This window comes from Sceloporus occidentalis, unplaced genomic scaffold (assembly GCF_023333645.1).
Source record: "Sceloporus occidentalis isolate IW3139 unplaced genomic scaffold, rSceOcc1.0.p SCAF_5, whole genome shotgun sequence".
Lineage (NCBI taxonomy): Eukaryota > Metazoa > Chordata > Lepidosauria > Squamata > Phrynosomatidae > Sceloporus > Sceloporus occidentalis.
Genome location: NW_028316985.1, coordinates 56,833,512 through 56,905,600, shown reverse-complemented (window position 1 = coordinate 56,905,600; position 72,089 = coordinate 56,833,512). Strand labels below are relative to the sequence as shown.

Below are 72,089 nucleotides of genomic sequence, written 5' to 3'. Positions count from 1 at the left end.
CTGCAAAACAGTTTTATTCCCCTGTTGCTTTCATTCTAATTTGAGAGGCTAATTAATTCAAAAGCTATTTCTATCATTCCCTCCCCAATACTATTAACTATGCTTATTTTATTTGCTTTCTCATTTCATAAATTTTAATTTCCACATTGGGGGGGGGGGAACACAGACACAAAAAAATCCATAATGGAGTAGTATGGTCTATGTTGCTATCTATCCATATTGCCATTAGGACTTATTATCTGTTGCTATGGATCTATCTAAAGAGGTAGCAAGGAGAAAAATCCAGAGTTAGTCCTGTGAGAGCAATCAGTGGAATTTAAGTTAGCTGTTATTAACAACTTCTATTCATTTCAATATCTCTAATCTAGGCAGGCCAAACATGGGATTTATGAATGGGACTTACTCATTCAAAGCTTTATTGAGTTCAATAGGCTTGGTCTACGTAGGATTATCACTGAATTTCTCAATTGTGAGTATTTTAACATCACATAAGCAAACATGGGAAATGAGGTGTCTGTACAGACCAGTAACTGAATAAGTCAGAAAGCAACTGAGCAGTTAAATTTGTAAGATGTCTTGCATGATGAGTATTTGTAGAGCTACTGAAGCAGAGCTAATTTTAGATGTTCAATCAATAATAGTTTGATTTTTATTATGTACAAAATTACATAGCTATCAAGCTTTCACTGTAGGCTTCCTTTAAGAAGCATTCCTCAGTATAATAATGAAGGAGGGATACAACATTTCTAGCCATACTTCATATCATGCTTGGTACTTGCTTTCTTCTCTGCATACATTTACAAATAGTTTGACTCTTCTATTATGTTTTAATCAAATGTATTTTGAATGGCTCAAAACTACATTCTCCTCATCCCTTTACAAAATTATAGTGAAATTGTTGTTAACTGCTGCCATGTCTTCAAGGAGAGATGCCCTGTTATTAATAGCCCTGCTAAGGTCTTGCACAGACAGGATTGTGCCATCCTTGATTGAGTCAATCCATCAGTAATGCTGTCTTCCTCTTTTCCTACTGCTTTCCACCCTGCTAAGCATTATCATCTTTTCCAGTGAGTCATGTCATCTTAAGTTCTGTCCAAAGCATGACAACCTCAGTTTTGTCTGTTTGGCTTCTAGGAAGAGTTCAGGCTTGTTTTGCCCAAGGACCCATTTATGTGTCTTTTTGGCAGTCCCTGTATCTGTAGAATACCAGCACTACATCTCAAATGAGTTGACTTTCTCCCTGTCCAGCTTACTTCTCTGTCCAGCTTTTATAACTGTACACAGAAATTAGAAATATTATGGCATGGATGCACTTGTCTTTGATATTCAATTATAAATCTTTACACTTGAGAGATATGTACCCTAAAAGCACTTGGTTATATTATTTCAGCATTCTTACATTTTTGTCTCCTATATGTGATCTTGAAAGATACAAGACTGAGAAAAGGAAAAGAAGGGACATATTTGGAAACATTCGTCTACTCAGTTCTCAGGTTGACTAGTCTGTCAAGGATTTCACTTTTCCAGCAGACAGAATTAAACAAAATTAAAATCATTAAAATGAAGTATTAGAAAGAGGAAGGAAGGAATTAGGACAGAAACATTCTGAAAACAGGGAGATGGTGAGGAACTGGACACTTCAGCTGTTACAATTTATGTGACGAAAATGTAATTTTAATAACAATAATAATAACACTCATCATTACCATCTTGCCTTTGAGATAAAAAAATGCTTTGGAATATTACAGAAGGAAAAATAATCAAAAGCATCATTTAATTTTTTGAAAAAAGTACTTTTTAGTTGCCCCCTCTGGAACAGGCTGTTGTCACACTTAAAGATTTATTCAAAATACAGGGGATACAATAACTGGTAACACATTCTTTTTTTATGCTCCTTTCCTCAGCTGAAACTTATGAGGTGCACTCTTTGGATCTGACAGACTGGGAGATGTTACTGCTATTCGACACTTTTGTGGTAATATGCCAGTATCCTCTTTTTATTTTGTTACTAGATCTATATCATGTCATCCATGTTCTGGAAGACTGTCCATTTGTTCAGTAAAAGAGAGATGTTTGTTGTCTCAGGTATATTGGTAATTGATGGTCAGAAAAGACCCTTTTAAGTGATCCTGGGAAATGGCAGTCATACAAGAAAGAAAGTACCATATATAATTGACTATAAATCGATCTCATGTATAAATCGAGGGCAGGTTTGGGGGACAAAATTACAGATTTTGATATGACTCATGGAGAAGTTGAGAGTAAAATTTAGTGGCATGCAACAAAGTATCTAAAGGATGAAATAAAGGAAAACAAAGCCAAAGAATTTACAGAACCCCAGCAGGCATAACTGTTTGTGCTCACACTAAAGGTTGGATGGATAAGAGAGCAGAAGGTGTCAATGCCTTTAGGATGGATTACACTATTGCCTTTCACCATATAAGAGCTGAAGTACAGTACTTACATTGACCCATGGGTAAGTCAAGTCAGCTTTTTTGGATCAATTTTTGACCAAAATTTCTAGACTTATGGATACAATGTAAGTTTCTATACAATGTATAGTATGCATGCTGTTAAAAATCTCAGCATTTTTAATAATAATAACAACAACATTTATTTATATCCTATATCAAAGCGGCTTACACTTAAAATATCCATACAATACAATAATACAACAATGCATGATTATATCCCAAACCCTCCCATCCACAATAAAATACAATTAAATTATTGGACAGTTATTAAAACAATTATGAAAAACAGGACAAAGGCAGTTAGGGAAATTATCAAATGAATAGATACAAGGTTACTGGGAGTTCATATTCATCTGGAGAGGCCTCACTGTTATTTTATAATCTGAAATAACAAATTAAACAACATTAAGTATCCGCGTATAAATAAATAATAATTTGTTTTATTTATATACCGCTATTCCAAAGATCATAGCGGTGAACACCAAGTAAGCTAATTAGCAAGTAAGCTAATTTGCCCCCAACAGTCTGGGTACTCATTTTAGCGACCTCGGAAGGATGCAAGCCTGAGTCGAGCTTGGGCCCCTTTTCTGGTCTTGAACTCGCAACCTTGTGGTTTTGAGTGAATGGCTGCAGTACAGGCATTTAACCACTGCGCCACCAGGGCTCCTATGAATCTATGAATGTTGGGCAGATGAATTCTTTCAGTAAAAAGGTGGCTGGAAGGAGAGAAGGAGTTATAAATCTTACTTGGCAAATTACCGTTGCTTAACCTAATTCAGCTCTTAGGGTTTGTAAGGATAAAACAGGACAATATCATCCATGGCAACTTCAGTTCCTTGGGTGGATGGATACAAATGTGTTAAATGTGACTGCTTGCTATGGCTTACAATTTATGTCAAGTGTCAACAACTGAAATCCATGAACAAATTTTAATTATCTTTGACAGTTATAAATCAGACAAGATCAGACTAATTCATCAAATATGAGGGAAAAGAGGGAGACACTGGCAAACATGACAGGTACAACGCTCTTAATTGTAGAAGAATGCAGTTTGTTAAGATGTTTGTTGCAATGGCTAAATTTGTCTGTTAGATCAGAAAATACAAGATTTTCAGTGGAATATTAAATATGTTACTTCAGCCTCTCATCACAAATCTGTTTATTTGGAGGCAAGCCCCATTAAGGACTTGCCTCAATGTAAATTATTAGAATGAGGATGCTAGGTTTAATAAGGGCTTTTCAGCCAAACGTAGCTCATTAATGTTATGTTGCCAACTATAAAGTAACTCTATCTGAAGTTCTATGTAATTCTATGTGATATATTATAAACAGTATGTGACAGCCAGTGTGGATTAAGTACTGGATTAGGACTCTGTCAGACCAGGGTTCAAATCTCTTCAGTCATGGAAACCCAGTGGGTGATCTTGGGCAAGTCATACTCTTTCACTCTAAGAGGAAACTAATGGCAAACTCCCTCTGAATAAACCTGGCCAAGAAAGCCCTATAAGAGGATTGCCATAATAGCAACATAGATCAGTAGGTAGGCAGGTAGGCAGACAGGCAGACAAGACAGATTTTAAAAATACAGGAAGATTACATAGGAGAAAAGGATGAAAGAAAAGGTTGAAGGCTTGTTCAACTTGGTGAAGAGAAGACAGACAGTGACATGACTGAACTCTTTAAATACCTCAAGGGCTGTCACACAGAGGAGGGGGGAGGCCTGTTAGCTGCTGCCTCAGAAGATAGGACCAGGTCTAATGGTCTGAAATTACAAGAGAGTAGATGTCAACTGAACATTAGAAGAAACATAATAATAATAATAATAATAATAATAATAATAATAATAATAATTTTATTTGTGTTTCCCCGCCTCTCCCAATTGGATCGAAGAGGGTTACAGACTAATAAAATCACAGTACATATAATTAAAATTCTCTAACCCATTATAAAGATTAAAAATAACATATTAACTAATGGTTAAGAATAACCATGTAATACATAATACAGTACAATCGGGAATTAAGCAGCATCTCAATTCAGGGGCATGTCAGTCATTATCTTATAACATATCTGGATATGCTTGGTGAAATAGTTCGGTTTTCACTGCTTTCTTGAATATCTCTAGTGAGGGCGCCAATCAGATGTCCTCAGGAAGGCTGTTCCACAGTCTCAGAGCCCTTACTGAAAGGGCTCGTTGTGAAGTGGAAGCATATTTGGGGTTCATAGTTTCCAATAACTTCTTGTCCGATGTTCTAAGGGTGCGGGGCGGATTGTATGGGGAGAGGCGGTGCTGCAAGTAACTCGGACCCAAGCCATATAGGGCTTTATAGGTCATAACCAATACCTTGTATTGTGCCTGGAAGCTAATAGGGAGCCATTGAAGATCTTTCAAAATAGGTGTTATATGGTCAAACCTTGAAGAACCAGTGACCAGTCTGGCTGCCATATTTTGTACTAATTGAAGCTTCCGAACTTGGTACAAGGGTAGACTCATGTAGAGCGCATTACAGAAGTCTAGATGAGAGGTTACCAGAGCGTGTACCACTGTTTCAAGGTCCCTTCAGTCCAGGTAGGGTCGCAGTCGGCATATCAACTGAAGTTGATAGCAAGCACTCCTGGCCGTCGCATCTACTTGAGATGTCAACTGCAGGGACGAATCCAGAAGTACTCCTAGACTGCGAACTTCGTCCTTCAGGGGAAGTGTGACCCCGTCAAGTACGGGTTGACAAATTTCCTTCCTTGAACCTTGGGGGCCTATCACTAGTACTTCCGTTTTCTCTGGATTCAGTCTGAGTTTGTTTTCCTTCATCCAGCCCATTACTGCCTTCAAGCAGGCATTCAGAGGAGAGATGCTGTCCTTAGACACTGCGTCAGTCGGAGACATAGAGAACCATATTTGAGTGTCATCAGCGTACTGATAACACCTCGCCCCATATCTCCGGATGATCTCTCCCAGCGGTTTCATATAAATGTTAAACAGCATGGGGGACAGAATAGCTCCTTGAGAGACACCAGATGTCAGTTCCCTCCTAGAGGAGTAAGCATCCTCCAGCTTCACCATCTGGAATCTACCTGAAAGGTAGGAACGGAACCACTGGAGCACAGTGCCTCCGATTCCTAACTCTCTCAGGCGTTCCAGAAGGATACCATGGTCGACGATATCTAAAGCCGCTGAGATGTCCAAGAGTACCAACAAGGTCACACTTCCCTGTTGGCGCTCATCTTCACAGTAAAAGCAGTTTGGCAATGGAAACAATTGCCAAGAGAAGTGGTGGGGTCTCCTTCTCTGGACCTCTTCAAAAAGTGGCTGGACAGCTACTTGCTGGTGATGCTTTAGCTGGAAATCCTGCAGTGAGCAGGGAGTTGGACCTGAATGCTCATAGGACCCCTTTCAACTCTATGATTCTTTGGTTCTAAGATCAAGCCCACATGGAGTGGGCTTTGGAAAAAAATGGAAAAAGAGGACAAAAAGAGCAGCTATCCTAGTTTAGCTCACTGACCTAAATCATCAGTAGGAACTGTATAGCCCTCACACTGCAATTCCCAGTATTCCCCACTGCTGGCTGTACAGTGTTGGCCACAGCACCTGGAATGTGAAGTCTAACATTTAGAGGACTGCACTTTGCCCACCCAGGGTTACATTCAATGCTGCCCTATTTAGACTAGACCCATTTAAATAAATTTGATACTAAGAAGGCTTCTTTATATTGGGTTAATTCTATCTAAGCCTAACAATTAATTTACCTTTTTTTGGAAGTACAGTATAAGAAGCAGAAGTAATAGCCCTGCAGTGACTTTTTTTATCCCAGATGAATAATTCTGTACTGTGTGTTGCTGGAAATTGGGACAGAAATCTCTCCACAGTTATTCCATATACTTCACCTGGATTCACAGGGCCAGAAGCAGATGTCAGAGGAGTCCTGTAATACTCATACCCTGCTGACCAGAAAACCAAAACTGCATTGAGGGGCAGAGGAGGAGGGAACAACGGAAGACATTTAAAACAGTAGCTAGCTGAACATTTGTATCACTTCTACATTATTGCTAATTTTTTGGGGGACAGTGGGCAGGAATGTTACTTGAGAAGCAGAATTACAAGCACAGAATTGTTCAGAAAGTCCCTTCCTTGGAGCTGGAGCTTGTCATATTACTTCAATGAAACATCCACAGGGGACAGAAGTCAAAGCAGACTGCTTGACTAAAAGAGGCAACAGAGATCTATGTTGACATTTGGCGGACTACTTAAATAGCTCTGCATATTTGTGGAACTCCCTCCTAAGGGAAGTAGAATTGGCTCTTTCCCTATTTCCTTTCAACCAGGATTTAAAGACCTTTTTTATTTTCATCTGGCTTTTGGTCAAAGTGATGTGCTGGCAGTTAAACTGCTACTACTCTGTCTTCAACTACAAACAGTTTTAATTTGTTTCATTGAATTATCAGTCTGAAATAGAATGTTCCTTTATGCTAGCAAATTAATTTAGCAATTGAAGTATCTGTTATATTTTTAAAATGCTGTTTTACAATTGTAAGCTACTATGGGAAGATTTTTTTTTATTGAAAAGCAGATTTTTTTAAAATAAATTATCTAGTTCCTTCATAGCTGATTTTGTCTGGTTCCTTCATAGCTGTTCTATTCTTCTTCTGATTTCTTCACTGCAGTCTCCATTCTGATTAATGACTGAGCCAATGTATGGAAAATATTTCACTGTTTCAATGTCTTCATTATCTATTTTAAAGTTATGTAAGTCATTAGTGGTCATGGTTTTTGTTTTCTTAATGTTCAAATGTAAACCAGCTTTTGCACTTTTTTTCTTGACTTTCTTCATAAAAATGAGGAAGGGAAAAAGAATACAGTAGCACCTTTAAGAATAACTGTTTTTTATTTTTGCACAAGCTTTCGTGGATATAAACCTACCTCTTCAGATGCAATAATTGTTCCAAGACTTTGCTATTTTCTGCTTGTAGTATAGTATCATCTGTATATCTTAAATTGTTGATATTCCTTCCTCCAAATTCCATGCCTCATTCCTCCGAGTCTAATCCTGCCTTACATATCATATGTTCTGCAAACAAGTTAAAACAGGTAATAAAATGTAGTCTTGCCTGGGCCCCTTGCCAACTGGAAACCATTCAGCTTCTGTGTATTCTGTCCTGACACTAGCCCCTTGTTTTAAATAGAGTTTACATATCAGCACACTCAAATCTTTGTGGCACATCCATTTCTTTAAAAGTGATCCATGGTTTTTCATGATTTACACAATCAAAGGTGTTACTATAATTTAAGCTAATTTTCTTCTGAAATTCTTTGGCATTCTCCATTATCCAATATATGTTTGCAACATGGTTCATAGTGATTTTCCATGCTTGGATATCTAGCATTTCTTGCTCCATACATGATAAAAGTCTTGTAGAATTTTGAGCATCAGTTTGCTTGCATGGGAGATTAATGCAATGGTTTAATGGTTACTTGTATCCCTGGTGTCCCCTTTCTTGAGAAGTGGAAAGTATATTGAGCATTTCCAGTTAATGGGCCAGTCTTTTCTTTTTCATATTTGCTGGCGTATTTTAGGAGATTATCACACCAGGGAAAGTGATGAGAGCATACCAGGATTTTCCCGTCACTATCACACTAGTGTGCCTAGATTACCAGACTACGTCATGTGATGTCGCCATAATCCCACAATTATCAGGTGAATAAAGAGGAATTCTACAGCTGCTTTTTATTCAGGGGACTTTCCTGTAATTAAAAAGTGGCTGTAGAATTCCTCTTTATTTGTGTAATAACAACAGCATTATGATTACGTTGTCTGATAATCTAGGAACACTAGCGCAATAGTATCAGGAACATCCCAGTATGCTCCCATAACTTTTACTGGTATGATAATCACCTTAGTTAGAACTAGAGCAGAGTCTGTCCCTGAAGCTTGAAGCAGCTCTATTTATGTCCTGGTGAATTATGTCTCCCAAGTGCTCTTAGTGCACTTACTTCCACCTCACTTTCTAAAATTGTGGTTTCATCTTCAGATGTTTCTTCCTCGAATGAATCTGTCATCTTTTAATCTCCTTTATATAGTTCTTCAGTATATTGTTTCCATTGGCTTTTTATTTGTACTTGATCATGTAATGCATTCCTCCGCTGGTTGTACAGCATCCCCACTCATAGTTTAATTTTCTCTTTGATTTGGATCCCAATAGCCTCTTTGGGTCCCAGTCTTGGGAGAAAAGCAGGATAAAAATAAATATAATAATATAATAATATATTTTTTGATCTTGTAGAAGAAGTCTCTTGCTTTTCCTTTTTTGTTATCATTTATATTTCTTACCACTGATTATTATACTAATTCTCCTTGTCCCTGTGCACAAGTCACTGAATAGTTACAGAGTTCTGATCCTATTTTTGTCACCTTTTACTGTCCTTAACTACTTGAAGAGTTTAATCTGTCATCCATTGAAGTTTGTGGCTTTCTTTTTGGCTGCAGATAGTATCTTTTTGCATTCCACACTGACAATGTTCTGGGTTTCAATCCAGATTTTTTTCTGGCTCCTGGTCAATTAGACTTAATACTGTAAATCTATTTTTACATAATCTTTAAATTCTTTGGGGATGTTCTCTTGGCCGTATTCTGGTAAAATGGTTGGTTTAACATTTTTCTTCAGTTTTATGCTTATTTTTGATATTAGCAGTTCATAGTGCTATAATCTTTTCCTGGTCTTTTGTTCCAGAGAGAATGGAGCTTCTCCATCTTCTGCTTTCTATTATGTAGCCTATTTGATTTCTATATTGGCCATCGGGTGATGTTCATGTATACAGTTGTTTGTTAAATTGCTTGAAGAATATGTTTGTGATAAATTGCTGGCCTCCCAAAATTCACCCAGTTATTCCTGTTTCATTTCTTGATCCTAGGCCAAATTTTCCTACCGTCTTTGATTCTGCTCTGTTTCCTACATTTGCATTCCAATCACCTTTGATTAACAAGAGATAACCATGTGGTCTAGTGGTCTGAACACTGGATATGATTCTGGAGACCAGAATTTGGATTCCTGCTTGGCCATGGAAATCCACTGGGTGACCTTGGACAAGTTACACTCTTTGAATCTCAGAGAGACTGGCAAAAGCAAACCTTCTCTGAACAAATCTTGCAGTTATTTTGACTGGGGGACAGCACCCTATTTTTTCCTCTCCTATTAATGTGTAATCATCTCCTCTTTCTATATGCCCTGTATATGCTAGCTGCTCCCTGACACCCAACATCTCCCATCTTCTTTTGAAAACACATCCTTAGGAGGCAGCTTACAAATAAATATAGAAGGTACACACAGTCCTCCCTCTTCTTTCAAGTAGCAGGAAAGGGTCCTTGCTTTCAGACCCTGTATGGGGAAAGGCAATATATAAACCAAATCAAATAAGTCAATCAATCATTATCCCCTTAAGTGGCAGCCCTCCAAAGACAATCCCACGGTAAGGTAAAGGTAAAGGTTTCCCATTTGACAATGTTGTCAAGTCAAGTCTGACTGTAGGGGGTGGTGCTCATCTCCATTACTAAGCTGAAGAGCCAGTGTTGTCAAAGACAACTCCATGATCATGGACTGCACAGAACGCTGTTACCTTCCCACCAAAGTGGGACCTATTTATCTGCTTGCACTTTTACATGCTTTCAGAGTGCTAATTTGGCAGAAGCTGGGACTAGTGACGGGAGCTCATTCCATCACATGGCATTTGGGCCTTGAACTGCCAATCTTGCAGTGTCAGAGTCAGCATCTTAAGCGCTGAGCCACCATGTCCCTACCCCCCCCCCCCCAGTACTTCTGCTTTTATCTGTCAGTTCCCTGAACTGCTATAACAGTGGTAAGTTGCACGTGCTGCCAGAAACTGCTGAGCTACATACAATTCATGGGTTCTGCCAGCAAGTGCCACCTTGCTGTAAAGAGATAAATCTTCCACAGGAAATCCCAAATGTAGACACAACCTGGCAGTAACGGTTGCAGCTGGATGAAATGGCAGTTGCCGCTAGATTTTGCTTTGAACTGGACAGAGAGCTAGATATAAATTTTCATCTTAACACAGACAAGACGATGTAACACCTTGACAAATAACCCTAGCTTAATTAAAATGGTTCAGGCAAAATTCTATAGCTCAAAGGACTTCTGCTTCCCATCTTACCAGGGATGGGAAAGAAACCATAGGGGTATTCACTTTTATTCAGCTTGTGCTGCATAAGCATAACCTGGATACACAAGAGAACTGAGACTGCATGATGGATAGACTCTGCTAGTTCATTTTAGCCATTTATAGTAGTGTGAATTTAACTATGAAAACTGCTCACATCAAAAGTGCTGGACTTGGCCTCAAATAGGCCAAATCCATCTACTAAAATTAATGGAGTAATATTAAATGATGAAGTTGGCCTTGGTTTTCCTTCTGATTTAGAATCCCAGTGTTAAGAAAGAGCAGGAAAACTGAGTGATGATGAACATACTATGCAAAATTAAATTGATTAATTAATTAAATGTATACTGGTGATTTTAAAAACTGGCTTAGGTATTTCTGCACTCAAACTACATCCAATGTCAAGATCCAAACACTTTCAGATCCAGGTCACAATTTAAAAAGATGCCAAAGTATAAGGTCATAGCTAGAAAACAATGCCAGAAATGTACCAAAGAAAAACCTGGTTTTAGACATCAGGAAGAGGAAAACAAAAAAGTGAGTATCTTGGAACAGAACACAGGCATGACTCCAGAAAAGACTGATGTCTGGCAAGTTGTTGGGAACATTATTGTACTGGAGAAGAAGGCAAGCAAGGAAAGTCAACTCCATGCAACCTAATCCTCAGCATAGCTGCAATGGTGGCAGCAGGTTGGAGGAGAAATGAGGAGCAGCAAAGAAAATGGGTAGGTCTCTGTGGGTCACACATGTGCACTAAACTATAGGGTATTGGTAAGTCCAAATGTGCCAATTATTTCAATAACTATAAAAGAGAGAGGGATAATTTCAGCTTTTTACCCACCAGTGGGAAGACACCACACTATGCTCGTATAGTGCTGCTATTCCATTTTTACTGCTCTGGCTGCCTCCTGTGGCATATCTGAGATTTCTCGTTCAGTGAAGCCTAAAAGTCATCTGGCTGAGAATTCCTAAATGCCCATCCCTAAACTGCAAATCCAAGAATACAACAGGAGGCAGCCAGAGCAGTAAAAGTGGAATAGCATCACTATAAAAGTGTTGTGCAGTAACAAGGCTCTCTCTAAGTGATGGGCAAAGATGATATTCACCAATTTCCTCCTCCTTTTGCAAACCCCATTACTATCTAGAAAATTAGTATGGAGAATGCTCTAATTCTTTGGATCATGGTTTGTGAAAAGGGATCCAGCAGGAAGATAAATTGGTGAAAGTCACCTCTTCTGTTCCAGATCATAAGCCTGGTTGCAACTGAAATGTCTAAACTTTTTTTAAGGACAGCCTCACAGCCCCAAATGGAATGTACCCAAGGAGTGCATCACCGTGTAGAAGGCAGACAGAACTAGGAACAAACTATTTTAATTGTGCAAATGCATTCATAGCCTCTGCTGAAACCTGGACATTCAGGTGTGAGGCTGAATACAGCAGTACACTCAAATTAACCTGTCTTTTCAAGGGGAACATGACTCCATGTAAGACAGGTTGAATCTCTATTACCAACCTGCTTTGAAAGTGACCAGGAGCACTTCTGCCTTGTCTGCATAAAGCTTCTATTTGTCTGTCCCCATCCAGTCCATTAACACTGACAGACAATCAGTTTAAAACCAAATTTCTTGGATTGTGGTGGAAAGGAGAGATAGAGGTGGGTGTCATCAGCAAACTAATGATACTGAACCCCCAAATTACAGAAACCTCTCCCAGTAAATTAATTTACACGTTAAATAGCATGTGGGACAAAAGAGAACCCCACAGGCCAATACCCAAATAGTAAACAGAAGCCCTCAATCTTTTGGGGAGGGATACTATTGGTTGGCAGCCCCCCTTACAGATAGGCAAGGAAAAGCTTAAATTACCTGGTCAGGAAGAAAGAGGGACTGTAGATATAGCAGCAGGCACTTACGTTGAGTACATGGGAGTGCTGAAAGGTTCTTAGCCCAGCCCCCTTCCCAAAATCTCAGCACAATTTTGTCATTGTCACTTGAAAGCATGGTTTATTTTTTAAATTCTAAACTGCCAATTTGCAGGCTTGTAGCTCTAATTTCAGATTTTTTTTAGATAATTGATAGAACCATGTCCATTTATTTATTTTTATTTGTTGGATTTACATCCTGTCTTTTCCTCAAAATGGAATTCAAGGCAGCTCAGTGAAAAGTGTGGAATTTTCAAGTGCTGAACTTCAGGTTGACATGAAGTTTCTATTCCTGCAGAAGAAAACTCCAAAGGAAATCATGAGTCTATGGCCTGAAACACATGGGCCAAATAAAGTGGCTTCTGGCTACTTTGGAGGCATGGTGTTCAAATGACGCACACCTCCAAAGTGGCTGGAAGCCATACCAATGCCCCGCTACCATCCAAAGAACCAAAGCAAAAAGGAGTGGATTTAATCTGGTTCCTGGTGGCATGAATTTGGGGCTACAGCGGCAGCCCACTTTGGAAATGAGCCATGAAATCGCCATGGTCCCAGCCCGATTGTGGCCAGAGCAGCCTCTTTCTGCTCTTTACCAGCCATGTGCTTCATCTCTTCGATGCAAACACTGAGTGACAAGTGCCCATCATGCTCAATTGTGAAGAAGTGGTATGCCAACTTTCAGTGTGTTTTTGAGACCAAAGATGCATCAAGGTCTAGGGATCCTTCAACAGTGTCAGATTCTGAAATTGCTGAGCATGTTCATGACCTGATTTTGGCAAATCAACAAATCTACTGCTGACACACTAAAGATAACCTGGGAATGCATTCATGAACAGTTGTCAGCCAAGTAGGTGCCAAAATATCGGAATCGTGACCAGAAATAAAATCAAATGGATCTCATTTGGACAGCAAGGGACTGGAGCGCAGTGCCCCCAATACCTAACTCTCCCAGCCGTTCCAGAAGGATACCATGGTCGATGGTATCGAAGGCCGCTGAGATGTCTAAGAGCACTAACAGGGTCACATTTCCCGTCAATGCTCAGACGGAGATCATCGACTAAGGCGACCATGGCAGTCTCGACTCCGTGTCCCACCCTGAAGCCAGTTTGAAATGGGTCTAGATAATCAGCTTCATCCAAGACTGCATGGAGCTGAGAGGCGACTGCCCTCTCAATCACCTTGCCCAAGAATGGCAATAGGGAGACCGGTCTGTAATTAGTCATTAACAGGGGGTCAAGGGAGGGTTTCTTCAAAAGAGGTTTCACCACTGCCTGCTTTAAAGGCAGTGGAAATACTCCCTCCCGAAGAGATGCATTTACTATATGATGTAATGCAGTCTTTATAGCATCTCCCCCCTGGACGGTCAACCAAGAAGGGCAAAGGTCAAGAGGGCACGTTGTCCTCTTCACCTGACCAAGGAGCTTGTCCACGTCCTCGGTATTAACAGACTCAAAACAATCCAGAATAACCTTGTTTCCAGAGTCACTGGACGCCTCTGCTTTAGGATCTGTCAAAAGACTGGCGTCAAGATCGGCCCTTATCTGAGAGATTTTGGCGGGATACAAACCGCCGCTTTGCGGCGCTTCCCTGCCGCCGCCGCTTGCTCCGCGCGGGAGTTGCAGCAGTCAAACCGCGCGGCTCCCGCGCGGAGCAAAAAAGAAGCTCCATTGCGGAGCTTCTTCTTGCGGCGCCTCTATGATGTCGCGAGGCGCCTGGCGCGGACTCGCGATGTCATAGGCGCCGCGACACGTCTGGACGCTATGCGTCCAGTACGTAAAGATGGCGGCGCCCATGTAGAAGGGGCGCCGCCATCTTGTACGTATAGGATACGTACTAGGGTTAGGGGGGTGCGGAAGCACCGCCCCTTCCTAACCCTAGTACGTATCCTATACGTACTATATGGCGGTTTGTATCCCGCCTTTATCAGCAAAAAAGTCATTAAAGGTGTCACAGCAGGCTATAGTTGGCTTTAATAAAGGGTTCAGGGTGGCCGGGGGTTGAGTTAGTTCCCTAACCACCCTGAACAGCTCTGCTGGACGAGACTCTGCTGATGCAATCCGTGAAGCACAGAACGAATTCTTTGCTGCATCGATTGCCTCTCCGTAGGAACGCAACATCTTCTCACGGAGAGCCTTGTCAGATAAGTTCCCATGTTTCCACCAGTGACGCTCTAGTCGTTGCGCAGCCCCCTTCATCTGGCGCAGATCTTTTGTATACCAAGGTCTTTTATTTGGAGCAAGCTGGCAAGGGCGCTCGGGAACGATCCTGTCTATTGCCCCGGTGAGATTCATATTCCAATTATTGACCAGGGTTTTGGCAGAATCGCCATCGATCCCAAATATAATACCCTCTAGAGCTTCTTGGAACCTTTTGGGTTCCATCAGCTTTCGAGGGCGGACCATTCTAATAGGTCCACCACCCCCGAGGGGTTTTCGGGTCGTGACTTTTAATCCTACCTTGACCAGAAAGTGATCCGTCCATGACAGAGGGAGGATATCTTTTATATCCACCCACGGATGTTCTCGGTCCGTACTGAATACTACATCGAGTGTGTTACCTACACAATGTGTAGGACCCATGACCAATTGGGACAGGCCCATGGCTGTCATGGATTCCATGAACAACCGAGCCGCACCTGTTGGATCTGATACAACGGCCTTGAAGGGGATGTTGAGGTCCCCCAGGACAAGAAGTCTGGGTGACTCCAACATCAGCTCCAAGACCAGCTGTGTCAGCTCGGCCAGGGAGTCTGTTAGGCCACGGGGTGGACAGTAGACCAACAGAATCCCCAGACTGTCCTTTTTTTTTTTTAAATAGCTATTCCAGAGATCATAGCAGTGAACAGCAAGTAAGCTAATTTGCAAGTAAGCTAATTAGCCCCCAACAGTCTGGGTACTCATTTTAGCGACCTCGGAAGGATGCAAGCCTGAGTCGAGCTTGGGCCCTTTTGCTGGTCTTGAACTCGCAACCTTGTGGTCCTTGGCCTTCAGGGTCAGGTAAACACACTCAATGTGTCTCAGTTTCGGAACCGGCTGCCTGGTCAAGGTAATATGGCCTTTATTGGTTGAAATCACAGGCAGCCCAACCTTTTACTCTCCAGCCATTCCTGCCTCACCTGCTGCCTTTGTATCCTCTTTCCTTCACATAACTCACATCCATCTTGTTAAGAAATGTGTTTAATCCAGAGACTCCTTTATAGAGTCTAGTGAATGTGCCGTTTTCACTTGTTTTTGTGAGTTTTTCGGGCTCTGAGTCCGTGTTCTAGAAGAGGTTTTCTTTCCTGACATTTTGCCAGCAGCAATGGCTGGCATCTTCAGATAATGGGGTATATATACTGTTAGTTGAGAGGGAGCAATTTGCATGTTGATCTGTGTATTGTTCTGTTGTTGAATGGCAAGGCCTCTGGGTGTCTATTTAGTTAATGATCCATTGTCTGCTGGGAACCCCCACTTCATTGTTCTTTAATATGTGTATTTGTGCCTTTAAGTCATGGTGACTTACGGTGACCCCATGAATTCCATAGAGTTTTCTTAGAACTTAGAATCTGGTGCCTTTAGGGCAGGGGTTCCCAACATGGGGTGCCCATACCCCAAGGGATGCTGGATGCAATTTCTGGGGTACATCAAGAGTGGTTTATGTCCCTGAATGCCTTAAGTGGTAATAGGTGGTTGGATTACATAGACAGTAGTCTCATTGTTTATTTAATTGAAAGGAGAGAATTTTACAGTTTACAATATTTTATATTAATAAACATTAACCAAATATTTCCCAGGGGCTTTGGGGCACAGAAAAGGTTGGAAACCACTGCTGAAAAATACAACCTTAATGAAACTGGGAAAACATAAACACAAGAGTCTGTTAAAGATACAGTACATTATAGTGAATGTATGACTGATTGGAGAAGAAACACTGTAAGGCAGATCTATTTATATATGGTAAAAAAGCTTAAGGAGCACTGTGGTCAGTGATAAAAGTTTACAGCTCCCTACTACAATAAATATAAAACCACGGGCAAAAAGTTTTTGAATGACAGATAACATTTATAGTTGTACTTAGAAATTATTTCACTGGTGCTTATTCCAGAATACTATTATATTATCATAGTCACATACTTCTCTTTACTTTGAAACAAACTGCACCGTCACTAAAAGCAGTCCAGGAGCAAGTTGGATAAAGACATAAGATTTTTAAAAAGTTATTATGAGAAATAGTAAATACTATATTTCTCATAAATAATAATTCATTGAAGGGGTGGGTAAAGGATAGCTCTCAAAGAATTGTTGGAATGCAACCCCCAGCATGCCTCATCATTAACTACGCTGACTAGGACTGTTGAGACTTGCAGCTGTTCTGTTTATTTACCCTTTGCATATCCTTAGTACACCGCCTATATATGTGTAACTCAGACATAACTCAATTTTCAATTGGATTTATGTCAAGTGGATATACGATTGTTGGTTTAGTTTCTAATAAACAGTCTAATAAACAATCTATGGTAGCCTGAATCAATAGTTTGAATCAGATATACTGAGTTGACGGCTACTTCTTTATGTATACAAATTGTTCATTTCTTAAATATGAATATTTAAACTCAACCTACTAAACAAAAGCATCTCACTTTCATATCCTGAAAATAAACAGTTGTAGTCTGCTCAGTAACTATATTTGTCTTTTGTTTTTGTGACCAGGCAGGCCCAGCTCCCTCAAGGCTAGCCTGAAGGAAGAGGATCCTCCCTCCATAACTGCCGTCTTCCAGCCTGTGAGGGCTATCCTGAAGAAGAGCCTTCCCTCCAGTCCATCTGCCTTGGTCCAGGCCTCAGAGGGAGAGAATAACCACTGGACCTCATCCCCTTTCCCACCACCATTCCCTTCTCCTTTTGTGTTGTGTCTTTTAGATTGTAAGCCTGGGAACCGTCTAATTAAAAATAGTAATTGTAAGCCGCTCTGATAGTCATTAGGCTGAAGGGCGGGGTATAAATAAATAAATGGCTGGGATAAGGTAAAATGAATCCAAAAGGAAAAACACAAAAGGGTATACATTACTTAATTTCAGATACCCTGCAGTTGTGACAGCTGCGCCTCATGTGAGTCCTTTCTCATATTAACATTTTAAAAATATAATTTCTCTATACAGAAGAATCTGTGTGTGTGTGAGAGAGAGAGAGAGAGAGAGAGAGAGTATATGGCTATGCACATATAGGGAAACAAATGGCTGCAAAACCCAGATGCATGAAGGACAGTAACCCTACTGGGTTCCAGGTTAACATGATCTAGTTAATTTACACTGCAGACTGGGTCAGCCAGAAAAATCAGCAGTAGCAGAACATGTTACAAACCATCCTGGGCATAAAATGTTATTTGAAAACACTGAAATTCTGGACTATGCCACCAATTATCAGGTCAGAATGCACAGGGAAGTCATTGAAATCCATAGACAGCAAGACAACCTCAACAGGAAAGAAGAAACGCGTAAAGTTAGCACAGTTTGGCTACCAGTCCTGAAAAACACTAAAATGCAAACCCAGCAAAATGCAAATGAAAACCAGCCAGGGTCAGGGGTTTTCCCAGCAGACAATGATCACCAATTAAGAAGACATTAATCTTCTTTGCATATCCTCCCACCCTGAGGCCTTGCCATTCAACAATAGAACAATACACAGGTTAACATGGTTACTCCTCCCTACACACATATATATATACCCCACTCTCTTCCATGCCAGCATTCTCTGTAGATGCCAGCCACAGATGCAGGCAAAACATAAACTCTTCTAGAGCATGGCCACTTGTCTGCCTTCACGTCGTTTCCATCTTATGTCGACTCTCTTCTTGTTGTTGTTAGATGGCTTCAACTTGTTTCCAACTAGTGGTAATGCTATCAAGAAGTCTTCTTGGAGAGGGTTTTTGCCTTTGCCTTCCTCTGAGGCTGAGAGAGTGTGACCCACCCAAGGTCACCCGGTAGATTTTCATGACTGAATCTAATACTCAGACTACACAGTGGTTCTCCCTCGCTTTAACCCTCCACATTCACTAGGGTCAGGGCGGGGCACCTAACGTGAGACACCTCTCTAGGAATCTCTAGGTCCTCCAGTGCAACTCTGTGGTTAATGCCCTACAGTCACTGACCATAGAGCTGAACTGGAGGAGCTACAAATGCCTAGTGGACTGTCCTCTCTAGGAATCTCTAGGTCTTTCAGTGCAACATTTGGTTAAAATTGACCATAGAGTTGCGCTGGAGGACAACCCAGATATTCCTAGAGAGGACGTATTAATGAAAGCCGCAAACATGGAGGGATGAGGGTAGACAGGGCTGGCTCTCAAAGCCCTTTCTTCCCATCCCTCACACACATAACCCTGCGTCACGCCTTCCCTCCTTCCCATGATGCCTCGCGAGGGCCGCTCTTCCCTCCTCCCACCCCAATCGCCTGAAAGAAGTGCATGCCGGGAAGGAGAGCCGTTTCCTTTTTCCTCCCTCGCTTTTCGAGCGAGGATTCTTTTCCTCCTCCCCTTTCCCCCCCCCCCTTCCTGGCTTCACCAACCGTCCCTCTTCGCGCACGCTCGTGCGTCCTGACGTCACGCCGACCCAAGCGGCGGGGAGCCAATGGGAAGCTACGCAAGTCAGCGACGTCGGTACGAGATTCGCGCGAGAAAGAGGAGGGCCTCCTTGAACTTTGACCCCGCCCTTCCTTCCTTCCTTCCGTCCTCCCGCCCACCTTCCCAGCCCCCAAAGGCCGAGCGCGAGGCAGCAGACGGGGCAGTGTGGCGGCGAAGGCAGGCCGTTGTTTCCTCCTCCTCCTCCTCTCCCCCGCTGACGGCGATGCTCTTGGCCTCCCTTCGGCCGTGACCCTCGCCTCGCTTGCGTCCCAGACAAGGCGGAGTCGCCGCCAGCCCTGACGAGGGTCCGCCCGGTTTCCCCGCTTCCCTTCCTCTCCTCCTCCTCCTCCTCCTCCCTCCTCCTCAGCCCTGGGCGACGTGGAGCTGTCGGGACGCGGCCCTCAGCGGGACCCCCTTCGACATCATGGCCAGCGCCTCGTACCACATCTCCAACCTGCTGGAGAAAATGACGTCCAGCGACAAGGACTTCAGGTGAGAGGCAGCGCCCGAGTCGGAGGCCTCTCCGGGCCCTTCGTTCCCCTCCTTCAGTGGCTTCGGCCCCGCCCTGGAGGGCCTCGGCCTGGCTCAAGGCGGCTGGCTTCAGCCCTCTTCTTCAGTGTCCTTCTTCCTTCTAATGCCAGAACTGCAAACCTTATACATAGACGGCTCAGTATCAGGCCTGGTTGCTTCTCCCGTTTATGCTCAAGGTGGAGGAGGCACACATCCCCTCTCTATGCACATGTGATGAAAGGGCCGACGCGGTGCTTAAGCGGTCATAAGCAGCACCCTCCTTGTCATTTAGGGCGGCTTCAGCTATATCAGTGTTCTCAAAGGTTGGCCATGTGTCGGAGAGGCCCCTCATAAGACAGTTGAATGTAAAAATCATGTCAGGACAGTCCGCAAGCTCCTCAAAGCGGCTGCTTTCTCAGCTGATGCCAGACTAGATACAATACAGTTTGGCACAAGGCCAGGGGCAGCCTCTGTATTAGTCAGGAGGAGGGTTTTCAATACAAACAGACCAGCCCACTGGCACATGGAGGCCTCTTCTGCACAGAGCTTGATCATTTGATTGGTGATAAACTCTTTGAAGAATCATTGGATCCAGTGTTGATAGAGATTAATGATAAGGGCAAACGTTTGCCATTTTCACATCAAGGAGGAAAAGAGGCAGTCCTCCTTTCTCCCCCATAGATCCAATTATGGTACTTGTGCTACATGAGACAATATAGCTTTGGCAGACAGTGGTCTGAGCTTAGTTACCAACCTCAGCTGCTTCACCTGAGACGACAACAACAACAACAACGTCAGTGGCAGTGCCTGTCTTGTCAAACTGTGACAGGAACAGCCTCAGTCCTGACTGATCAGTACTACAATAGCGTGCCTAAGAAAAAGCCTAGGAGAGTAGGTTTCCTCCGAAGATGCCAGCAGCAGATGCTGGCGAAACCTCAGGAATAAACTCTTCTAGGACACAGCCACGTAGCCCGAAAAAACGGATGTAGTAAAACAAATGACAGTACTTCCCTATAGAGAATCATTGGAGAATACTTGCCCCTAGGGAAATACTGTATTGGGGGATACTTGCCCATAGGGGGACATTGGGGAGCACTTGCCCACAGGGAAATATCGCCTTGGGTCCCTATATTGGGAGGAAGGAAGGCGGGATATAAGAAAATAATAATAATGATAATAAATATTGGGGAATGCTTGCCCATAGGGATACATTAGGTTTTGCCCATAGGGAAACATAGAAAACATGTCTAATAATCCTCTATGGGCAAGTATTCTTCAATGATTCTCTTTTGGCAAGTATGGTTTCTCTATGGGCAAATACAGTTATTTGTTTTAGTACATCCCTGAAAACCCCACAAAAAACTGGATGCTGGCGTGAAAGCCTTCGACTTCACCTAGTCAATTTGTTGTTATTGTTGCTGTGTACCTTCAAGCCCTTTCTGACTTACGGCGACCCTGAGGCAAATCTGTCATGGGGTTTTCTTGACAAGGTTTCTTCAGACAAGATTTACCTCCACCTTTATTTTGAGCTGAGACAGTGTGACTCACCCAAGGTCACCCAGTGGGTTTTTATGGCCAAGTGGGAATTCAAACCCTGCTCTCCAGAGTCACAGCCCAACGCTTAAACCACTACACCACTCTTGCTCTCCTTAGTCCACTGTATTTGCCATTCACTCTCAAGATTTTATTTTAAAAGACCAGCTCATACTCACTAAAAACTAACAAAAAATATAGCTGGAAACAAATTGTGTCTCCATCATGACAGTCTTGCGTGTGCGTTTACCGTAAAAAAGTATGCACATTAATGCATGTTTCATAGTTCATACATGAAGGTTTGTTCTGCATAAGTAAGGCATAGCTGTGTTAGTCTGTATCTGCATAAAAAAGATAGAAAGGAATCCTAGACTAAGAGAAAGAATTTGATAGAAGGTTACATCAGATGCCACTTTCATCTATATCTCTATGAAAGCTTATGCTGCAGGCTTCTTTCAATCTCAGAGGTGCTGTATGAGTCCTTTCTTTGTTCTGTGTAAGAATATATGAGTTTCCTGCAATTCTTAATGCACCAGTATAGAATCTCCCAGTAAGATTAGTCAGGGAAAGATAGAATTTATGCTCATGAAGAGCTGGAGTGAGGGAATATGGATTCTTGTCCTGTTCCGTTGGCTGGGGTGCTGAAAGCACGGTCAATTTGATGGTGGATCAGTCCAGAAGTACAAAAATAAGTACTGGTTAGTTGGAAGCACTGTCTGAAAGTTTCATTTCATGTCATTTCTCTTGCCGTTGTTGGCTCTTCCATTAACATGGAGCTAGATTTATCGTATATTTTATTAGTTTTTTTTTAAAAAAAACTTATCCTGCTTTCTTTTATCTTATAAGAACTAGACTGTCTACCTTTGTGTACAATATTTTGCATTTTTGGCCCATTATAGATGAAGCACTTCACATTTCCTAACCTTGAATTAGGAATTGGGAGTGTAGTCAATCAAAAGAATCTTCCTCCCCTATTGAATGTCATATTTTCCTTTCTTTCCCTTTCCATTGCTTTCAATTAATCATACTTCTGGCTTCAAACTCAAGTTAAGCTTTGCTTAAAGCAAACTAAAGTTAGCATTAACATTATGACTGAAATACAGTGGACCCTTCCCATCTGTGGGTTCAATTCCAGGGCGGGGGTGGGTGGGTTGGATGCAAAAAAACATGGACAGTTGTATGCCATATTCATTGGGTAGTGATATAGGTGCATCCATGTTAGCGCATCCACGTGCTCATGGTACCATTGAATAACATGAGACATGGTGATCAGATCCACTGATTGCTAACCTGCCAATGTGGCAGGTCCATAATAATAATAATAATAATAATAATAATAATAATAATATATTTGTATCCCGCTTCTCCAAACAACCAAAGATTCTTATATTAAAAATCCATAAAATACAATAACCGCTAGTTTCCTTATATCCCAAACCCTCCCTAACCCTTCCATCCACAATAAAATACAATTAAAGTACTAGACAGTTATAAAAACAATTATTAAAACAGGGAAGGGGCAGTTAGAGCAATATTCAACTGAATGAATGCAAGGATCTTAATCTGGAAAGGCCTGCCAGAAGAGATGTGTCTTGAATGCCTTTTTAAAGCAATCATGGCTAGTAGTATTTTGAATCTCATCTGGCAGGCTATTCCATAATTTGAGAGTGGCTGAAGAGAAGGTCCTCTGGGTAACTGCTGGCTGCAGTAAGTTTTTATTTGAGGACTTCAGTGTGTGGGGTGGATTATATGGATTATAAATGGAAACAGTTCAAAGTACTGGGTATGACCTGTAAGACCCTATACATCTTGGATCTAGACTATCCGAAAGACCATATCTCCCAATATGAGCATGGCTGAGTTTAAAGGAGGGCTTTCTGTCAGTCTCGGCACTATCAAAGGCACATTTGGTGAGAACGTGACAGAGAGCTGTTCCAAGACTGTGGTGTTGCCTTCAATGGGAAATCTCTTTCTACTGGCAGTTGAAGACCTTTCTGTTTACTCACACCATTGCAGAAGGTCTTTTAATTGGTTTCTATTGTATTTGTATTTTTATTAATAGCATATTTTAACTGCCTTTTAAAAACTCTTAAACTATTGTTTTTAATATCATTGTTTAATTGTCTTTTATATGTGCGCTATCTATTTTTTAAACTATATTTTGCTTAACTTAAATTGTGAGCCACTTTAAGTCCTACATTGGGATAAAGGTGGAATACAGATTAAATAAATAATAACGCTGGGCAATAATTAACTCTAAAAAGGGAGGCTGTGTGTGTTCCTGGAAAATGGAAGGAGCATGGAGATAATGGAGTTGTGGTCTTGCGCTACCATTTTATTATATTTCTGTTCTGTTTTTCCACCGTGTGGTGCTCAACTTAACTATTGATAGTAACACTAACACAATAAAATGCAGTAAAGCAGCAGTAAACTACTGCACAAACAATAATACAACATAGACAATGTGACAAGTGTCTCACACCTATACTAGGCTTCTTGTGGGCCTTCCTCTTCCTCTCATTTATCATTATTAAATTTAAAAATATAATTAAGCTATTAATAGAATTAAAAGCAATTGAAACCATGCCCATTAAAACAGAAAAAAGATATAAACAATACAGAAGGATATTGAAAGCCCTTTTCCCCATGAGCGATCATTCCCTAGAAAGCTACTGAAACACTGTATCTCAAAATTCTGTGGAATTTGCCTGTGGAAGGATAACCAGGAGGGCAGCAGTCTAGCTTCTCTAAAAAGAGTCTCAGACCCTAGGACTAGCCACCACAAATGCCCTCTTCAGTGTTTCCACCAGATGTGCTTTTTAAGGTCCCAAAATCTAGAATTTTGAGATACAGTCTATATTGTACTTCATAGTGGAGTATACAGTCTACGTTAGCCAGCCCCACCGAATAATCTGGTGTACTCTTTGGGCTGGCTGAAGTTTATGAGCACTCTTCAAAGACAGTCCCATGTAGGTGTGTTACAATATTGTAGGCCTTTCTTTGTGGATCCCAAAATCAGGTATCATTATATACAAAGTTTTCCTTTTGGGATTTTTAAAAAATATATATATTTTCAAACCATGGATGGTTGAAACCATGGATGCAAAACCTGTGGATCTGGAAGACCAGGTGTAATCCAAATAGCATGTTACTGATCTGTAGCGAGATCCAGCATTTCTAGGTTGATGCTGGTATATAGGCCTTAGCTCTGCCAATGCACACCTGCGCACAGCTGAAACTTGAGTTTTAAGGTTGAATCCCAGGAGTATATCCAAATTGCAAATCTGTGTCTTCAAATAAAATGTTATTCCATCCACTACTGATGAATTCCAGCTCCCTGATCTGCCTTTAGACTGACCAGCACCTCTCTCTTGTCTGCATCATGTTTTAACTTGTTCACCCTTATCCACTCTATAACTAATGATCCTCACCAGTCTAACACAATTTGGATTGTTGTAAAAAGGAGTAATAGAGTGGTGCTATTAGTGTACTGCATTTTTGTAGAATAGAAGACATCAAAAAGTATTTAAATGAAGGAAGCATTTGCTAATGTACTGCTCTACATATGCTGAAGGTAATATATAGCTACTTCATAAGATGCTTTTAATGCACCATTGAACAATCACAGATTTTGAAAATGCAGCTTTTAGTTTAATGATTACTTTACAAGACAAAAGTTGCTTTCATTGTCTTTTTAAGTGTGGCATAAAAGAGAACCCCACGTTATTATAGTCACCCACTATTGTTTAAATGTCTTAATAATACTCAAGATTTCTTGAGTTCAGGCCTTGTCGATGTATAGGAGGAAGAGGTAGAGTGTAATAGTTTGAAAGGATGCCTCTTTATTGAATATTACTTTCAACATCAATCACTTAATTCTCCCAATTTAGAATACAGGTTTTAGTAGTTCATTCACAGTCAGAGTACAGAAACAGTGGGATCTTGCCATCTGTGGATTTGAGCATCCACGGACAGCAAGCCCAATTTTCCCAGATGGTTGTGTGCATGTGGCAGCAGCTGTGCACACATTATGCCACCATTAGGGACAATGGGACTTGAGATCCTGTGTTTTTCTTATCAGCAGGGTCGGGACAGATCTCCTCCCCCCATGGATACAAAGTCTGTGTGTATTCAATTTGCTTAATCTGGTTTGTTTTTTTACAGTGCAAATTAGCTTTTTGTACTTGCAGTTAGTGTGTTTTGATTAAAGGTGGTGCTTTGAGCTCAATCATAGGTATTTATGGCGGAAATGTGGATTTAATTCTTGCTTTGTATTCTGTGTTTAGAACCAGTAGCTGATAATTTCTCTATAGATTCATTCAGCCTTGCAATATGCCGTGTCATGCTAGCTGAGTGTCAAGCTTTCTGCCTTCCCTTGTTGTGTTATACTGTATTTAAAAATTATTTATTTTCCACTTTTCACCTAAGATCTGCAGATAAATGTTTTAAAAATGTAATTAATATAGTAGAGCCACTATCTTGTAGTGGTTTGAGCATTAGACTACAGCTGTGGAGATCAGAATTCAGCTCCCTCCTCAGCCGTGAAAACCACCCCAGAAAACCTATGATAGGCCCCATACAGACAGGCCAAAATAAAGCTGCTTCGGGACACTTTGGAGGTATGCTATTTAAGTGATGCGTGTGTCCTAAGAGTCCGGAAACTGCACCAAAGCTACGTTCCAGTCATCAGGACTGGACCCAAATATACATTTAGCTTTGCCAACTGTTCTAGCAAGTAGGCTAGTAAGAAGAGAGGTATATGAGACACCTATATAGCATTTATCGACAATTCTGGGTTACTAAAACCAAACTAAATAGTCATATTCTTTTGTTTGTGACACAGTTTTGTATTATAAATTCCAATATTTTATTGTGCTGTTTTTATTTTATTAATTTGTAGCTTGACTTTCTACCTTAAAAAGCAGCATATATAATTCCCTTAATCCACTTTGTGTCCTGAACATGGAGAAAGGAAGGATATAAATAAATAGCAATACCAAGTACATTTCCATACTGCTTATCATTGCATTTAAGCACTGTCTAAGTGATTTACAAAGTGTAAGCTAATTGCCCCCATCAAGCTGGGTACTCATTTAAGTGACCTCAGAAGGATGCAAGCCTGAGTCAAACTTGAGCCCCTGAGCTGGTATTGAACTCGTAACCTTATGGTTTGTGAGTGAGTGGTTTCAGTACAGGCATTTAACCACTGTGGCACCAGGGCTCCTTCTCCAAATGCTGATCCCAGTTAAAGTAGACCCATTGAATCAATGAGTTAATTAAGTTAACACTTATATGAACCAGTGATTCAATTGGAATACTTTAATTGGGACTAATAACGGTATTTGATCAGTGTTCTCTGATACAATAGTTCTGTTCAGACATACCCCAAATCATATCTGCTTAGTATTGTAACATGTGCTTTTGAACGATGCACAGAGGTCTACACACACATATATATATGTATTATGTGTTGTGCATAACGCTGTACAGTCAAGTCATTGTGTATTTTTAGCTCTTAAATTTAGTACAGTCAGCCTTCCCCATAGGTGGGCTTGCCTTCTGTGGCTTTGAGCTTACGCTGAAGGCAAGCCCTGGCAGAAGTAATGGGGCACGTATCTGTGCCACCATGAGCATGTGCCCCATTATTTTCTATGGGGCTTGAGCATATGCTGTTTTCCCCATACACACTCATGGGATTCCAGAATGGATGCCCTGTGTATGGAGAGGGAAGACTGTAATTGAATAAAACAGCAGCCCATATGACTATTGGGATAGTAGTATTTGTCATAAAGTTTCTTGGCATCCTGATAAAAATCATGCTGTGGTTTATGATAGTTTGGGAAAGAAAAGCTCCCATGACATTGTGTAAATAGATTTGAAGATGAGTAGCAGAAATTCATTGTTTAGATTGTTGTGTACGTCAATATTACACAAACTGAATTGATTTTTTTGTATAGGTTTATGGCAACAAATGACTTGATGACTGAACTACAGAAAGATTCTATCAAGCTAGATGATGACAGTGAAAGGAAGGTTGTGAAAATGATTTTGAAATTGCTGGAAGATAAAAATGGTGAAGTGCAAAATTTAGCTGTCAAATGGTATGTATATGTCTCATTAAATTTTATTTCTTATACACTGAAGTGATTGGTATATGTGATAAAATAGATATTACCTTGTATGGACTTCTTTTGTATACCACCTGATTCCAGCCCTCTCCCCACCTCCTTGGATCGTACCATGTTGGTGTCCATTGGTGGGAAGAGGATGGCTTCTGGACTACTGCTGGTCCATGGACCACTACTTTGAGTAGCACTGAGTAGCACTATTATAAATACAGTATGCTCCATTTCCTTGAATAATATTTAGAAGATTTTGTATTTCCTCTTTCTGCATTATAAACAGTTTTATCATTATCTGTCACATTTTCCCTATAAGTTCTAGACTTTAGTCTACAAAAACTCATGCTGCCAACTTCTTGCTTTCAATTAATGTCAAATGTCTCTACTCCTTTTCCCCCATGCATATTCTAGAAAATAACAAAAGACATCATGAATCAGTGTTTCATCTTTTCCCATATTTTTGAAAATCACCAGCGGCACATATATTCACCTGACCATAGTTCTTCTTGTCTGAATGCTAGATGTAATTGTATTTTATCGGATTTGCATATAACCAGATAACACAGTGAAGTTTAGAAAAGAACTAGCTCATTTTCCCTAAGGACAAGAATTTAATAAATTAATAATTGATTTTAAACATATCTAATATTAAGATGAAATATTTTGAAATCACTTAGCAAATATCTTAATGGTTTAGACCTTACATTAATCAACAGCAGTGTTTTCTATATTAATACACGTGAGAGAGTGTATTCATTTGTATTTGAGATTTTCATACTTTATTCTGAAGCATGGTTTTACTACTTTTGAAATGTCACAGGACCTTTTTACAAGCATATTAACCTCATCTGGATTAAAAATAAAGTATTAGCAATTTTGGATGCAAAAGCCTACATTTATTTGAATGTAAATTATTATATATAGTTCTATATGAATTGTATATTGTAGCCACACCTATGGTGAAAAGTAAAGTCTTTACTACCATTTTTCCTGCCTTAGCTAGGGATAGTGGCAATAACATAATCTTTAACTGTAATAAGTGTAATCTTTGAAAAATGATTAAATTATATAGAAGTTTGGCATTGTCATATCTTAAATCTATCAAAATTACCATTACAGTGGGCGCTCAGCATCCAGTGGGGTTTGGTCGCATGGCCCCTCATGGATACCAAAATCCATGGATGCTCAAGTCCCATTATATACAGTGGTGTAGTAAAATGGTGTCCCTTGCATAAAATGGAAAAATTAAGGTTTTCCTTTTTGGATTTTTGTGTGTGAGAATATTTTCAAACCATGGTTGGTTGAATCTGTGGGTGCAGAATCCGTGGATATGGAGGGATAACTGTACTTTATTTATATACTCACTTAGGTACATAAAGAGCAAGATGCTTTTTTGTTTTTTCTGCTGAGGTCATACTTTTAGAAAATTATATTAGATTCAGAAATGGTTGAGAAATAGCCTTAGCGGTTTGTTTTCATGGAAACTCACACAGATATTACGTAAAGCATGGTCTTTTGGTTGTGTGTTTGTGAGCTTTCTAGGCTCAGAATACAACAATTGGCATTTGTTGTTGGGACATTGGAACTAAGAAGGAATCAATCCCCGCTCAGCCCTGGCTCCAATGTTCTCTAATTTTGGAAGGCAAGGACACCACCCCCTTCAATTTCGAGGCACTGCAGAGAAAAGGGTAGATGAAATAATTCCCATTTTGAATAATTCCCAGTGCTAGTTGGATTTAGCCCTAGGTTCATAAACCTACTTGGTTTTTATTTTATATTGTATACTTATAGCCCTCCTTTGTTTCATGACAGAATTGAAAGTAGTATTCATTGGGTCAATAGCTTGTTTCTTTTCTTGTCTTCTTTAGCAATGTAGCTGTATCATATGCCCTCAGATCATGCCCTCAGAGTCTCTGCTTTTAAAAAAGTACCCCTCATTTAAGTTTAATTACTTAAAAGGTATACCAATATGCACCATTATATCCCAGTCTGGCCTTCTAGGAATGATTAGGCTACAGCTTCAGGCATCACTAACTAAAGTCGGCCCTCTGTTGCAGATCCCCCTGCAGATGCTCAAATCCCAATTTCCTCAATGGTGGTGTGGCTGTGCTACCATCGGGAACAATGGAACTTTGCCACCGCCACCCACCCCCCCCCCCCAAAGCCAGCCTTGCCACTCTCACAATGGTGGGCAGGAGGGGGCTGCCTCCTCTTACTTTTAAACTTAGGTCCCATATCTAAGATATCTCATTTATGCAGCTATTCCAAAATCCAAAAGAATCTGAAATCCAAAACACATCTGGTCCCAAAAGAGAGTCTCAGTATGTAATGCGAGACATAATGAAACTTTTTCTCCAGAAGGAAAGATGCTAATTTGATAGGGTAGCATAGGATAGATGACGTAAGCGACGCACAGCATATACATGTGGCTGAGTGTTGCTTACATTATGAGTGCACCATTGGCTCACTCATGACGTCTGCTCGGCACTGCAAAAAGAACCCAGATTTTCCAGGTTCTTTTTATTCCGGAGGGAAGCCGTGCGGTTTGGCGGCTACGGCTTCCTTTTGGAGGGAAGTAGGCTGTTGGCAGGCCACTTTTTGGGGGCGGTCTGTCCTGGGCCTTATATGCAGATCTCAAACACAGAGTAATGGGAAGCAAATCAAATAATACAATGGAGAAGGATAACTGAGGATTGGCATTCCTCAGAGCAGGACATAAAAGAAGTGTCCTGAAATAGATTATACCAAAGTGAAACATTTAATAGTCTTTTCAAGAGAGTATTACAAATATAGAGTTTAAAACCTGCCAATGATATCTCATAGTCAGAAAATGTTAGCAAGGAGGATAGGATAGCTTTAGTATTAAGGGGAATGAATTAAAAGCATAGAAATGCTGTTCAAGAACTTACTATGTTCAAAGATTTAATAGAAACAGAATGAGGGGTTAATTTGAATATGAAAAGGTTTGTGGGATATAGCCAAAGGTTGTATTAATTTGTTTTTGTTTTGTTTTTTAAAAAGAGATAGAATTCCTGAAGGTTCCTCTGGAAGATGTACCGAGAGCTGCCATAGTTTTGCGGCACTTGTCCTAAGGGACAGTGATATGGCCCTTAGAGAGGTAGATGAATGAATGTCTGATGCAGCCCTAAAGAAAGCTTATGAAACTTTGTTCATAGCAATTAGGGCATACATTACTACTACCATGTCCATAGCAATTAGGGCATATATTACTACTTGCAAGGGCAGCAGACTTGTGGGTTCAAGTATTAATTGAGAGTCAGAATGTGAGCTTACATTATTTGCATAGGGCATTATGTATGATCCAAAGAGTTTTAGAACATGTGGCTGATGCAGAACATGATAACCATTGCATTTTCAGTGAGAATCTTAATGTGGTGTCAGTAACAAGAAAATCTCTGTGGTTACTTTACTGGGAAGTGGAACAAAAACCAAATTGGCTTTCACCATTAAAGGTAAATTGCGATGGGGGGGGGGGTCAAATGTTAGAGAAACTACTTGTAGAGAGTAAAGAAAAGAAACTGATCATACCTACTTTGCAGAGAAGAATGAATAAAATACCATTCAGAAGAAGTTACTCTTCCTTTTGTAAAGGAAAAGGTATTGGTAGATAAACTGATTTCATTGTGAAGTCGAAGGCTTTCATGGCTGGCATCCATAGTTTTTTGTGGGTTTTTCGGGCTATGTGGCCATGTTCTAGCAGAGTTTCTTCCTGACGTTTCGCCAGCATCTGTGGCTGGCATCTGAAGCTGCCAGCCACAGATGCTGGCAAAACGTCAGGAAGAAACTCTGCTACAACATGGCCACATAGCCCGAACCCCCCCCCCCCAAAAAAAAAAAAAAAAAAACTATAGAACTGATTTCAGTTTTTAGCAACCTTAGTGAGTTAGACCACATTTTCAGTATAGTCATCAAGGGCATCAGAATCAAGGAAGAGGAAGTGGATCAAACTCTTAAAGAGTGCTACATCTCATTGTTGACAGGAAAGATGTGCTGGTAGGTGGGAGATTACTGTTTTCAAAGACTTGTGATTAGAATTAACAGGCCAATGAGTCAGTCAGGTACTGACTAAAGTCTACAGAATTCTATTCAACAAGAAACTGTTAAGTAGATATCTTCCTTCTCCAGTACTAAGAGGCAAAGCAAACAGAAAATAGTAACAACAGAAATAACGTTTCTTGAGCTGTAGAGGAAGTTCCTAGGGGTCAGTGGTACATTTTTTATTCCATTTTTTTTACAGTGCCCAAAAGAAATGGGACTTTCCAGCCTGTAGTGAATCTCATGTTTGTCTCTGGAATTGTGAGATGCCACAGACAATAAGAGAAAACTTGGAAATTGGAGATATGATAGTTTCTGTAGACCTCAAGGAAGCATACCTCCATGTTTCCATGGCTCCAGTGGATAGGAGAGACTTGAGATTCCAATACCAGAACAATCACTATTAGTTCACGGGATAGCCTAGCATTTGCTCCCCGGGTTACTTGTCCCCACCTGAATCAGTAGATATTTGGGTAAGTCATACGAGTGAGTGCATTGCTCCTGCATGCCACCCCAAGAATGAGAGGTTGGAACTTTCCATGAATTATCATTCTGGGATAGCAGGAGGAGTGATCCACATCTTCATGTGGGAAAAATGAAAATAATAAAAAGGGGATACTGTTGTCAGCTTTTGCTAATATATGTTGTATGTAGTGAGGTCAGGGCTATATAATTACACAAGCAAGGAAACTTTGGCATCCCAAAAGTACCAACAGAAAAGAATTTAGACTCCTACCTCATTGGTTGACATGTGAGGATTAATCCATGAGTGAGTGGGTTGCTTCTCCTGTCATCCCAGAACAATCATTCACAGTAAATTCCAACATCTCATTTTTTCTGGAGAGTTCTACCTGAGAGTTTTAAAAAATCTTCTATTTAGAGATTAATCTCTTCTGTAGAGATTAAGTTTTAATATCCTGTATTCTCTCTCAGTCTTCCACAAGGTCATTTGAGCAAATATTAATTATCAGAGAAATCAATAAAGTTGAAGTTGAGAATTAATATTTGAATAATAAATTCAAAGATGCTATGAATTACTAAAGGCTTGACTCATACTACTTGATTTGCTGCAGTGGCGAAAGTGTGCTCACCAAAAGCCTCCCAGTTTCTTTCTAGAGCAGACCTGCGCAATTTAGCAGTAGACAGGGGCCAAAATTGAAATAGTTTGACTTCTTCAGATAGGTGTGGGGGAGTGTGTAGTGTGGAGCTACCTTTGGAGCCCTTCCTGACAGCTGCCTCGCAAGAGTCGGAGGACATGGGGTGTGTGAGGTGGTGCCCTTTGACGGTTGCCATAAGTTAGAAGCAAAGCCCCATTAGGAAAGCCAGGGTGGTGTAAAGGTTTAAAGTTGGAGACAAGTATTTGAATCTCCTCTCGGATCACTGGGTGATCTTAGCCATACTTTCTCATCCTCAGAGGAAGACAAGGAAACCCCATTCTGAACATAATATTGCCAAGAAATCCCATGATAGGGTCAGCATAAGTCAGAAATGATTTGGAAGGTGCATGAAAATAATGCATAGGATTGTCTACAGGGGTAGCCGTTTTGGCCATTTAGCAAATCCAGTCAAAAATCCACCAAACAGTGATACCTTTATTGGGCAACCAAAATGCACAATATACATGTTGCAAGCTTTCACAACTTCACTGGCTTCTTCATCAGGCAAGGTGCTGCAAACCAAACAGGAGAAAAAATTTGAAGATGTTAGTCATAGGTCTGCATGTTGCAGGATTGTCATAAGTCAAAGTTGAATTGGAGACAATGAACAACAACAAAATGCTACTTTTAAGATCCACCCTGGATCTGATGTCTTTTGGGACAGAAGGCCTGGGGTCTCAAAGAAAGTGGTGGGTGGGAAAACCCCTCCCTCAACCCTCTTCCTCTCCCCTTTTCTTGCCACATTCTCTCAGCCTCTCGTCTCGCCTCCCTATGGAGCCACCAGCTGTCCCCCCCCCCCCCCAATATTGCCACAGCGAAGTTGTTAACTTCTGTTATTATTATTTAACAGACCTCTCCTTCTGCTGCTGTTTCTCCTGCCCAGGATGCCCAAGGTTTCTGGGGTGGCGGCAGTAGCGTGGTCATAGCATCTGAATACCAGGCTAAAGTGGAGCCTCCTCCTCCTTGTCCTCTCCCTTGGCGGTTGCTCAGGCAGCCAGCAGTGTTGCCAATTTCGTGACTTTCACGCGAAAACGGGGACTTTTCAGAGCTTTTCGTGTGATTTTCGCACCTGGCTCTTTTTCAGTGCCTTTTCGGCGACTTTGGCCCATTTCAGCTCCAGCCTGAGAGGGAGGCTGGCTGCAGAGCAACCAACCCTCTGGAGTGTAACAGTTTTCAGCCAAGAGGGCTGGAGAAAAAACTCTCTCTCTCTCTCTCTCTAATGACTCCCTCTAATGAGAGCCAGGACAGAGCAAGCCCAACCAACCCCAACTGTTTGGAGGAATAGTTCAGCCAATCGGAGAGAGGACAGTGATTATTGCCCCCCCCCTCAGGCATTCTCAGGCTCCAGGGGAAAGCACATGGCTGCAGTGCTGGAGAGAGAGAGGCAGGGAGTGAGGGATCTTGGCTGGCTTAATCCCAGTTGCCTTGGATTTCCAAGTAAGAAATAAGTTTTAAGGCACACAAAGGCAATACTTGATCATGGTATCATGGCTTGATGTTGTGGACTTCTGTGTCTGCCTGAGAGTGACAATTGAATTTCTGAATTCCTGAGCTTGGGCAGAGTGCCCCAAGCCTACCTCTCAGGGTCGTTGTTGTACTGTGAGGACCATTTGGGTTGTGTGATGTGAATGTGATGTCCCTGAGTGTGTGTGTGTGTGTGTGTGTGTGTTAGTGATTAAATATGCCTCTGAGCATGGGCAGAGCACCTGGTCAGTTGGCACCCCTGCTGCCCTGTCTTCCCAGAATTTTGTTTTGTGGCTCTCTTTTTCGTTCTCTTTTCCATTGCCATCCATACTGCAGAAATAATCCAGTTTGGCACTGCTTTTAACTGCAAGGCTCCCTGCGATGGGATTCTGGGCACAACAAACCACCAAGCCCAGAATTTCATGCATGGAGCCCTGGCTGGTAAAAGCAGTGTCTCAACATGTCACAACAAACTACAATTCCCAGGATTTCCTGGTTGAACAAAGGAATTGCCTGCACGCTTCCAGATCACAGCCCCAGAGAATACAGTTCCCAGGATTTAATAGCACTGGGCAATGGCAATTAAAACGTGAGTGAAGATGCAGCTTGAGTTGGGTCCAAGACACACTGCAGAAATAATCCAGTTTGAGACTGCTTTAACTGCCCTGGCTCAGTGCTAGAGAACCCTGGGAATTATAGTTTTGTGAGAAAGAGCTCTGGTGCCACAATGAACTACAATTCCCATGCATCTGAGGAAATACGCTTAAGTCTAGGAAAGCTCATGCTGCCAACTTTTCTTTCAGTGAGACTCAAAGGTGCTACAAGCTCTCTCTATCACCATCACCATTATTATCATTATTAAATCCAAATGCAGCTGAAGAACTGGACTTAAATTGGCAACACTGATATCCTGTAGACTCAATTTGTTGTCACACCAGAGTTTGCTGAGAGAGAAGGTTAAATGTCTCACAAAACTACAATTCCCAGGGTTCCCTAGCACTGAGCCAGGGCAGTTAAAGCAGTCTCAAACTGGTTTATTTCTGCAGTGTGTCTTGGACCCAACTCAGGCTGCATCTTCACTCCAGACTCCAGAGACAATCCAGTTTCATACCGTTTTTACTGCCATGGCCCAGTGCTATGAAATCCTGGGAATTGTAGTTTGTTGTCACACCAGAGTTTGCTGAGAGAGAAGGTTAAATGTCTCCGAAAACTAGAATTCCCAGGATTCCCTAGCACTGAGCCATGGCAATTAAAAGGGTGTCAAACTGGATTTATTTCTGCAGTGCGGTTGCATCCGAACACATTTCTATTTGGCACAAAGCTTCCTGAACCCCCTTCATGTCAAAATCAATATCTTAAAAGGACTGAAACATTCTGTGTTTGGTTCAATGGTGATTTTGAGAGTTGAAATAAGTTACAATTATTTTTATTCAATTATGTTTACGTTTATTTGCAAAACATCTGCCATTTTAACATTATGGGAATTTTCCGGGAATTGTGACTGAATATTCCGTGTGATCTGGGGGGATTCAGCGGGTTTTGGACAAACATTTCCGGGAATTATCTTTGAGGCTTGTTGGCAACACTGGCAGCCAGAGAGCTGTGACTGCCTCATACTGGTGCTGCCATCACTGCAGCCACTACACAGGCCTCTGGGGGCAGGGGCAGTGCCTTTGGAGGAGGAGGGATCTTGTAGCACCTTTGAAACTAACTTAAAGAAAGTAGTTGGCAGCATGCACTTTCATAGACTTAAGTCTAAGAGGTAGAGGAGGAGGGGCAGGTGGGCTGAGGGAAAGAGGAAAGAAAACCTGCATCTTCCACATCCCCACAGGCCATATGTTGTGCAGGCCTGATCTGCTTTTCCCCAAAAAACCTGCACCAAAATACATACATTTTTGTCTGTAATGGAAAAAATAGCAATCAGAAGTGATATTTCTTCAATTCTGTTTGCAGCTTGACTGGTATATAAGTGAAAGTGGTTATTTTCCCATGCTACCAGATAAAGTTGAGGTTGTAGGGAAATTGGAGCCTGGCCCCTGCCCACTATTGAGTTACAGAAAAATATTGTGTGTGTTCTAAGTTAATACCTTTATAGAGAAACTTTGTGTATGTATCTGAAATATTTGAACTTGTTGGTATGTAAGATTCTAAGTCAAGTTAGTTTATGTAGCTGTGGAATGGAGAAGGTTTGGACCTCCATATGTTCTTAGATTTCACCTCTCCTCATCTTTCACCATTGATTGTTCTGGTCAGTGCTGCTAAGAGTTACAGTCACAGCAGTATCTGCAGAGGCCACACATTCTTGGCCCTTGCCCGTTGTTGTCTCCTCTGGCTGTCAGTGATGTTCTCAGAACTTTACAGAGGTCTTTCCCAATTTTGTTATACATAATCTTTTAACTAGAAAAGCCAGCTATTGATGAATGTACTCTATTCTCTGAACTATAGCCTCCATCTTTGGTGGAATGTGCCCTATGGCATGGTAGCAGATTGTGCAAAAATAATCTTAGCTATATACTATACTGTCCTATATATTATACTTACTGTATTTTAATAAACCTCTTTACTTGAGTACAAAGCGTTTCTCTGCCATATACAGTATGATGATCCACTGTAAGTTGTAACACTGGGTAGAAGTCTATCTTCTGCAGTTAACTTAATTGTCTTTCAAATTACATGAGAAGAAATATACAGCTTGAGTATCTCTTATCTAAAAATCTGAAATACTCCAAAATCTGGAATGTCTTGATTTCCAGATCTCATATGACAGCTCACAGTCAAAATGCTGGCTCACAACAGAAAGATATATATAAAATGGCATAGGGCGGCCGTGGAGATGGTAATAAGCCCCAACTACCAGGAGTTTGTTCTTTGGGCTACAGGAAGCCTACCAGCCACCTGCTTTTGCCCTTGAGATGGTGGCTGCAGTACTCCTGCTCATTGATTTTCAAAGTGAAATTGGGGGGCTGGCAGGGGAGTCCAAAGAAAGCCTGGCATCTTCCACTGCTGCCCTCAGACCACTTCTTGGCCTGGTTGCATTATAACTCCACTAGATAATCCAAAATCTCAAATCAGAAACGCTTCTTGCCCCAAGCAGTATGGATAAGGGATGTGTGTGTATGTGCCTTCAAGTTATCTATCCATTTATTGTGACATTAATTTCATAGGGTTTTCTTAAGCAAGAAATACTCAGAGGTGGTTTTGCCAGTTGCTTCTTCTGTAATATATTGTATAGCATCTGGTATTTGTTGATGACCTCCCATTTAAGTACTAACCAGGGCTGATCCTTCCAACATCAGATAAGATCTTCGGAAAAGGCACCAGATACTCAACCTTTTGATAAGAGATATTCAGTCTGTATTTCCTGCTGAATTGCTCATCCTTAAAGTCTGATGAAAAGCATTTATGATAGAGGAACCAAGGAACTACAGAATTTTACTTTGCTTTTTGGATAGAGTCTTGTTTTACTGCTTTATAGATCAAACATTTGTTTTATGATTGGGGCAAGAATATCTATTTGAGGCATTTATTATGTTAGCTGTGGAGTATTATTAAGTAATTGACTTTTAAATCAGTCCACAGAATATTCTTAGTACAACAGCTGTACTGAAATGTAGCTTCCAAGGAGAATCTGTATGATGTGGACAATAAAACATATGCTCTCAGTAAGAATTCTGTATCGTTTTAGAACTACGGTAGTCTGAGAAGTTACCTGTATATTAGTTACATTTGATTTCCTATTTCTTCCAACTGTGATAAATGGAGACATATCAAGGGAATATTTCCCAGTGCACCATTACTCTGACAACTACACAAGTCTCTGAAAGTTCTAGTTATGTTTATTTGGTTCTTGATTGTGAATAGGTTTTTGAGTGCTGATTTTTTTTATGACTGTCTTTGAAATGATTAGTTCTCCAAAATTCATAGTATGTTTAACTGAAAATGTATACTACTGCAATCAAACCCAATTAGGTATGAAAGCTTTTTATTTAAGTTGATGCAAGGAAGCTTATCTCTGTGCTGATCTGTAGCCCACATTTTACTTGTCAATACAAATAAGTGATTGCTGAGATGTAATTTTATCTGTTCTTAAGCCCCAGTGAATATTATTTGGGTTTCATTACAGCCTCGGGCCATTGGTGAGTAAAGTGAAAGAATACCAAGTGGAGACAATTGTAGATACCCTTTGTACTAATATGCTTTCTGATAAAGAGCAGCTACGTGATATTTCAAGCATTGGCCTTAAAACAGTCATTGGAGAACTTCCTCCTGCTTCCAGTGGTAACTCTTTTTCTTTTTCTTCTTTGTGTTCAGTTATTGCTTTTCAATTTGATTTGGTTAATGATCATGGGTTCAGATACAGTTCTAATTAACAGAGATTTATTTTACTTGAAGATCTAAAAAATGATACCTGATAATTCAGATATAATGGGGTGGGGGAAATGATAATCCCTGCTGTTAAGTGCTTTTATTCTCTTATCTGATTTCTAGCTGGGGTATTTGTTTGAGGAGAGAGGAAGCAAGAAGAATTCAAGAACTAAAGCTGATGCACATGTTGCTCCTTGCTTAAGATTCAGTGTATGGTATTGTGTGATAGTAGTCTGTTGTATAGCATGGTCCAGAATTTATGCTGGAAGCGTGTAGGTTGTGTTTGCCCCCCAAAAGTCATTTTTCTGCCTGCATTTGGGGTGTAACTGTCCTTGCACTGTAACATCCTATTTATCAAAGAACTCAGCCTATAGTAATTCAGTGGGCCTTTAGTAGCCTAGGGCAGCAACTTTGTATTTATCTCATCCTGAACTGGAAAAATTAATATAAATGTATGATAAGTGAAGGCTTTGTTCTTCGAGTTCTTATCTCCTTGGCTACATTGTGCTCATGTCTTCTTGCTTACCTGTTCTCTTAATGCTAGCTGCTGATCTGATTAATACTTTTTCTTTAAAAATATTTTAATCTTTAAGGCATGTACAGTTTGGTTCCCATTTGCCTCTTGCTTTGCAAGTGGTTTGATAGTGCTCTGCATGTAATTGAATGCACTATTTTATTGAAATAGTAATTGTCAGTTCAAGGAGAATAGGAATTGCCAGTTACAGTTGTGCTTTATGTCCATAACTTTCCTATTTGGAAGAGTACTAAAAAAAAAGCTCTGAAATTAATGGAAATAAGTTAATTGAACAGTTTGACTCCAAAACAAGAAATCTGTAATTTAGCAGCATTTCTGCCCTGATTTTATTTTTATTCTTGATGACTTTCCATTTTGGGACACGGCATGATATAGTTAGTTTAATACATTAGTGTACTTTTTCTGCTGATTTCATACCGAAGTGTTTGCTTACGTAGCACTACACAATACTCTTATCCATGTGCTGAGGGGGGGGGGGGGAGCCATTTGCTTGTTGAGACAAGTTGTGCAGACTTTGAATTAAAAAACAAAACAGCAAGTAGCAAATAGCCATTGACTGTGCTCAGCTAATATAGAATGGTGACCTCTTGAAGAGGAAAACATGGAAAAACAGGAGAGAAGGGAAATGGAGTAGAATAACCTGTCAGGAACATTCTGCATTGCAACCTTTTGTTGTAGGTCTAAGTTGTACAATAAGAATAGAAAACCTTTTATGTAAGATGGTCTTGCTTTATCAGCTTGCATTTATAATACACTTCTTAATCATTTTTGAAGCTGTCATTTCTGGTTGGAAATTGGAACAATAATTGTTCTTATTGGGTTATAGTGAAGGTGTCACGTTGATGGGTGTGCTATCAGTTTAAAGGTTTGTGTATGTCTTTAGAGCTTACAGATTGTTAGAAAATAACAAGAATGATCTTTTCCAGAATGATCTTTCAGCCTTTTCTATAATTGAATTAATAAGTTATTACAGAAAGCCATATTTACTTTGAAAAATAGTCAAGTAAATACTTTTGTATTTGTACTTTTGTATTTTTTACAGGCTTTGGTGAGAGTGTTTACATAAGCTGACAAAAAGTTATGTTCTCTCATATTTCTAGGTTCTGCATTAGCAGCTAATGTTTGCAAAAAAATTACTGGTCGTCTCACTAGTGCAATTGCCAAGCAAGAAGATGTGTCTGTTCAGTTAGAAGCCTTGGACATCATGGCTGATATGCTGAGCAGGTACATGTGCATATGCTTGGTACATTTTATTTTTTATAAGCATTTTTAGGCAAGCTTTCTAGACAGTCCTTTCAAGGTAGTACAGAACAATTTAAATAAGAAAATGTAAACAACATAGCATTATTACAGTTGTGTAATTACAAAAAGTAAAAGTAACATTAAAAATGACAACTGTCTTAAAATAATGATAGTAATAGCACAGTAAATCAGAAGCTATTTGTTTTAAGCATTTAGTATTTGTAACTGTTATAAGTAACATTTATATGAAATTCATATGTCTGGGAATGTTTTGTTGAAGAGCTAATGTAGTTCCATTAGTACAGAGTTGTCAGTATGTATTAGTTGCTCCCAATTTCAGTAATTGAAAGGAACAGAAAGGTTTTGGATAGAGCATTGGCAGTTTAAGTGTTACTTGGAAAAGTATTTGAAAGTCTAAGTTCAGAGAAAAATCTCAGATGAAAATACCTGGACAACATAAACTGCTATATTGACTGTTTTTTCTGAATTAATTTTTTTCTATTTAAGGCAAGGAGGACTGCTTGTTAACTTCCATCCTTCTATTCTGACCTGTCTGCTTCCTCAGCTGACGAGTCCAAGGCTTGCTGTGAGAAAAAGAACAATAATTGCTCTAGGTCATCTTGTTATGAGTTGTGGCAACATAGTGTTTGTTGATCTTATTGAGCATCTGTTGACAGAACTTTCCAAAAATGATTCCATGTCAACAACTAGGACCTATATACAGTGTATTGCTGCCATCAGTAGGCAAGCAGGTCATAGAATAGGTAAATAAAATTACATGTTCTTGAAGTCTTTTTCATATGAAGGGTTGCACAATGTTTCATATAAATGACTCTTTCTGTTTCTACCATCAGGTGAATACCTTGAGAAAATTATCCCTTTGGTAGTAAAATTTTGTAATGTTGATGATGATGAACTTCGAGAATATTGCATTCAAGCATTTGAATCATTTGTTAGGAGGTAAGAGTTGTCATAGGTGTGCTTGGTTTTTTGTGGTTAACTTTAAAATATGAAAGACAAGATCCAAGAGTTGCTGTCGTTAGACTAAAACAGAAAAAAAAATCCATAACTCTTTCCTGTCAAAATTGCTTCAGCCTTTGAGAGCTTAATTGTCATCAAACTAAATTACAGTTCATTGCTTGCCTTGATCATTGTGATTTTAATGTAGCTAAATTTGAGTCATTTATAACAGAACATCTGCTTTCTAAAAATAATAGTAATTTGAAAATTTTGTCTTCCTAAAGTCCCTCTGTAGGAAGGCAAAATTTTCAAATTTACAACTTGACTGGATTCATGGATATAGCTGAGCTGAGCTATAGTGCTAGCTGAAGGACAGACCTGTACGAGAACTCTGTGCCTGCTAAATATAATCTCCTACATAATTTAGAATGTTATGTGAGGGTTATCAGAACCACATTTTCAGATCCATGTTCTGCCACTTCTGCTCTTTTGTGGCCTTTATTGCTTTCACAGTAGAGTGGGCATGGCTATCTGAACATCTTTCCTTATTTCCTCCCCTTTTGGGTTACAAGTGCAAACCACTCCGTGAGTGCAAGTATGGATACTGCTTAATTAGGAATAAGAAATTCCCTTAAAAGAGAGGTGACGAACTTTTGGCATACAGGTTGGATCCTGCTCTCAGCATCTCCATTTACCCCACCTATTTTACCATCCTGTAAGATACCCAAATGTTTGTTTGTTTATGGGTTTGGGGACTCACATATGACTCTTAGTAGCACACAGGTGGACACCAAGAAAGCCAAGAAGCAACGTTAGCCTCTTGCATTAAAGTGCAGAAAATATTTTGACCTTTGGGGGCCATATAATGTCCCTGTGGGACAATGTGCAGACCCCACATACGTTGCCTCCCTCTGTAGTAGGATGTGGTCAGAAGGCTGTGTTGGAAAGCCTCTCATAACTGTTAGTTTTCATCTATCCTGTTCCTGATGAGCAATCTTTACAAAAGGGCTTTGCCATTATTGTAAGGAGAAGTATGTCAGTTATAATTATGGGCAGCTTCAGTTGGCTTAACTGCTTGTTCATACAGTTTTGCTCATGGATGCAATTGAATCAAGTAGCCATACTCTTTAATGAGTATTTTTGGTAGTCACCTAATTAGTGTTAGTCTTCTTCTGCAGATGTCCTAAAGAAGTTTATCCTCATGTCACTACCATTATAAACATTTGTCTTAAGTACCTTACTTATGATCCCAATTATAATTATGATGATGAGGATGAAGATGAAAATGCTATGGACGCTGATGGTGCAGACGATGATGATCAAGGTATGTTCAGCTGTGAATGGCATATTCAAGCTACTAAACATTGTAGGTTTGGTTGAAGTTATATTCTGAATTCATACATTTCTGGAATATAATGGCTGACCTTTTTTTTTTAGGAAAAGGTACTCTAGTCCAGCCTCGTAATTTGGGTCTCATCAACTTAAGACCAACATGGAGAACCCAAAATTTGTAAAGTACAAGTAGCATTTGTAATTATTGGTGTGTGCATGTATACATGTACAATCTACATTGCAGTAGTGCTGTCTTATTAAATCTATTTATTTCATTCATCTTTGCTTGAAAGCTATACTTAATCTTTGAATGTGTATTTAATGTAGAATTGCTGATTGTATTCTATAGGTTATTTTTATTACCAGAAGGAAATGTGTTTTTATTTATTACCAGACGTTGTTTTTACTACAACTCTGTTATCCCTCACCATTGGCTATCCTGATTGAGGGCTGCTAGTAGTTGCAGTCATAACAGTGTCTGGATTGCTGCACAATAATGATCATCCATTTTTTATTGAAATACTGAAATATTGGACATCCTGTATTTAAGGATTTTAGGGCAGCATATAACAACATCTATTTAAATGATTCAAATACAGTCCTTCCTCCATTCCTGTGGCCTTGGAATTCATGTCCCTTGCTTTTGTGTGAGGGATGAATGGAGGGGGAAATAATGTGGTGTGCCTGAGGCATGTGTGCACGCATTCCCACAGCCACGCACTTATATTCAAGCCAATGGGGCTTGAATATATGCAAAGAGGGTCGACTGTAATAACATGTAGGCAATCTGCAAGTTGTGAACTTTAGTTGTAATTATATATAACATAATGTCCTTCTATTCCTTTCAAGGGAGTGATGATGAATATAGTGATGATGATGACATGAGCTGGAAGGTTAGACGTGCAGCTGCAAAATGCTTGGATGCTGTAGTCAGTACACGGCATGAAATGCTACCAGAGTTCTACAAGACAGTGTCTCCTGCTTTAATTGCTAGATTCAAGGAGCGAGAAGAGAATGTAAAAGCAGATGTTTTCCATGCCTACCTCTCTCTCTTAAAACAAACTCGACCTGTGCAGAGTTGGCTTTGTGATCCTGATGCAATGGAACAAGGAGAGACACCTTTAACAATGCTTCAGAGTCAGGTTAGTGGATAAATTGTCAGTATTTTTGTAGCACAAAAGATCATATTTGTTTGATTGAATATAAAAAATGATTTTTAATCACAAAGAAGTACACACATTTTATTGTTCCTTTCTTTACTTGGTGCCTGAAATAAGTCAACTGATGCATATGCTTTCTATTATGAAAGCTTGTGGAATTTAATATCCTGTGAATCAAAAGCTTTTGGTCTTGTTCAGGCCTAAAAATATTTTCCTAAATTTTTATTGTCAGTTTTTGGGCTCTTTTTATAGCCAAATGCAGAAAGATTACTTGTGACCATGGGAATAGAATGCTAACAAAATAGGCCTTTGATGTGATCCAGTTGAGGTCTTGTGCCTGTGGTCATCATATATTTACTGTATGTACTGGACTATAAGTCGAGAAATATATGCTAAAAACTGACCGTAAAATCCTGGGTCGATGTATATATGGGTCAGTACTGTAATGCTGCTGAAAGAAGCACTGCCCCACTGTCCCGGCCTTAGCATTGATGTCTGAAAGAGCTGCCGAGGCAGGGTATCTTGTGTGTGTCTATAAAAGAGGCGAGTCCCTTCTCCATGAGATTTTTAAAGCTTCTCTCTTCCTCTTCCACCTCCTGGATCTCTATCCCCACTTTCCCCCACTTCCCTTCCCTTCTCAACATCTGGGGTGCTAAATGCGTATCCTCTAGCACCAGAGAAGTGGTGTTTGGTGATCGGGAGAGATCCAGAGAGGAAGTGGTGTTCACCTTTTGTTTTCTCCTTTATTTCCTTCATTACTGCCCCTGAGTTCTACCCTTGACTTAACCATGGGTCATATCAAAATCCATGATTTTGGCCCTAAAACCTTCCCTCGTCTTATACATGAGGTCAATTTATACACGAGAATATACGTTAAATACCTATCCATAATTTGTAGGTTTCTGTATACAAAGCATTGTCAAACTATTTCACAAGTATATAATTTATTACAGGTTCCCAACATTGTTAAAGCCTTGCACAAACAAATGAAGGAAAAAAGTGTGAAGACTCGCCAGTGTTGTTTTAACATGCTAACGGAATTGGTCAATGTTTTGCCTGGTGCTCTCACACAACATGTTCCTGTACTTGTTCCAGGTATGAAAAGCATATTTTAGATTTACATTATAAATGTTTATGAAATGGGACAGCCATTGCCCTATCTTACTTTTCTGCTAATTTTGTGTAAGTTTGGAAAAATAATTGATCTGTGTTGAATCTAAATCAAATATTGCTAATTGTAAGACCCAAACATATTTAACTTCCAAAAATATGTATTAACTCTGCATTTGTTTTTCAGGCATAATTTTTTCACTGAATGACAAATCAAGTTCTTCTAATCTGAAGATAGATGCTTTATCGTGTTTGTATGTGATCCTCTGTAATCACGCTCCCCAAGTTTTTCATCCTCATGTTCATGCATTGGTGCCTCCTGTTGTCGCATGTGTTGGAGACCCATTTTATAAAATAACATCAGAGGCACTTTTGGTTACCCAGCAGCTTGTGAAAGTCATTCGCCCTTTGGATCAGCCTTCCTCTTTTGATGCCACTCCTTATATCAAAGATTTGTTTACTTGTACAATCAAGAGACTGAAAGCTGCTGATATTGATCAGGAAGTAAAAGAGAGGGCAATCTCCTGTATGGGTCAAATCATTTGCAGTCTTGGTGACAATCTTGGATCTGACTTACCTAGTACACTTCAGATCTTCCTAGAGAGACTGAAAAATGAGATCACTCGGTTAACCACTGTGAAGGCTTTGACTCTTATAGCCGGTTCACCTCTGAAGATAGATCTAAGGCCAATTCTAGGAGAGGGTGTTCCTATTCTTGCTTCATTTCTCAGAAAGAACCAGCGAGCTTTGAAACTTGGAACACTTGCTGCTTTAGACATTTTAATCAAAAACTACAGTGACAGTTTGACAGCTGCTATGATTGATGCTGTCCTAGATGAGCTTCCACCTCTTATTAGTGAGAGTGATATGCATGTCTCACAAATGGCTATTAGTTTTTTGACCACACTAGCTAAAGTTTATCCTTCGTCTCTCTCAAAAATCAGTGGGTCCATACTGAATGAACTTATTGGGCTAGTGAGGTCACCACTTTTGCAGGGTGGAGCACTTAGTGCCATGCTAGAATTTTTCCAAGCTCTGGTTGTAACTGGAACAAGTAATTTGGGATATATGGATTTATTGCGCATGCTAACAGGGCCTGTGTATTCTCAGAGTACAGCACTTACTCATAAGCAGTCTTATTATTCCATTGCCAAATGTGTAGCTGCCCTTACACGAGCATGCCCCAAAGAGGGACCAGCAGTAGTAGGTCAATTTATTCAGGATGTCAAGAACTCAAGATCTACAGATTCCATTCGTCTCTTAGCTTTGCTTTCTCTTGGGGAAGTTGGACATCATATTGACTTAAGTGGGCAAATAGAGCTAAAATCTGTGATACTAGAGGCATTCTCCTCTCCTAGTGAAGAAGTGAAGTCTGCAGCTTCTTATGCATTGGGCAGCATCAGTGTCGGCAATCTTCCTGAATATCTTCCATTTGTCTTACAAGAAATAACCAGCCAACCTAAAAGGCAATACCTTTTGCTCCATTCCTTGAAGGAGATAATTAGCTCTGCATCAGTTCAAGGTCTCAAACCATATGTGGAGAGCATCTGGTCTTTGCTCCTGAAACATTGTGAATGTGCAGAAGAGGGTACCAGGAATGTCGTTGCTGAATGCTTGGGGAAGCTGACATTAATAGACCCAGAAACTCTACTCCCACGTCTCAAAGGATATTTGGCATCAGGTTTGTACACATTTATTTCATATGCTATCTTGACTCCCACCCAATAGTTCTTTTCTTTCAGAATGGTTCTATTCAGTTCTAGTAGCTACTGGCTGGAGTAAGTGGATTGTGGACATCAGTTCTGTGGTTATGAAAAAGATTAGAATATTTTCAGCACAGTATACTTATTAAACAGAATGTGTAACCACATTAAAATATAAGCATAATTATTATCATCATTATCCTTCCACCTCTTTCCCAGTCCCTTATTCAAGACAGTTTATAAAGTTAAAACAGATACATTTTTTAAAAAAAAAATACAGCATACAAAAATTAAAAATACAATAGACCCTTCATCCACAGAGGTTCACCTCTGTCCCTCACCACCCCCACCCCCACCCCCCCATGGATGAGGAAAAAACATGGACACTGAAGCCCCATATTATGAAATGGATGACAACATGCACGCCCCTGTGTATGCACACCATCCTTAGATAATAAGAGTGTAGTGATCTGTAGGCAGTCCCGTCCACTAGCCTGTCAGTGTGGTGGGCCCATTGTATTATTGAACTGTTCATAAAATTAAAAGGAGTCAAAAATATACTTATTAATATAAATTATGTAGCACACGAAAGGCCCTTCCCCCTGAGCAGCCAGCCCTCAGAAAAAGGGCTGTCTCCTCCAAAGCAAAAATGTCTTCACCTGCCCATGAAAGGATAGAAATTCCAGATCCTGGGAACTTCCTACATCTCTTCTTAAAATGTTAGCTTTATTAAAAGAGTCCTGCCTTTTGCAGTTTAGGTAGAGATTATATAACTCAATGAAAATGCTTTTAAAAGTAAGTTTAGATATGTTTTAAAAGGAATAAACAAATTGTCACATAATGTAAGAGGAAAGTTTTTAAAGAATTTCATGATTACAAGGTCTTAACACTACAAATTATATCACAAGATGATAGTCTTTTTAACAGTGTTGGCTTGACACACAGGACAGCAACAATGATCTTTTGAAATCAATTCAGACAGCAGCCTCAGCAGAACACCATGGCTGAGATAATTAAATCTGCTCACAGTTCTGCAGATTGCTGGCTGTATATGCCTTTTGTGAATGAGCCTATGTAGCTAGCTCTGTCTCTATAGGTGTGGAGGGAAGATGCTACAGGAAGAAATAGGTTGAAGAAAATATTAATTCTTTCAAAATTGTTACTGTTAATAATTACATGTAACTTTCACAATCTTATACTGTAGTATTAAAAAAATGAAAATCATTGTTAATGTACTTGTTTTAATTCTTTCCTGTTAGGATCATCATATGCTCGAAGTTCAGTGGTTACTGCTGTGAAGTTCACCATATCTGATCATCCACAGCCCATTGATCCTCTATTAAAGAACTGTATAGGTGAGTGAAATGGTAACAGTTTCAAGCATTGTATTGTTACCTTAAAATTCTATACTGTACTTTTGTTATATTTAATATTCTTGGAGTGAGGGTAGGCAACACACTGCCGCTGCCTGATTTTGCTCCTATTAGATGTCACCATGTAATTCAGCAGAGGGAGAGAAGGTTCATTTTATTGTTAAACTGCATGCTTTGTTTTAAAGCAAAGTTGCAGCTTTTCCTCATGGCACCACTGAATTTTGGTGCAGGAGTTTGGTATACTCCATAGTGGGTTCACAGAGGACCAATGAAGGCATCACTTTGCCAACAACTGCTCACCCATCTTGCCAAAACATTTGTAGGTTTCCTCTATATAAACTTTAGTGGAAAACTTTGTTGGTGACTAAGATACGTGGAATTTTAACTTTCCTGTAGTCTTAGTTGTGGATGTTCATGTAACTCTTTCCTGGTCACTCATTTCTGTGTTCATCCATGTTGGTCCACCTCATAATACAATAAAATATCCTCTCCTTACAAAGATCATTATTATTATTATTATTAACCTTTATTTATGAAGCGCTGTAAATTTACACAGCGCTGTACATGCAATCTTTTTAGTTAGACGGTTCCCTGCCCTCAGGCTTACAATCTAAAAAGACATGACACAGAAGGAGAAGGGAGTGGTGACGGGAAAGGGTAAGAGGTCCAGCAGTTCCTCTCTACCTCCGAGGCCTGGACCAAGGCAGATGGACTGGAGGGAGGGCTTGGCTCCAAAATGGAAGGTTAATCATTATCCAGGGAAAATACATACTCACAAGTAGGATAATACATATACAGTACATAGCAATACAGGAAATGGATCGATAAACAGCCAACAACAGAACATCAGATAGTAAGCGACGATTATGCGATGCCTGGGAAGGCTTCTCTGAACAGGATGGTTTTCAGCTCCGTTTTGAAGCTGGTTAAAGAAGTGATGGCTCTTGCTTGTGGAGGAAGAAGGTTCCAGGAGTGAGGGGCAGCAAGTGAAAAGGGGCGAATCCGAGATGGGGCAGAGGAAATCCTGGGCTGAGACAGGAACCCTTGACTACCAGAACGGAGGGCCCTGGTGGGAAGGTGAGGAGAAAGAAGGTCTGATAAGTAAGGAGGGGCCAGTCCATGGAGGGCTTTGAATGTCGACAGCAGGAGCTTATACTGAATGCGGAAAGGGAGAGGGAGCCAGTGAAGGGATGCCAACACAGGAGAGATGTGGTCAGAGCGGTGGGTGGAAGTGATAATGCGTGCAGCTGAATGCTGGACAGAGATTAAGGGACGGAGGTGAGAAAAAGGAAGACCAGCCAGGAGGACATTACAGTAATCAAGTCGTGAGACCACTAGGGCATGGACCAGGATCTTGGCAGTAGAGGCGGAGAGATATGGTCGGATTTTGGCAATATTGTACAAAAAGAATCTACAAGCCTTGGCTGTGGTCTGGATCTGAGGGATACACGACAGAGAAGAGTCAAAGATAAAGCCAAGACTGCGGGCTTGCTGGACTGGTTGAATGGAGATGTTGTCCACAGAGACAGAAAAGGAGTGTTGAAGGTTGGGGTTAGGAGGAAAGACAAGAAGCTCCGTCTTGGACATGTTGAGCTTCAACCGCCGATGGCGCATCCACTGCGAGACAGCTGTAAGGCAAGACGAGACTTGCTGTTCAAGCCTTGGAGAAAGGTCAGGGGCAGAAAGATACAGCTGGGTGTCATCAGCATACAGATGGTAGGAAAAGCCAAAAGAGCTGATGAGTTTTCCTAAGGACAGTGTGTAGAGAGAAAATAGAAGGGGACCCAGAACAGAGCCCTGGGGAACTCCAACAGATAAGGGAACAGGAGAAGAAGTCTGACCCCCTGCAACTACTGCAAAAGATCTGCCAGACAAGTAAGATCTAAACCAGTCGAGAACAGAGTCTGAGAACCCAAGGTCAGAGAGTATGTCAATTAGGAGACAGTGATCAACAGTGTCAAAGGCTGCAGACAAATCGAGAAGAATGAGAACAGAGTAAAGGCCATTAGCCTTGGCCTGTAAAAGGTCATTCGAGATCTTAGTGAGAGCTGTCTCTGTAGAATGCCTTGGGCGGAAACCAGACTGAAAGGGATCGAGAATGGAGTTGGCTTCAAGAAACTCAAGACAGCGCGAATAGACAACCCGTTCCAAAACCTTAGAAAGAAAGGGGAGAAGAGAAATCGGACGATAGCTAGACAAGGAGGAGGGGTCAAGAGAAGGTTTTTTCAGAATTGGGGAAATGAGAGCATGTTTGAAGTCCGAGGGGAAGGAGCCTGTAGAGAGAGAGAGATTGAAGATATGGAGGAGCGAGGGCAGAAAGGAGGGAGCTATAGAGATTAGAAGACGAGTAGGAATAGGATCAAGAGGACAGGTAGCAGGTTTGGAAGAGTTCAGAAGTGTAGAGAGTTCATCCAAAGAGGCAGGAGGAAAGACAGAAAATTTGTTAGGCGAAGGCGATAGAAGATTAAGAGCAGAAGAATCAGGAGGGACTATCTCAGAGCGAATAGTGGTAATCTTAGAGATGAAATAGTTAGCAAAGTCATTAGGAGAGAAAGATGAAGAGACAGGAGGAGAGGGAGGTTTAAGCAAAGTATTGAAGGTGGAGCAAAGCAAGTGTAAAGAGCATGGCCACATTTACATGCACACCCAGCTATGGTTTATTGACATGTCCATAAACAAGAAGAAAGGTTTCATATTCTCTTCCTTCACGGAAGACTGAAGACTTTGGACATGTTTGCTTTCAGTTGAATTGAAAATTGAGAATTTGTGGGGATTTGTTATGTCTGTAATAATAGCTAGACTTTTGGTTGGGCTGTAATGCTTTTGAAGGATTAAATGCACAGCCTAGGTGTATTATTTCATTGTTTCAGTTGCGAGTGGCTTTGAGTACCTTACTGGTTTCAAAATGCCAGTTGTAGCTATTCCTTAGGTGGATAACTTGATTACAGTGATCCAGGCATGTGGAATGTATGCGGTTAGACTACTGCAGTGTCCTCTGGAAACTGGCATTGATAATGGTCTGGAAGCTGCAGCTGCTGTGGAATATTTTGTGTAGACTTCTGAGTAGGGAAACCTTCTGGCAGCACACAACACCTCTGCTGAAAGAATTGAACTGACTGGCTGTTTGCTAGCAGGGCAAGTTTATGGACTTGTTTTTAGTTTAATATATAACATGAAACCACTTGACCCATATACCATTTGTTCATTGATGGCATCTGAAGAGGTGCTTCTGGTGTGCTATAAGTTCCTGAGGTCTGTTTTAGACATTGAACAACTGTTCGGAAGTTGGTCAGAGGAGGAGAGCATTTAATGTGGTGGCACTTACTGTGTGGAATATAGTAATATATGCATTGATGCTTCCAACAATTTTTCTGTTATTTTTGTTTTTAGATGCATATAGAAGATTTTATTTTTTCAAGTTTTCATGTGTAATCCTGTGTACCATCTATGTTATGGTTAATGTAAATTATTTGTTTTTAAAATACTTTAAATAAATGGATCTTTGCTTGTCATGCTGTGGACAGGTTTGTGTTTTATGCCTATAATTCATTTAACAACTAGCCAACATATTGGGAGCTAACATTCTGAAAATGAGTATAGTTAGGAATAAATTGTAATCTGTCATAGAAACATTAGAAGCCAAAACTGAGGGAACATGGATACTACTAAATTGCCCTATATCTTCAGTTATCTTGCATGACAATTAGTGGATGAAAGCATATGCTAATAACCATTTTATGATTGCAGGTGACTTTCTGAAAACATTGGAAGATCCAGATCTTAATGTGAGACGTGTAGCTCTGGTAACATTTAATTCAGCAGCACACAATAAACCTTCACTTATAAGGGACCTTCTAGATACTGTGCTTCCACATCTTTATAATGAAACAAAAGTCAGGAAAGAATTAATAAGAGAGGTATGTAAACCAAGGAGACATTTATAAATTTAGTCATCCAGTTAGCCAGTCTCTGACAAATCTTATAAGCCTGGATGGCTGTGGGTCTCAGGAGCATGTGATTTGCCTCTTCCAAGCAGCTTATCTGCAGACTGGCGGCGGGGGGGGGGGGGGGGGGGACTGAAGCTTGGACATCAACACTGAACAAACAGTTGGGTTCAGGCATTTCAGTCGAATCTGTTTTTAATAGGGAATTGAACTTGAAGAAGCAGATAATTTTTCTTATTCAGTTGTTTTGCAAATTTGCCACAGTGGACTCTCCACTTTCTCATTACTGGGGGTGGGTTGGGGTTGGGATAAGTTATTTAATTGCACCAGTGGATAATACAGTGAAATAATGGAGGCAGAGGGAAACACATGTTTAATCAGATTTAGCCCAAATTATTCAGATTGTCTGCTCAGGTGCTTTTATGCTTTAAGTGCTTTGCAGAACTAAGGAACTTATGTTTTTGCTTCACAGAAGAAGACAGTTTAAATAATTGTGTCAGTTTCTCTGGTCATTTCCTCATTTCATACATCAGCCAGAGCTTTTAAATCCTATCGGGTAATGCTTTATCCACAGCATCAGAGGTTCTTTGCATACGTACAGGCCAGTTTTAGCCTGAGGCAAAAAACAAGTCGTATGTGTGTTCCCCTATATCTTTGTATGGTCAGCTGTTAATTTAGACAGGCCTGTATTTGCTTTGGAAACCATAAGAACCTGCGTCACTTCCACTAATTTATTGAAAGGATTAATTAGCATTTAATCTGCATTTAAATTTACTGAATGTTCCTGATTTGATTTGCAGGTGGAAATGGGGCCTTTTAAGCATACAGTTGATGATGGTCTTGATATTAGAAAGGCAGCTTTTGAGTGCATGTACACTCTTCTGGATAGTTGTCTGGATAGACTAGACATCTTTGAATTCTTAAACCATGTCGAAGACGGCTTGAAGGATCACTATGATATTAAGGTTAGTTCTTTATCTTGTGTGTGGTCTGATATGTGCATGTATGTATTTTCATTGCAGACGTTTCCAGAATAATGGCTAAGTGTTTTCTATATAACAGTAAAGACAGTTTGTACTATCAACTTATTTTCTGATAAAAGATGTGTCACCCCAAGCTTTTTTAAAAATGCAAGGCTTTTGGCTGAGTTAAGGAAGAGCACATAACTTGGTACAAACATTTTGATAAAAGTTTTTTTTCCAAATTTGAGACTGCTCTCAGATAAGGCTTTTATTTTTTCAATAAACAGTTGATAGTGATTGCAGGTTTTGCTATTCTCTCTTCTTGTTTTCCTTGTAGACAGCTAAAGGATCAAAATAGATTGTAAAGGATGATTATAATTCATTGGATTCCAACAGATTTTTGTCGGGTTTCACTAATAGCAATAGCAGCTTCATTTATATACCACTTCATACCACACTAAGCAGTCTCTAAGCAGTTTACAACTGTAAGCTAATTGCCCCCAACAAGCAGGGTACTCATTTTAGCAACCTCAGGCACCAGACTGAGTTGACCCTGAGTCCCTGGCTGGGATTGAACTCACAACCTTATGGTTTGTGAGTGAGTGGCTGCAGTACTGGCATTTAACTGCTGCACCACCAGGGCTCACTAATAAACAGTTCTAGCAATGATTTCCATTAGTAACAGATTTGTTAGGAAGGAAGCTCCAAAAAGTGCCATCAATAAGAAGGCAGAATCTCCTTGAATTGATTTTTCCTTTATTTTAATAATAACTTTAATAACTTCTTTATTTTAGAGCCAAAGTTAAATTTGCTTAGATTTAAATAATTAAATGTGTTGTAATTGTAATTTCTTGTGGTGCCAGTTCAAGTCTTTGCAACCAAAATCACATCAGTTATGCATGAAAGTGGCAATATTAGCAGCTCGGAGACATGCATATACAGTCAGCCCTTCATATACACGGATTTCTTGTACATGGATTCAGGCATCCACGGTTTGAAAATATTTTTAAAAAGTATAAATTTCAAATATCAAACCTTGATTTTCCATTTTTTATAAGGGACAACATTTTGCTATGTCATTATATTTAATGGGACTTGAGCATCCATGGATTTTGTTAGCCACGGGGGATCTAGGAACCAAACTCCAGCGTATAACAAGGGTCCACTGTACTAAAAAAAAAAGTGGGGTGTGTAGAATGAACCATCTAATTATCTGAGTTGGTTATGTCCTGATTCACGCTAACGAGCATTAAAAGTAAAATCCGCAGCACATTTCAAAAAGGTGAGCTATGCCAAAGAGTATCAGTAAAAAAAATGGGAGGACTTAATGTAGCTGGGATTAGGCCACAGCTATGTCCATCACCCCAATACTGTAAAATGTCACCCCAATAAGCCATTGAAATATGCTCATTGAATACAGAATGCTGAAAAAGATTTGAGAAAGAAAACCAATAGTTAGATTGCATGGAGTTGCTGTGGGGAAAGTTATGCTGCAGCATTATCTGGCATGGCTTATTTGTTCACATTTTCTTTTTCCCTAACTAGATGCTAACATTTTTAATGCTGGTAAGGTTATCTACACTATGTCCAAGTGCAGTATTGCAGAGGCTGGATAGACTGGTTGAACCTTTGCGTGCTACATGTACAACTAAGGTAATATGTGAATTTCTTTAAATTCATTTAATGCTTCTCATGTTTTATATAAAAATGTGTTACCCAGTTGTTCTTCCATAACTTTCATTCACTGATTGGGGCAATATCCAGAGGTGTCTACTTTCTGTTGCTGGTAGCAAATAAGTTTTTTAAAAACCTTGCTTCTACTGGCCTTTTGTGCCTTTAAAATGATATTCTGGTTAGAATATAATATGGGGAAAAGATTTGCAGAGGAAAATGCATTTTTTTTCCTAGGCAGTGTTTCTCTTTGAGTTACTGGATACTACTACATAAAATTTTATTTTTTAAAAAAGTAATTTTGAATGATACTCTGAGAATTAGTGTTGTGCCTTCACTTTTAATATGTATGTATGTGTGCATACTGTTTAGGGCATATGCATCAGTTTGAAAAGCTCACTAATTTGATTTCCTGGTTGAATTTATATCTAAAAGTTGCTGAACTTCACCTTTTTTTTTAATGAAACAGGTAAAAGCAAATTCTGTGAAACAGGAATTTGAAAAGCAAGATGAACTGAAGCGTTCTGCCATGAGAGCAGTGGCAGCACTATTAACCATTCCAGAAGCAGAAAAGAGTCCTCTGATGAGTGAATTTCAGTCACAAATAAGCTCTAATCCTGAGCTTGCTGCCATCTTCGAAAGTATCCAAAAAGATTCATCATCTACTAATTTGGAATCAATGGACACTAGTTAATTTGTTCAAAACAGGGACCATTAATTTGACCCATATGATGCACTGAATTGACAAGTTAAACAAAAAAGAAAATCTAATCTTTACAATGTTCCAATTTACTTTTATGGAGACAGTTTGGCTTTTTCCCATTGTTGCTTTTGTAGCATTTATTCCAGAATATCAATTTCCATAACTCAAAAGTTGTAAGCCACTCATGTTTTAGTGGATTTGGACACACATTAAATAGAAAATAAAAGGCATTAAAATGCATGGTGTATGGAAATAGATTCCAACATCCATTTGCCCTGTAATGTTTAGGATTAAAAGTTTAAAAATTTGTGATCCTGATTTTTCTTTTCATTTTTTGTGATATAAAACATACTGTTTTGTATAACTTTCATCTTTTTATTTCAGCTACATAAATTGATTTTGGCTGGCAGATCAAAATAAAACTTTGTAATACTTATTGTGCAGAGGACCTGGGCACAGTTTAAAAATGCAGACACAAGTAAATGTCATTTTTAAAGGTGTGGAAGTAAAACATATTTCCTGTTGTTCACACTACTTTTGCATGAACAAGTTTACAAATATATGTTGTCTGTAAAACATCATGTGCAGTTTATTCATAATTAAGGACAAATTTGTACTGTTGTATCAATGGATATCTAGGTATCATTTCTTTACAGAGCAGACACAATTAGTTGAGTGCTTGACTGTTTTGAAGCAAAACAGCCATCAAGAATATGAAAATACATAAATGTTTGTAAGTTAAAACAAACATGTTTACAAGACTTGAATTGCTTTGCAAGAACATGTGAGCTTTCAAGAGGCATATAGTATTCATGATTGCTGAGACTCTAGAAAGATAGGACAAAAAGAGTCTAAGGCTGCATCCACACTGCAGAAACATTCTGGTTTGACACCACTTTAACTGCCATGGTTTTATGCTATGGAGTTCTGGCAATTGTAGTTTGTTGTGGCACCAGAGCAAAGCAAAGGTCAGTTAAGTTTATAGTTGAGAAGAACTGAAAAATTAAGGGATAGAATATTAGTTATAGAAAAGAGGATGAGAAAGAATCAATGTGTTGATTGATGCCCCCTTGCATTTTATAGAAAGCATCCTAGCGATTGGGATAGGGATTGGAGCTGAGAGGATGTGTGCTAAACCCACCACCACAGATGTGAATAAAGGTGCACAGCTTCTATTGCAAGGCTACAACCATTAACAGAAAGTCATTAGGGAGGTGGTGATTGTAAAATGCCCACAAGTTGACCTCAGCCCATGACAACCTTATGAATTAATAATCTCCAAGACATCCTATCTTCAACAGCCCTATTCAGTTCCTGCAGAAGTGAGGACAGTGCTATTGCTGTATGACAGGTCCCATATATTCTAGCTTGAAGAAGGAGATAAGAAACTGTTTCTGTAGACTACTGTTTTTACTGCTTAACACCATGTTTAAAATCTGAAGAATTAGTTGCCTGGAAAAACAGACATGAAAATAGGAGGTCAAAGTATCGTAATAGACGAAATATATCTCTAAGAGAACAAGAATCCAGAGAAGGATCTTGAATTCTGCATGTTAACCTGCCATTCATAAGGCTGTCTCAAATAGGAAGATAGACATACACCAATCCTATGGTTCCTGATGAAATAAGAGTTCTAATGTTCATGTAGAACTCTCTTCCCTCTTTCCAGAATAAGAGAGATAGTTTGCAGCTTCTCAGATGGATGGGGCTTATATCTATGCAATTCAAAGCAATATTGGGGCATAAAAGCCTGCCTTGTTTGAATCAACATAAAATGTCTGTATCTTATCTAAAAATGGCCTGTACAAAAAGATAATGCATCCTTAATTTTAAGGTCATGTTACATAGACCTTACCGGTGTTAATATCAGTATCTTGTTCTTTGTATGTGTATAATGGAAAGTTGGCTTCTGGGAACGTTGCTTTCAAGTGCTGTGAACAAATAACACAGCAAATGGTCTGTAGTTGTATTAATTTTAATTAGAAACTGCGTATGAAATATGTGCATTTTCATTATTGGTACAGTGTTCTCCTGGTAGTGCTTTATGTGATTCCAATTTGCATATAGTATAGCTAATGAGGAATGCATTGTTAGCATTATGCCAGAATCTTCCACATTCTGTCATTAATTTAAAGAGAACTTAGACAAGTGTCCTATGCATGCTTTGCAGTAAAGTCTTTGAATGTGGTCATACTTCATTCAGAGCAAACATACATAGGATCTAGAAGGCTCAAATATATGTATTTCTTTTATATTAGCTCCTGTATGGACTCACTATGGGTTTGTGGATAAATTAGATTTGTTTGTCTGTTAAAGGCAAAGAAGTGAATCTTTCTTTCGCCTGCTGCAGGAACCCAAAAGAACCTGCTATTAGCGGGTTCTTTTTGGTATGGAGGGAGGCCATGCGATTTGGCTGCTGCAGCAACCCTCAGCAGCAAAAATGGGCACCTCCAACCCACCTTTTTGGCGCAGTCTGTCGAGCCCCATAGTGTTCTACATAGAAAATAGTATGGGAACCTAACCAAAATTGTACTTGAACAGCAGAGTGGGTCAAAGCTGCCAATATGTTTGTTTTTTTACATGAAAACAAAAACTTAAGGTTCAATTCTAAAAAATGATTTTCAAAAAGACAGCTATGTCACAGCATAAAAAAAAAGATTGGAGAGGAATCTTTATTTATTTTAGCATGAGCTTTCATGTATTTCAGTCCACTTCAAATTCACCACTTAAGAACTAAATTGAAATCCATGAAAGCTCTTGATAAAATAAATCGGTCTTAAAAGTCTTGTGAGACTCCTTTCCCTGTTGCCCTTTTATCTAAAAATGGGTACTAGTGTAGCCCATAGAGTAAATGCAGTTGGTTTAAACTTTGAAAGGTCAGTGAGAAACTCCCTTGACTGAGCTTGATAAGAATTGGATCCGTCATAAATAACTTTAACTTACATTATCCTCTCATTTTAAGATAATGAGTATTCTCTTTCTCCTCTAAGCTCTTAATTTAGGTATCTGATCACTAGGATAGATGCACTTCTATTACCTTGTGACCATTTCACATGCCGCTATGTGACAATTCAATTCATTTTTTATATTTTTTTGTAATTAGAGATCAGATAGGATGTTTCTAGCAACCTCAAGAATCTCACTGCCAACTATGAGTTTGGTTGTGCTGAAGGAAGGCAAAGATGAAGTCTAATGCAGTGATCAATACAGAATATTGAGTCTGTTCCAGCCTTCTGCTACCAAGGATATATTTTTGACAATGTACATGTTCTAAATCTGGATTTGATTGGAGCCACTGTTCTAGCTATTTTTTGGGAGGTCAGCTATTTTATGCAGTTGAGCTTAAGACCAGATTATATTCCTCAACAAGAAATAGCTGTGTGTTGTAATAGCCCAATTCCAAAATTAAGGACTTGCTGTATTTCCTGAAACAACTAGGAGTGGATAGTGAAGAGATCATGGTGGAGCATCTGTTATTCCCTAACTGGTGCCTGTGATGCTGTATGCCCTGAGGACCCTGCAAAATTAATTTCCATGGTGCCTGAGTCCTTCACATGGACAAAGTATGTTCTAGGGTGACAAAGGGAAACCTGTTGCCTTCTGTATGTTTTTGGTGTACAAGAAGATGATTAGGTAATATGCCATCCTGGTTTTAGACTACATCTCCCATAACTTCTGGCCATTGGATTTAAAATCATAGAATTGGAAAGGAACTCAAGCCATCTAGTTCCTACCGTGCAAGAATACACACTGCATAAAGCATGCCTGCAACCAGCCTCTGTTTAAAGGAAGCCTGATGCACACTGTCACAGTCAATTCACTTGTTCAACAGCTCTCACTGTTAGGAAGTTCTTCCTAATGGTTTAGGTGGAATTGCTTGCAATTTGAATCTACTGGTCCATGTCCTAGAGCAGCAGAAAACAAGCTTATTCCATTTTTTTCTATATGACATCTCACCGATTATTTAAAGATGGCTCTCATATCACCTCTCACCCTTCTCCAAACTTAAATATTCCTGGCACCATTAGTCATGAGACATGATTTCCAAACCCTTTATCCTCTTGTATTCTTTCCTCTGGACATGTTCCAAACATGCTGCTTTGAGATGTTGTTAATACTTAACTTACTGCAGCCTGTGTGAGACATAGACGTTGACAACCTGTCTGAACTAGATGGTAGATCCCCAAATGTGAGAGCATAAGTGAGTTGCTCTATTTCACCTTGCTTGTAAAATGAAGCCTCAGCAAACTTGTCAAGTAACAGAATTCTGGGATGCGCTGAAATAGAAGAGACACCTTGTGTGCCTGTCAGCTAAGGAAATGTTCTTGATGCACAAAAGCACTGTTTAGATAGAGCCTGTGAGATCATAGGTCTCCGGGGTCCAAAATGCATTGGTGGAAAGGAGTCTAGTTAGTAGTAGAGCAGCTGATCTCCCCCCCCCCCCCAATTATCAAAATCAATAGAACAATTTGAGACTAGCCAAGAGGTTTCACTAACATACTACTGTGGCAGATAAAAGAGAACTAGGGAAATAGTGATTGGAGTAGGTGTGTTAAAGGCAGTGGCAATGTTACTGCCAAAAACTTGCTAGCTAGAAATTCCCAAATAGTAACTCTCCACAGGAGCGAGACCCCATGTGTGTGGTGGACAGAGTCCATGAAGAAGAATTCATCTTGCAAACGTAATTGTGAACAAGCAACATCTCTACTTGGAACCAGTGGATTTCTATGGATAGATAATTGTCATGATTTTCATTAACAGCAAACTCCACTGGGAATGGGAAACTTGTAGCCCATGTTTAAGAGTTAAATAATTTCTGTACCTTGGATCAAACATTGTTCAGAATAGAGACTGCAGTCAAGAAGTCAGAAGAAGACTAGGAATGGGAAGGGCAGCTATGAAAGAACTAGACAAGATCCTAAAGAGAAAAGATATACAACTGAACACTAAAGTCAGAATGATCCAAGCCATTGTATTCCTCCATCACCATGTATGGATGTGATAGCTGAACAGTGAAAAAAAGCCAATATGAAGAAAACTCATTTGAATAAGAGTGCTGAGAATACTGTGGACAGCCAAAAAGACAAACAAATGGGTCTTATAACAGATCAAACCTGTACTCTCCCTATAAGCTCAGATGCTCAAATGAAGTCTGTTGTATTTTGGCCACATCATGAGAAGGCACGACTCGTTAGAAAAGACAATAATGCTGGGAAAGGTGGAGAGTAGCAGAAACAGAGGAACACTGCATGCCAGATGGCTAGACTCAAAACAGAGAACACGGGCCTGAATTTGCAGGGCCTAAGGAGAGCAGTGGACAGGGGGGCTTGGAGACGTCTCATCCCTAGGGTTGCCATGAGCTGGGATCTACTCAAGGGCAGTTAACAACAACAGATATTGTAGGATCCCTTCACTCATTAGCCACAGCCATCTGGTACGATGGGGAACTGAATTCCAACGCTTTGCTGAGGATGTTCCTGTTTTCCAGAATACTCCACACACAAATTGAACCAGATTCAAAACGTGATTGTAATTACTATATCTACTTCATGAAAATACAAACGTCCAAGAAGTGATTGAGAATATGTTCTTGGCATGCTAAATTTATAATCAATAAAGTCAGATCTGGCCAAATTTCAAGTCTATTGTCAATGGAAAACGTATATCTTCATTAATAGATTAGTCATAATTGACATTGTGGGACCATTGGCACCTAAAACAGGGATGAAGAACTATAGTGCACCACTGCTCCTGAGACCCTCTGGATACCACATGTATTGTAAAAATGCACAAAACTATCAGGTAGTGGCAGCAACAACAAAATAAGTCTTAGAATTCAAATTCTTGTATTGAAAAACAAACACTTTTAAAATATTAAGCAGTGCAGGGGAGGCCCTGTAACCTATTGTAAAGGGGAATTGTTCCTGGGTATTGCTCATTTCTCAAGCCAAAAATGTGGCAGTCCAGAGTTTGGAAGAGTTTAAGCCTATCCACCCCCACCTACACAGTAAGCATAAGCAAGCCTGAAACAGTACAGAACATGTGACGTTAAAGTTGTGCTTTGCCCATGATGGATTTTAAACCATATGAATATTTCAGTGCTGAAAAAAAGCACTTGAATAGCAGATTTAACAGTAGTTATGTTTTTTTTAAAATAGAATCAAAATTAAACAGGGTTGACTTTTTCTAAAGTAAATATAGTAGTATGGTTTTATGTTTCATAGCTGGAAAAAGAGTCTTATTAAGATGCAGTCCAATGATCACAACATAAAATCTGTTTGGAGCACACTAGGGAAAGAAATTGGCCTCCTGAGATCAACAGTCCTGTTGCCTCATAGTTGGCCGCTGATGTCATCTCTTCGAAATGGAGCATAAACACCTTCTCTCAGAGGGAAATCACATAGCATGCTAATTGAAGTTAACTTCAGTTATATCCTTGTTCAGTGACAATCATCTTTTCGGTGGCAGAGAGAAGAAAAATTGCATGTGTACCATTTATTTTCTAGAAAGAAAATTATGCCACATAGAATAGAATGAAGTATACAACATCATTACAGCTGTTTGAAATTACAGTTGGTCCTTCTTATACACAGATTTTTTATACACGGATTCAAGCATCCACGGTTTGAAAATATTTTTTAAAAAGTATGAATTTCAAATATCAAACCTTGATTTTCCATTTTTTATAAGTGACACTATTTTGTTATGTCATATTTAATGGGACTTGAGCATACACAGATTTTGTTATACACAGGGGATCTTGGAACCAAACCCCAGCATATAACAAGGGTCCACTGTAGTATCTTATCTCCACACTCTCGAATTGAGTTGCCTGGTTTTTCTCCCCAGAAGATGGCGATCTAAAGTCACTAATGCATTCTAATGTATCATCAGCATTGCATTTACTTTCCAAATATGCTTTGTGAGAACAACCTCAGACTAGAATCACAGCCCAAAGGCCTGGAAAGAACCCTGGATTCCCTTCTTCCCCCTTCCTTGCCAAGATGGATGATGTTCAGTCAGTGGGATGGGATACTACAGGGAATGCCGCATCTGTATACTTCAAGCACATAAGCAGCCAGTGTGGCACTTAATGGCTGGATTTTTAATCTGCATTTACTCAGAAGTATCCTGGAAACCGCCGATGAATACCAGGTGTTGTAGGCTATATTTCAGAGGATGGAACTGACAAAAACACTTCTGAGTATTCATATTCTATGAAATTCATGGGCAAGTTGACAATAACTTGAAGTTGACTTCTGTGGGGTGTTTTGCATTAGTTTTATTTGAAAAAGCGAGTAAGTCTAGCTTTAATGTATCCCAGCCCTCATGGAAAGGATTTTTCCATATAGAAAGTCTGCCCCAATGGTTGGTTGCCCTGCTGCTAGAATTTGTGGTCCACAACACATTGCAGAAATGACCCAGTTTGAGACTTCTTTGACTGCCCTGGCTCAGTGCTAAGGAATCCTGGGCACTGAAGTTTATTGTGGCATCAGGGTTCTCTCACAGAGAAGGCTAAATATCTCACAAAACTACAGTTTCCAGAATTCCCTAGCATTGAGCCAGGCCAGTTAAAGCGGTATCAAACAGGATTATTTCTGCAGTTTGTTTTGGACCAAAGAGTCCTGCTCACAGTTGTAATGTTTGAAGATTCACAAACAAATTAGAAGGATTTATAGATTGGACAATTCTTCATGGCTCTCCTATATAAGAACACATAGCTTCTTGGTACTCAGCCACCAACTGCCTTCAGAACAAGTCCTCAAATGACCAGCTCCTCAACACTATGGGAATGTGACCATAATGACAAAATGCATCATCACATCAACTTTAGCACAATGATTCTGGCAGTCTGCCCTTTTATAAAACCAGATAAACAGGAGGGAGATTTCAGAGTGATTGGCAGGAGCTACAGGCAACAAGGTCATCTCAAACACTGCCTGCTCCCAACTTCAACTGAAGTGGATCATTTCCAAAATTACTCTATACCAGATAGAGAAGCCAGGGGTGCAGGAAAGCTGCATCTGCTATTCTGGTTCCATAAGCACATGGGGCCCTCCCAAAGTGGAAAGTATTAAACATTGATGGGCATCAAGTGATGATTCTACCACTTCTATGAAGCCCTAACTGCTACTAACATAGCAATCCAGGGATCTCTTTATACACTATACAATTAGAGTGCTATAGTCCACTTTAACTACCAGGGCAACTTCCTATGGAATCCTGGCATCTGTAGTTTTGTGTCACACTGGAACTCTGGGTGAGAATTCTAGGATTCCATAGGACGTAATTCATAGCGGTTAAAGTAGGGAGGAGGGGTCGAGTTTTGGGTTTTTTAAATTGTAATTTTAATTGTTTGATGTTTTATTTATACTGTTGGAATCTGCTTTGATTTCTTTGTGTAAAAGTGGAATACAAATAATAATAATAATAATAATAATAATAATAATAAGAAGAAGAAGAAGAAGAAGAAGAAGAAGAAGAAGAAGAAGAATCATGGTACTATAACTGGGCAGCAAAAGGACCCCAGATTAGATACAGACTATTATATTGTCAGCAGCAATTAACATTTTATAGAATTCCATCTACCATCTTTTAAAACAAAGTTTGCAAACGTTACTTTTTTGGACTACAATTCCTAGAACCCAAGTGGCCCTGTTGGATGGGGGATTCCAGGAGTTGTAGTATAAAAGGACCATTTTTCCTAGCACTGCTTTAGTAACATGAGCTCTCTAGTCCTGAAAACATGTGCATAGCATTGCTGACATTAACATTTTCTGACTTTTCTACAGACATTGCCTGGAAAACTGAGGTGAAGACAGCATGCTTGGGGGCAGCAGGGATTCCTCCCAGCAAGAGGGAGTGCCATTTTGTAGTCTTACACATTAACACTGCACCATTTGTAATTGCTACTGTGTCCTTATGTCATTGCAAGGAGAAAACCCCATCAAGTGATTCAAATACTTTGCCCATGTGTAGCTTCCTTGGCCCCAAAGTACAGCTCAGAATCCTCTTCTTTCAAAAGCTGTGAGCCAATTCAAGTTCAAATTTAGAAAAAAAACATGTTAATGATATATTTATAAGTGAAAGGCACAGGTGTCACCATGCAGATCCTGCATGGCTTCTACTACCAGGCATATTCCATAGACAATGGCCCTTTGCTTCTGGATCACTTTTTAACCCTGGCTGACACAGCTCATGGACATGAGGCTAGGAGAAAGGCTGGATGAAAGTGGGAATGGAGACAACTGAAAAGAGATTTGATGAAATTGCAAATAGTCACAGGGAATTTTTTTTAAAAAAATAAGCAGTTTGGACCAAAACCTAATTTTTCTGTTCTTGAATGTAAGTGATTTGCACTGTATATATTGCAAATGATATGACAGATAAATTTGATGTGATCATGGAAGAAAGAGGGCAGGTGGCTAGGAACTTCCCTGAGTTCAAAACCATGTCTGGCAATAGTTTTAGCTCAGTTCATGTTAATAGATCAAAAGCATCTGAATCTAATTGCAGCTATAAAAATCACACAGCTCATGTTGTATCTCATCAGAATTTAGAATAGCATTTTCCACTAGAATAATAATTGCTTACACTGTAACATCAGAGCTAACTGCAGAAAGGAAAGATCATTTCTTTATTGCTGTTTTATATTCAGGTCTATTTTGTAGGCTTATGGGTTGCTTTTTAAAAACAAACAAACAGGATTGTTTTTTCTGAGAATAGTTCTGGTGTCTTGAAAAACAGGAACAGCCTATTTCACAGGCTGTTTCAGTCTGCAGCAGAAGGAGCAACAATTTGATCTTTTGGATATATGCTTCATCCCTCCAATTAGAAAAGGGTATCTATACTATATATTTATAGCAGTTTGATATCATAGTAACAATCATGCTTGAAAACTCTTTTACAATACATTGAAGATCTTATCCTTGATTTTAAAAAAATAAAGTTTGTCAAAGGGGGCTGATAAAAAAAGACTTTTAACTTTCATCAAACCATACCTCTTCAGATTTATATCCTGCCTTTCTCTCACAATGAGATTCAAGGCTGGTTACATAATTTAAAAAGACTGAAATAAAACCATTGATTACAAAAGTTAAAAAATAATTAAACATTATTAATAATAAAACATTAGTCAAAATGCATAGTTAAAACCAGTAAAAACATAAAAAACATTTACAACACATGGCACAACAGAAGTAAAACAACACAATACAAGTTGTCAGTGGACACAAATACAGTGCCAATCTCTGGCATATTGGATGAATAAAATTCAGTCTATCACACCAGATAGCTTATGGAGTACTACTCTAGTGCATCACCTTTGGTCTAATGCAGTAGAGCTATCTAGCAGAGAATGATCTATACCTTGCCTAACTAAAATCCCAGGATTCCATAGGATGGCAGTAGATGTAGTATCAACCTGTGTCTGTAACTGCCTTGTTGTGTGCCTTCAAGCCATTTCTAATTTATGGCAGCCCGTGGGCTTTTCTTGGCAAGATTTGTCCAGTGAAAGTTTGCCATTGCCTTCCACCGAAGTTGAGAAAGTGTGACTTGCCCAAGGTCACCCACTGGGTTTCATGGTTGAGCTGGGAATCGAACCCTGGTCTCCAGAGTCTCCAGAGTCATAGTCCAACATTCAAACCACTATGCCACACTACTGTAGATATATTCAACCCACCACAGTTACCCTCCTGTGATGGTGGGATTGCATGCTCCTGTGAGGCAAGAGACAGTGTTGACAGTAGCAGTGCTCCTGGTATGGTCTCCCATGTCAAACAGGCATTTGCTGTGGAGCCTGATTAAATGGGTCCAACAGCTAATGGGCAAAAGCAGTAGTACAGAAGGGGGTGACACTGGTGGAGGATGTTTCGGAGACAATGTCAGTGGCATCATAGCTAACACTTGTTAGTAATGAGAAGAGGAAAGCAATGGTAAAACATTCCAGAAGTCTTCTATCTTGAAAAACCTGTGAGACAATCCAAAATGAAAAAAAGAGAAAGTGCCAGAAGATGAGACTTTCAGGTCAGAAGACATTCAGTGAGCTACTAGAGAAGAGCAAGAAGTCCCTCATTCATAAGGTCACCAAGATCCTTTATGCTTAATTGATTAATAGCAGTTAACAACAAGTTCATCCACAATGCAGAAAAATATCTGGTTTGAGACTGCTTTAACTACCGTGACTCAATGCTATGGAATTCTGGGAATGATAGTTTGTTGTGGCACCAGAGAATTCCACAGCATTGAGCCATGGCAGTTAAAGCAGTCTTAAACTGAATTATTTCTGCTGTGTCAATGCAACCCAAAACAAGAACAGCAACAACAATAACCAACAACAACTACAAGATATTTAAACTATATCTAGAAACCATAAACCATCACCTTTAAGAGTTAATAGTGTATGGCTATATTTCTAAATATCCAGTGGCTTAGATAGGGTATTAAATTATCTAAAAATATCTAGTGGCATTCCTTTAAACATCAGTACCATATTCTTGACTGAAAACATAATTCACACATTTTTAATAGTGGCGTGAAAAAACATTCTACAGCCATCCTGTTGGAGGCAGCAGACAACAAAGAGATTTCTAAAACACAATAATGTAATACATTGTGGGAATGTTTCTGGCCCATTTTAAAGATACTTGGAATTTCTATTCACAGGTGGAAGATTATGTTAAAACACACTAGCAGCAGTTATATAAGATTTTGATGCTTCAAATACAATATGCTGGATCAAGACAAAGCCAATGATCTTAAAATGAAATCTTGATGTTTACTCAGAGATACATCCTGTTGTGTTCGGTGTATGGTTTACTGACAGGTAAGTGTGTACAGGACTGCAGCCCCAGTTGCTGTTGTGCTAAAGGGTTTATCTCTGATTTACCCCATTGATTTCAACTAACATACCCTGACTCTTGTGAAATTCCTTTAAGTGCTCTGGGAACACATATTTTACTGCTTTCAATTTCAAGCAACTTGATAAACTTACGCCATTACTGGGAGAGAGGAATTAACTTCTTCTGCACTTGCAAACTAGTTAAATCAGTTACCTAGGTAGCTTCTCAGACTCTTTGACAAAAAGGATGTACAGAGCCAGATGTTTTATGTGTTGTTGCTGTTGTGCTAATAATAAATCATCCAGAGGTTTCTCTACTGTGGTTCCTTGTCCTGTGGCAGGCTTTTCTTCAGGTTATCTTGGCCCTCAGATTTAAAGAGTTTGCAAAGATGAGCTTCTGGAACAATGCAGGGAAAAGGAGAGACAAGAAAACCCCATTATATTAGTGGCTTCTAACATACCCATGTTAGAAGCCATGACTATTTAGACTCAGCTATGGATAAACCCAGTTTGTGCTCACTTTCACCAACTTCACTACTTGCGGTGCCAGCCATGGGTTACGTGCTATTGTCAAAAATCTTCTAAACAAGAAACTAACTTTGCAATTCTCTGAACTCACCTAGGTAGTATTAATGAAGGTTTATTGGTCAAGGTGGCAGGTGGGGTGGGGGGATCATATGGTTGGAAGCTCCTCCACTTAAATGTTAAGACCTTTGAGAGTGGGCTTTCTCTCTCTCCTATCACCACACAGGTATGGTAGCTGAGGACATGGAGGAGAGACTTCTTAGGGGATGTCTACACAATTAATATGCCCCTCATTCCTGTCTCTGGAATTTGCAGGGGTTCAGGCTTTTTGCACAGGGTGGGGTTGGAAAACCCCTTAAATGCTGCAGAAAAAGGCTTAGTGGTTTGTACTGGAGTATCTGTGGAAATTGGCAGAAATGCAGTTGTTGATGCAAATTTTCAATCAGTGAAGTGCAAGACTTTATTTTGATGTGCTTATGTGTAGACTAGCCTTTAGCTGCTCTCACACTGTGCAACTCCCTTCCAAAGATTCTCAGTTGGGCCCCTCCTTGATCTCTTTTCATCCGCAGGCAAAGACCTTTCTCCATGCCAGCTTTTCATGGGATGATGCAAAAGCCATTCCCCAAATTACCAGCAGCCTATGTTACAAGTGTGAGTGGGTACCTCACCCTATCTTTTCAATGGGAGCCCCCCCACACACACACTTGCGTCATGAGCTGCTCCTACCCCTAACATGCCAACTTTCCATGTGATGAGGCATATTTTCTCTATGCTAACTTTCTATGGTATTGAGCAAGGATTAACAGGTTGTATAGACCGGTATCTTTGGCCAGCCTGGAGGTGGAGTCGGGGTATGCCACACCACACAGCATGCAGTGCCATGGCACTCCTCTGGATGCAGCGCCAAGGGAGTGCAGAAAAGTTTTTCATGGATCCTTTTTGCACAGCAGAAAGGCAAGATCAGGGCCGTGGTGTGCAGTTGCCACAGCCCCATTCTGGCTCTAAAAGGAGTGGTCTGTACAGCCCCAAAGTGCTTTGGAAATAAATGATGAAGTAAAATGCAAGCCCACAATCCTCTCTTCAGTCTGAAATTGTACAGTTCCCAGTGACTTTTCTGCCTGTGTATGGATTTAAGATCCACACGTTAACAATTTCCAAATAAGTATGACTAAGGATCATAGTTTGCCTATACACTCATATCTCAGTTAACAAAGCTTCTGAGAAAGAAACTTCTTTTAACAAAGTCTTTTAATGCCAGTGCTGTGTCCCCATACATTCTCCCTTATTCTTTGTCTAGCTAGAAAGGTTTTTTAGCAGCATCAGCACTGGTAGAATGGTTAAGGAAGGCAGGAGAAACAAAATTTCAGTGCTGGGTTGCAATGAGTCCAGTAAACAATGAAATAAAGCATGAGTAGGGGAAAAGGATTATACTCTAACAAATCCAAGCTTGCCTGCTTAGAACAGGCAAGGTAAATAAGAGCTGCCTTTAGAATCCCTTACTGAACATTCATAAACAGCAAAACAGAATGGAAAGGAGAGAGCAGATAAGCCTCATCTGCTCTCCCTCTCCCATCATGTTTAAAAAGCATAGATCTGTAAGGTGGGCCACCAAAATGGAAATTCTTTTCTTTTTAAGTGGAAACTGGTGGAAGAAAAAATTCATCTATGAATGCATTTTGGAATAAGTTTTCAAATGGTCTCTAGAAGATTCCAAATGTTTTTTGTTTACTAATGCAAGGCTTGCCTGACCTGGTTGTTTTATTTCACATGTACATATATTTAGTTCTCAATAAAAAGTTCGCTTTTAATCTATTCAAGCTGCTCTTTTTTTTTTCTTCTTCATGAAACTATCCCTATTCTTTCCATATTATTTCTGTCTCTGGTACCACAATTTCTGTTAAAGAAGTGATGTCTAGGAACACACCAACTTCATTAACTCAGGGATACCTATACATGTTTTATTTATTTACTGTATTTATATCTCTCCTTTCCTCCAAAATGGGATTTGAATGCTCTGCTATAATGTAAAAATGTGTTTGTGAATCATTTCCTTGGGTTTCATGGGGCCAATTATAAATGAATGCTGCAAACACAGTCACAATAGTTTAAAGAGTTTGCAAATTTATATCACGGTTTAAATAACAAAAGCATTTCCAACTCTGTGATTTTATGATCCTACCCTGTACATATACAGTCTTCCAAAGTTCCATGAAAAGCACAAATATAGGACTTGCTTGAAAAAATCATACTGCTCAGCAGTTATTGGCAGTAGTGGTTGTGTGCCTTCAAGCCATTTCACCCTAAGGTGAACCTATCATGGGGTTTTCTTGGCAAGATTTGTTACGAGAGGGTTTGTAATTGCCTTCCTCTGAGGCCAAGACAGTGGACTTTATCACACAAGGCTCTTCTCCCGCTAAAATAGTATTGTTTCTAATAACACTATGCAATCAGGATTGCTCTCTTTCCTTTTACAATTTAGGAACCATTCCAGGATTGCAACTTTCATTTGTGCAATCGTACATGGGACTTGGGACTGCAGATCCAGTACCTCCTATCACTGTCACTTTTCCTAATTTGTCTTCATTTGCCTGAAGGTTGCCTTCACTTCCCCTTCCCTGCTTAGAATTTTTTAATTTAAGACATGGAAAATCACACACAGCCCTTTTACACACAGAAATATACATGAAAATAATCTTACATTTAAAAAGGCATTTAGTACAAGTACAGAAGTCTCCTTGCCTTTTGCCTTTTTTTTCCTGTGGGAAGGAGAGCTTCTAGGTGCTGGTCTCGTAAGTGTTAAAGTGGCATATATACCCTAAAGTATTACCATAAAATCCTTTAATAAATCTCAAGTTATAGGCAGAGACAGCTTCAAACTTGTAAATCTTTTATGTATGTGGTAGGTAAGATCTTGGTGGTGTTTAGAGCTGGGATGTGTGTATATTGTTTTATTTTGAAGTGGGACCAGTGAGTTTATTGCATTAACAAAAAGCGACTTACCCCTTCGGTTTTACAGTCACTTATGGGATGCAGCCAGGAATTATTGCATGGAAAATGCCACCAATGCCGCCATCCAACTGCATCTCACCTAAATTCTGGCTGCCAGCCACGCTCAGCTGACTGATTTGCAAAGTTGGGAGCTTCCTGTTTTTGAAAAGTGGTAGGCTAAGAGCGGCCGAGAGACGGGATTTAGGCAGGATGCAGTCGGGCAGTGGCATTGGTGGCATTTTCTGTGTGATATTTTTTGGCTGCATCCTGTAAGCGACTGTGAAACGGAGGGGGTAAGTTGCTTTTTTAAAAAGCAACAAAATCCTAAGTTATGCTCTGAACCATTTAACAAAGTTAGATGCCAGAAGTAAGGTTTGAAGACTTTCCAGTTTGGATGCAAGTTTTCAAATGATATTAAATAAAATTCATCCTTAAGCCATTTTAAGACTTCATCACAAATGGGTTTTAAATTGTGATTAGGCTGGAAAAAAGAAGCTTTGGTGATACAGTGCACACGTTCCATACACGGGCGCACCAGACACGGCTCCACTTTATGCGGAAGCTGCACTGCAATTAAAGGAATGGGGCACATGCCTGAGGCATGCGCGCCCCGCCCTACCTTGCCACGTGCACAAGCCCCATTCAATAGAGTGGGGCTTGTGCTTATATGGAATTTGCCTTTCACAGGGGGTCCAGAACGGATCCCCCGCATAAGGAGAGACTCCACTGTACTTATTGCAGTTGGGATATTCACAGTCATTTGGTGTCAATGTCTTTTCCTCTCCTCTGGCCCCCTCTCCCTCTCCCTATTCCCAAGTATACTAATTCCATTTATTTATTCTATCTATCTATCTATCTATCTATCTCACCTGAAATCACAATAGCAGAGCTCTGGAATTGTGTGGAAAAGTGAAAACAAAAAGGAATAAAAAATTAATTTAAAAAAACCTGAAAGGCATGCTGGGTAGGGCATCGGGCCATGGTGGTGAACCTATGGCATGTGTGCCCTTTCTGGCACACAGAGAATGGGAGTGCAAGAGAAGAGGAGGAACAGGTGTGTGCCTGTTCCTCCTCTTCCCCCACTCTCCCGTGCCTTTAGCTGCCTCTCTGGAGACAGCTAAAGGCCCAGGGCACAGCTCTCCTGAGACAGCTAAAGACCTGGGAGAGCAGGGGGGGAAGAAGAGGAACAAGCATATGCCTGTTCTTCCTCTCCCCCTGCCCTCCCAGGCCTTTAGCTGTCTCCGGGGAAGTCTCACCCCTGGAAGTCCTGCCCCCAGAAGTCTCACCCCGGCATGCCTGTTCCTCCTCTTCCTCCACCCTCCCATGCTTAACACCCGGTGCAAGAACACTTTTGAGTTGGGGAACCCTAAAAGGTTCGCCATCACTAGCATAGAGCAATAAGGCAGGATTAAGCGGGAGTCAGAATGCAGTAACAACAAGCAGCTCTAGTTGTGCAGTTGCAAAGGTGTGCGACAGCGGTTGCTCTGAAACTGGTATGTTTCCAGTTTTTTAAAATTAGTGCAACTGCAGTGAGAACAGGGCTTGTGTGGTAATGACCTTAGAGTTTCATGGTCAAATTTTTGCAAGGGTCAGTACATTACATGAGTAGTTCCACCTCCTAATTTTCATTCTTGTGATTATTTCTTTCAAAGAAAGGTGCCAGGTCTGCATCACAGATGTGT

The 72,089-nt window shown here is 40.0% G+C and overlaps 1 protein-coding gene across 1 annotated transcript; it reads left to right on the top strand.

Moving 5' to 3' along the window:
- Nucleotides 1–19,140: 19,140 nt before the first annotated feature.
- On the top strand, nt 19,141–55,636 carry CAND1 (cullin associated and neddylation dissociated 1). Its single transcript, XM_089524165.1, has 15 exons — nt 19,141–19,645; nt 27,154–27,297; nt 38,119–38,273; nt 39,996–40,119; nt 40,645–40,901; nt 40,992–41,097; nt 42,276–42,421; nt 43,279–43,571; nt 44,543–44,684; nt 44,887–46,380; nt 47,662–47,757; nt 51,523–51,692; nt 52,520–52,684; nt 54,227–54,334; nt 54,822–55,636. The coding sequence occupies exons 1-15, from the start codon at nt 19,578–19,580 to the stop codon at nt 55,044–55,046; spliced, it is 3,693 nt and encodes a 1,230-aa protein (XP_089380291.1). The 5' UTR covers nt 19,141–19,577; the 3' UTR covers nt 55,047–55,636.
- The last annotated feature ends 16,453 nt before the right edge of the window (nt 55,637–72,089 follow it).

Coding starts and splice junctions, on each gene's coding strand:
- CAND1 (XM_089524165.1), top strand. CDS start 19,578: ATGGCCAGCGCCTCGTACCACATCTCCAACCTGCTGGAGAAAATGACG. Junction 41,098..42,275: donor TTTGAATCATTTGTTAGGAG/GTAAGAGTTGTC, acceptor CTTCTTCTGCAG/ATGTCCTAAAGAAGTTTATC. Junction 51,693..52,519: donor GGAAAGAATTAATAAGAGAG/GTATGTAAACCA, acceptor TTTGATTTGCAG/GTGGAAATGGGGCCTTTTAA.